This window comes from Triticum aestivum, chromosome 5D, assembly GCF_018294505.1.
Source record: "Triticum aestivum cultivar Chinese Spring chromosome 5D, IWGSC CS RefSeq v2.1, whole genome shotgun sequence".
Classification (NCBI taxonomy): Eukaryota; Viridiplantae; Streptophyta; class Magnoliopsida; order Poales; family Poaceae; genus Triticum; species Triticum aestivum.
This window is the reverse complement of record NC_057808.1, coordinates 414,164,371-414,236,459: the sequence shown is the minus strand read 5'-3', so window position 1 is coordinate 414,236,459 and position 72,089 is coordinate 414,164,371.

Below are 72,089 nucleotides of genomic sequence, written 5' to 3'. Positions count from 1 at the left end.
TTTAAGTCTTGAATCATTGCTGGATACACCTATTTGAGAGAGCCAAAATTATGCCATGACTTGTTAGAATTTCTCTCTATGCTTCACTTAAATTTTTATGAGCTATGGAATTGCTCTAGTGCTTCACTTATATCTTTTTGAGCACGGTGTGCTTTTTTATTTTTGAAGAAATGCTCTCTTGCTTCACTTTGATTTGTTTGAGAGTTAGTAGTTTTTTTAAGAAATTCTCTCTTGCTCCACTTAAATTAATTTGAGAGAAAGAAATATTATGCTCATGATCTTCACTTATATTTGTTTGAGCTTATCAAAAGCAACACATGAAAATTAGTCCCAAAGTGATAGATATCCAAGAAAGATATAATAAAAACTTTGATGAAGATAATTGGACAAAATAAACTTGATTCCTTGTAATAGTTTTGAGATATGATGATGTGATATGTGAGTCATGTTGATGAGTAATTGTGCTTTAGTAGGAATATTGGTGTTAAGGTTTGTGATTCCCTATGCAAGTACGAAAGTCAATAGTCATGCAATGAAATTATATCCTACTTGTGGTGCATTATTCAGTGTTAATTATGCTTAATGCTCGCTTATGAGATTATTCATTTCTTGGTTGGTCGCTTCTCAATATTTTGCTAGCCTTCATTTTGCACCAAGTATGATCACTACTTGTGCATCCAAAATCCTTTAAACCAGTTTTGCCACTTGAGTCCACTATATCTACCTATATGCAGTATTATTTTGCCGTTCTAAGCAAATTTGTATGTGCCATCTCTAATTTTCAAAATAAATTTCCCTTTTGTGTGCTCATACCGCTCGCGAGGCGGTGAGGGGTTGCTGGTAATTTTCATGCTAGATGTGTTATTCTCATGATGAGTGTTTATTCACTTGTCATTGCACGAGAGTAAGGCAAAGGTATTAGGGATGCCCAGTCCCGAAATGGAAAATGAATTTACTTTATGTTGTCAAATAATCAATTCCTTGGAAAGTGTTGGTACGGAAGGAAACCGTGGATACGGCTAGCCATAGAAAGTGAAAGTATGGTGGAAATAGGAATAAACTTTATTTTCCGTTTGGGAACCGCCTATGATATATCTAGCATGGAAAGTGTGGGGAACTCTAAGTCATTTTCATAGGTGGGAGAAGTATACCTCCCAAAATGTTTTTATCTCTAAGTTTTTCGCTTTGAGCTCGGGCACCTCTACAAATCCCTACTTCCCTCCGCAAAGGGCCTTTCTTTTACTTTATGTAACTTTTTATTTTTAATTTGAGTCTCCATCTTCCCTTATAAAGCACCAACTAGGAGGCACTATGATCGTACTTGAGCATTGTGTGTAGCTAATATACGAGTGTGTTTCATGAATGGATCAATGATTGAGCATGATGGGCTAGGGATAACTTATTTTAGCATTGATATTTTGGAAGACATGGTTGCTTGTTGATATGCTTGAGTATTTAAGTCTCATGTCAAAATTAGACTATTGCTTTGAATCATATAAAAGTCCAAATGTCCATGCTATAAAGAAAAGAATATGAGATCACATGTTAGGCAGCATTCCACATCAAAAATTCTATTTTTATCATTTACCTAGTCGAGGACAAGCAGGAATTAAGCTCGGGGATGCTGATACATCTCCAACGTATCTGCAATTTTTGATTGTTCCATGTTGTTCTATTATCATTCTTGGATGTTTTATAATCATTTTATATCATTTTTTTCTACTAACCTATTGACATAGTGCCAAGTGCCAGTTGCTGTTTTTTGCATGTTTTTTACATCGCAGGAAATCAATACCAAACGGAGTCCAAATGCAGCGAAACTTTTTGTGGATTTTTTTGGACCACAAGACATCCAGTAGGCCAGAGAAGCAACTGGGGGGGTGCTCTGAGTGGAGCACAACCCACAAGGGCGCGCCTGGAGGGCCAGGCGCGCCCAGGTGGGTTGTGCCCACCTCGGGTGGCCCCTGAACCGCCTCTTTCCTCTATAATACCCCCAATATTCCAGAAACCCTAGGAGAGTCGACGAAAATCAATTCTAGCCGCCACAAGTTCCAGAAACACCAGATCCAATCTAGACACCATCACGGAGGGGTTCACCACTTCCACTGGTGCCTCTCCGATGATGCGTGGGTAGTTCTTTGTAGACCTACGGGTCCGTAGTTAGTAGCTCGATGGCTTCCTCTCTCTCATTTGATTCTCAATACAATGGTCTCGTGGATATCCATATGATGTAACTCTTTTTGCGGTGTGTTTGTTGGGATCCGATGAACTTTGAGTTTATGATCAGATCTATCTTTTTATCCATGGAAGTTATTTGAGTCTTCTTTGATGTCTTATATGCATGATTACTTATAGCCTCGTATTTCTTCTCCGATATTTGGGTTTTGTTTGACCGACTTGATCTATTTATCTTGCAATGGGAAGAGGTGCTTTGTGATGGGTTCGACCTTACCGTGCTTGATCCAAGTGACAGAAAGGGAACCGACACGTATGTATCGTTGCTATTAAGGATAACAAGATGGGATCTATTTCTACATAAATAGATCTTGTGTACATCATGTCATCATTCTTATTGCATTACTCCATTTTTTCCATGAACTTAATACACTAGATGCATGTTGGATAGCGGTCGATGTGTGGAGTAATAGTAGTAGATGCAGGCAGGAGTCGGTCTACTAATCTTGGACGCGATGCCTATATAATGATCATTGCCTGGATATCGTCATGATTATTTGAAGTTCAATCAATTGCCCAACAGTAATTTGTTCACTCACTGTTTGCTATTTTTCTCGAGAGCAGCCACTAGTGAACCCTACGGCCCCCGGGTCTCTTCTTTATTATATTTTCCCTTGCGATCTATTTTCCTTTGCTTTTATTTTCAGATATGTTAAACCAAAAATACAAAAATACCTTGCTGCACTTTATTTTATTTGGTGTTCGATCTATCAATATTTACAACTCTCTCACGTCCATTTGCCAATTTCTGGCGACGTCGCCCGAAAGGGATTGACAACCCTTTTAACACGTTGGGTTGCGTGTATTTGTTATTTGTGTGCAGGTGTTGTTTATGTAGTGTTGCTTGGTTCTCCTACTGGTTCGATAACCTTCCTCTTTGGGGAAATACCGACGTAGTTCAAGCCAACATCAGATCCCACCACTCCTCCTTTAACTCTCGAGGGGCTGGGTGTGACGCCCGGATAATCAAGCTACAGTAAACCTCTGCTATTGGTGCCACGTCACCTCGGTTACTGATGATAACTGGAGTTAGTTGAAAAACGATTCAAATTAAAATCTAAAATATAGGCAAACAGTAAAATTTTCAAATAAAAAAAACCTAAAATGTTCGGGTTGTGTCAAATAAATCTTAAGTAATTATGGTGGAGAAACCAAGCTTTGATAAAATATTTAAAGGCTCTAAAACAATTAAAACAATAGTGAAAACAATTAAACAAATGCCTATTGAATTTATAAAATGCCAAAACTATTTTATTATGGGTTAAGGATTAATCTCACAGTAGTTTGTTGATAAATACAAATTTAGGCACTAGTGGTAATTTTTGTAAAACTAAAATAAATAAATAAAAGAAACTACAAAAGGAAAAAGAAAAGAAGAAAAGGTAAAGACAAAAAAAGGGGGGCAAAGCCCCCCCTCTCCTTGGGCCGAGTGGCCCAACTGGCGACCCAGGCCACCAGGAGGCCCACCCCGCACTCCCCATATCCCCACCCCCTGAAACCCTAGCCCAATCACCCACTCTCTCCCCGATCCCCTTCTCCTCCCCGTCTAGATCGGGCGCACGCCCCGCCCACGACGCGGTTGCCCCCTCCCTCGCCCGGAGCCTCCACCGGCGCACCCGTCGCCACCCCGATGCCACGCCCCATGCTCGCCGTCGCCCACTCCCCCTCGATCTGGATCGAGATCGAGGGCTCGACCCGCCTCGTCACCGCGTCGACGCCGTCCGGAGCCCGCGCCGCCGCCTGGACCTCGCCGGACGCCATCGCCGGCCTGCCTCCTCTCCATCACGCCGTCGCCGTCCTCCTCCCTACGGGTCGCCCCCGAGCCCGCTGCCATGCCCCTCCCGCTCCCCTGTGAGCGCCTCCCTCTCCTCCTCTCTCTCCCCCACCGCACTGTGCACGCGCCCGTGGGCGCTCTCGCGCGCCCCTGTGGTCGAGCCCCGCGCTCGCGCCCCCCCTATTGCCCCGCCGCTGGACTTGCTCCGGCCGCCACCGCGCGCCCGCGCGCGCCCGCACTTGCCCTGCCACACCTCCCTGCCCCGCCGTATCTGCCGCCCGTGGCCGCAGCCCCCAGCTGCTGCGTCGCCGCTCCCCTGCACCCGCGCGTCACCCCGTTCCCCCCCACCTCCGGTCGGACGAACCCGCCTCGCCCTTGTCGCCTCAAACGGCCGGCGTCGCCGTGCCCGTGGCTGGCGCCCAGCCCCCTGTTGACCTGGGTGTGCCAGCGCCCGTAACCCGCTCGCCCGCTAAGACCCCCCACTGGCCCAATGACAAACGGGGCCCAGGCCCCTGAGAACAAAAAAATAAAAATAAATAAAAAATAAATTAATTAATAAAAATTAATAAATAAATAAATAAAGAAAATAAAAATAAAAATAAAAAAATAAAAATAATTAATTAATTAGTTAATTAATTAATGTTAATTAACCCTGTTTAGATTAATCTAATTAATTAGTTAATTTAATTAATAGTTAATTAATTAGTTAACCCTAATTACCCTGATGAGTCTATGACATGTGGGACCCACGTGTCAGATGACTGCTGACGTCAGCATGATGTCATGCTGATGTCATCACAACACTGTTTCGGATAATGTATATATTAAATAATTAAATAAATTCCAGAAATTAATAAATCTTTAGAAAATCATATCTTTTAAACCGTAGCTCAGATGAAAAACTTTCTACATGAAAGTTGCTCAGAACGACGAGCCGAATCCAAATACGCAGTCCGTTCGTCCGCCAGACGTCCCTAGCATAGCAAACTTGCAACTTCCCCCTCCGTTTCATCTGTCCGAAAAATGCAAACTTCGGGAAAACTTTCCCGGATGTTTCCCCCCTTTGTCGATATCACCTACTACCGCGTTAGGGCACACCTAGCACCGCGTATTGTCATGTTACGCTTTGTGTTGTTTTGATTGCTCTGTTATTTATTGTGTTCCCCCTCCGTTACTTCTTTCCGGTAGACCCCGAGACTACCGGCGACCCCCAGTTCGACTACGGATTGACGACCCCCTACTTGCCAGAGCAACCAGGCAAGCCCCCCCCTTGATCACCAGATATCGCCTATTCTTCTCTATACTGCTTGCATTAGAGTAGTGTAGCATGTTACTGCTTTCCGTTAATCCTATCCTGATGCATAGCCTGTCATTGTTGCTACAGTTGTTACCCTTACCTGCTATCCTACTGCTTAGTATAGGATGCTAGTGTTCCATCAGTGGCCCTACACTCTTGTCCGTCTGCCATGCTATACTACTGGGCCGTGATCACTTCGGGAGGTGATCACGGGTATATACTATATACATTATATACATGACACATGTGGTGACTAAAGTCGGGTCGGCTCGTTGAGTACCCGCAAGTGATTCTGATGAGGGGGCTGAAAGGACAGGTGGCTCCACCCCGGTAGAGGTGGGCCTGGGTTCCTGACGGCCCCCGACTGTTACTTTGTGGCGGAGCGACAGGGCAGGTTGAGACCACCTAGGAGAGAGGTGGGCCTGGCCCTGGTCGGCGTTCGCAGATACTTAACACGCTTAACGAGATCTTGGTATTTGATCTGAGTCTGGCCATTTGGTCTATACGCACTAACCATCTACGCGGGAGTAGTTATGGGTATCCCGACGTCGTGGTATCAGCCGAAGCTCTTTTGACGTCAGCGACTGAGTGGCGCGCGCCGCATTGGACCGTAAGCTCGCGCTTGTATTAAGGGGCTAGGTCTGCTTCCGGCCGCGTACGCAACGTGCAGGTGTGCATAGGGCGATGGGCCCAGACCCCTGCGCGCATAGGTTTAGACCGGCGTGCTGACCTCTCTGTTGAGCCTAGGTGGGGCTGCGACGTGTTGATCTTACGAGGCCGGGCATGACCCAGAAAAGTGTGTCCGGCCAAATGGGATCGAGCGTGTTGGGTTATGTGGTGCACCCCTGCAGGGAAGTTTATCTATTCGAATAGCCGTGTCCCTCGGTAAAAGGACGACCCGGAGTTGTACCTTGACCTTATGACAACTAGAACTGGATACTGAATAAAATACACCCTTCCAAGTGCCAGATACAACCCGGTGATCGCTCTCTAACAGGGCGACGAGGAGGGGATCGCCGGGTAGGATTATGCTATGCGATGCTACTTGGAGGACTTCAATCTACTCTCTTCTACATGCTGCAAGATGGAGATGGCCAGAAGCGTAGTCTTCGACAGGACTAGCTATCCCCCTCTTATTCTGGCATTCTGCAGTTCAGTCCACTGATATGGCCCTTTACACATATACCCATGCATATGTAGTGTAGCTCCTTGCTTGCGAGTACTTTGGATGAGTACTCACGGTTGCTTTTCTCCCTCTTTTCCCCTTTCTATACCTGATTGTCGCAACCAGATGCTGGAGTCCAGGAGCTAGAGATCCCGAGGATGATTCTACATGGAGTTCGGCTTCGAGGAGTAGTTAGGAGGTCCCAGGCAGGAGGCCTTGCCTTTTCGATCGTTGCTACTTTTGTGCTAGCCTTCTTAAGGCAAACTTGTTTAACTTATGTCTGTACTCAGATATTGTTGCTTCCGCTGACTCGTCTATGATCGAGCACTTGTATTCGAGCCCTCGAGGCCCCTGGCTTGTATTATGATGCTTGTATGACTTATTTATGTTTTAGAGTTGTGTTGTGATATCTTCCCGTGAGTCCCTGATTTTGATCGTACACATTTGCGTGCATGATTAGTGTACGGTCAAATCGGGGGCGTCACAAGTTGGTATCAGAGCCGACTGCCTGTAGGAATCCCCCTTTCCACACTCCTTGGCCGAAGTCGAGTCTAGGCATTACAAAACTTTTACTAACATGGCTGTGTGGCTTACGGGCCCACGTCGCCATTGGGTGGTATTAGGATCTTTTCCTCCTTGCCTATACTCTGGGACTCTGATCTCTCTTCTATTCGAGTTAAATGAATTTTGCTAAATCTAACATTAGGATCTCGTTATCACTTTCATCCGGAGAGCCCCTTATTACAAATGATCATCTGCTGCACCAGAAGGATCCGAAGATACTCTCCGATGTTCTCTTGAGACTTTATGGTGTCGCTTTTGCAATTCCCTTCCATCGATAAACCCCTGTGGATAACCACGTATACTCGCCATTCATACAATGCTTCCCAGTTGATCTTGTTATTACAAGATACCCCGAAATTCTCTTTGCTGCTCCGAGAATCCTTTGAGCTTACTGCCTTGCTGTTCTTTGTCACCTGAATACCCCTACGGAAAATTCTCGCACTTACCGAGTATCCGGTCATCCCCAGTTGATTCAAGTATTCCACAATAGACTTCAAAATACTATTCGATCTTCCGAAAATCCTCAGGAGCCTATTGCTCTTGAAATTCTTGTTTGCTTGCATTATGGTTAATCCCATAAGTCTCGTAATCTTATTGGCATCTCTTGTCATTATCATTTTGAGTCCGTTGATTCAATTTGTTGCGAATGCTCGCAATCCTCAATCATATCCTAGAATTCATTCTTCCGGCTCAGACGTCATTTTAAACGTGAGCTGGATCTCGACCTATCAAATTGCCATCGATTGTAACCCTAAGCCTACTCAACTTATCCATCCTTGATCAGAGCGTTGCTTCTGACCCCCTGATTTGGAAATCATAATTCTTTTGCATTTGAACTTTGAGTTAGTCAGTTGTTTCTATAATCAGATCTCCTTGCATTCTTCTTCCTCTGGTTGAGTACCGATGCTCACATCAGATCCCTTGTGGACCATCGGTTCCTTTGTTGGATTTTATCCGACAGTGTCCTTCCTATTGAATAACCTTGTGAGCCTTTCCATGGGTATATAATGCCTTTGGTAAATTGTATCATCTGCTTTTGAACAATGCTCTTCTTTCGAGCTTGTAATATTTACTCCGAAGTTTGTGGTATATGTTCCTAAGATGCCCTGATGGGTTGAACCTATGCCTTCCTTAATCTATGTGAACCCGAAAGTTTTCCAAGGTTCATACTCCTCTGGTAATTCACCAGGTAGGTCTTCGCACTCAAATTATTTTTAATAGAGGGGTGAATGAAAGGTTATGCATTGCAGAAGTAGGAGTCGACCTTGAACTTTGTGTTCATGCCCATGGACACGATGTAGATCTTATCATTAAAAGCTTCTCTTAAATTAATTATTACCTTGGTATAAGTTCATCTTATATCTGGGATCTGGCCTTTTGCAATCGTGGTTCCGACCATGTTCTCCTTTAAACACCATTTCTCGTGCAAGTTTAAGCACTTGACTTCTGTAGAGCAATACCCAATCCAACCTCTATTTTAATCTGTCGTCGAGTATTACCCCCCTGGATCTCGAGATTATCACGGAACTTCATAACTTCTTATGAGTTCTCCATCAAGCATTACATTCTCATTGATTTCAATTGTCCACGGACTCCGAGTTATTAAACACTCAAGGACATCGATAACTGAATCGAGTCCGCAACACAATTAAACAACTCTTAGTAATGTCCTTTGCTTACGAGTTCGTACTCGATCACGTCATCCCTAGCCTGCTCAGCTATGTCATTATCGTGCCGATTTTAACTGTGCTACCTGGTCCTTCCCAGTGCACAAATTTCGACAGTGAGCTAATCTTACGTCGACTTTCCTTGCCATATCATTTAGCCTTGAACAACAAACTTGATTTCGAGTTTGTGTCGTACCCCTGGTTCCAATAACTTTTTGCTTCATCATTCCCTTGAGTTGATGTCATCGCCAATCGATTACATCTTCATGAATTCTCTCGACAAATGTGTCGTGATCATCAGCAGCATTCCGAGCTCTTCCAGGATATCAATGGAATTCATGATGAGAAAGACCATCCTTGCCCTCGATGATTAGTATTATCATCGACCACTCTACTACCTTTCCTCCAACACAAACTTGTTCTTGTTTTGTGTTATACCTTGAGTTCCTTGCAATCCAGCAATTGTTCTTCTTTACACTGGAGTATTACCATCTTTTATTTCAAGAATGTCGTGAGAGTTTCACCACCTCTTAGGAAATTCTTGATACAGTGATGCTTCTCACCATCATCATTCTCCTCTTGGTCCCCGTGTTGAGTGAACTCTGTTATGAGAATTTAGTATCTCTAGCAACCTTGTTACTTCAGAGTTAATGGATAATAATTCCAATGTAGTGTGCTGGTTGCTAAATTTCCATTCCGACGTTGTTCGTGCAACCCAGCCCATATTTCGGGTGCCCCTTTCAACCAATGTTTAAATTGTGTATGTTTTCCTCGAGCATACATCATTATACCATATGATCTGACAAATGTTATCTCCTTGTTCACATAGTTTTGGAACTCGCTTCCATAGTTCATTTCCCAAGAATCTTACAATGTCATCTCGTCAAATTGTGCCGCACCTTTTTCTTCTCAGGCATCCTAAGTCTGAGGTATCCTGACACCAATCAGATCTGAATCTCGGTCAGATATGATGGTTGGAACATTTTTCAAGAGTCACAACATTGGTCTTTATATGGCCCGGTAGGGTGATGACATGCCTAGCACACCTGGCCGGAGGACCTATTGTTATAAGTTTTCCCTTTTAGCAAGGTTAGCTATTCTTCCATGAGGAAATTGTAAGACTTATTCTATAAGTTGTTCCTGATGGATCCTTTTTGTTTCCAAAGTCTGATCTTCGCCTGTTGACCATGTCAATGCTATCTCGAAGCATGTCTATGGTACTCCGATTTTCAACGGGAACATTTGAAGCACAATGCTAAATGTTTCCTACGCAATTATCCAAACACTGTTGTATGGGTAATGTCATGAAAATTCTCTCCCATACCTAAAGATTTTTCTACATTATATCATGTCATGGATATCATGCTCTGCTTGTCCTTGGGAAGGATATACCCTTGAAATATGTGTTTAAACACATTTTCCTTTCCATTCTTCTGTTTAATTTGATAATCATATTTTCCTTTCCATTGTTTGGTTTAACCTTTCTGGTGATCTATATGATCTAAGCAGTAATATTCTCCTGCTTATGTAAACACCTCGGTGTACAACTCTGTCAGTAAGACCCTGTTACTATTGTTGGTGACATTTCGGTAACCACCGATGGACGAGAACTTTGCCTAATGGTCCGCCTCATTTCAACGAGCAGGAAAATGGTTCTCTTCGTCCCTCGCCCTTGGTACCGACGATGTTGCTGACATATAATCGACAGGCTACCCTCTGACATGTCTTGCTATCATGACCGTGCAAGATGTCACCGTTCCTCCTACGTTTAATCCACATGGTGGGCCCATAACCCACAGTTCCACAGGATCGAAACCTGACTCTTCTATACAACCCTGTTTCTAATGGTTATACCTCACACTTGTCTCCGTATTTAATTCGCGGGCCACCTTCCTAGTGATCTATTTTGGTATCAAACACAATACTTATTCCCATTGCTCAGAACCCTTCATGCATCGAACGATTGCTTGCCCGCTCGAAACTTCCCCATGATACCTCCTTACTTTGCTCTCGATATTGTCTTAAATTTCCATTCGAGAGATACTTTCCGCCACCTTCCCCGATGTTATCAACCAGATAGTCAACCGTTCAGAGGTCCGTTCTTCCAGAATACCCCCTTACTCTGTCGTAAGTACGATGGAGTTCCCGAAGAAAGGACGACAACTTTATCATGATGACCTGAGGCAGCAGAATGAAGACATCAATGTAATGGATCAACCTCTTCGAGAAGAACAACCAAGACCAAGAACACTCCCTAGAATTTCGTAACCCGAACCTTCCCCCTTTACTTCCCTCTTAAATCTCGGGACGAGATTTCTTGTAGTGGAGGAGAATTGTGACGCCCGGATAATCAAGCTACAGTAAACCTCTGCTATTGGTGCCACGTCACCTTGGTTACTGATGATAACTGGAGTTAGTTCAAAAACGATTCAAATTAAAATCTAAAATATAGGCAAACAGTAAAATTTTCAAATAAAAAAAAACCTAAAATGTTCGGGTTGTGTCAAATAAATCGTAAGTAATTATGGTGGAGAAACCAAGCTTTGATAAAATATTTAAAGGCTTTAAAACAATAAAAATAGTAGTGAAAACAATTAAACAAATGCCTATTGAATTTATAAAATGCCAAAACTATTTTATTATGGGTTAAGGATTAATCTCACAGTAGTTTGTTGATAAATACAAATTTAGGCACTAGTGGTAATTTTTGTAAAACTAAAATAAATAAATAAAAGAAACTACAAAAGGAAAAAGAAAATAAGAAAAGGTAAAGACAGAAAAAGGGGGCAAAGCCCCCCCTCTCCTTGGGCCGAGTGGCCCAACTGGCCACCCAGGCCACCAGGAGGCCCACCCCGCACTCCCCATATCCCCACCCCCCGAAACCCTAGCCCAATCACCCACTCTCTCCCCGATCCCCTTCTCCTCCCCGTCTAGATCGGGCGCACGCCCCGGCCCCGACGTGGTTGCCCCCTCCCTCGCCCGGAGCCTCCGCCGGCGCACACCGTCGCCACCCTGATGCCACGCCCCATGCTCGCCGTCGCCCACTCCCCCCTCGATCTGGATCGAGATCGAGGGCTCGACCCGCCTCGTCGCCGCGCCGACGCCGTCCGGAGCCCGCGCCGCCACCTGGACCTCGCCGGACGCCATCGCCGGCCTGCCTCCTCTCCATCACGCCGTCACCGTCCTCCTCCCCACGGGTCGCCCCCGAGCCCGCTGCCATGCCCCTCCCGCTCCCCTGTGAGCGCCTCCCTCTCTTCCTCTCTCCCCCACCGCACAAGTGCCCGCGCCCGTCGCCGCTCTCACGCGCCCCTGTGGTCGAGCCCCGCGCTCGCGCCCCCCCTCTTGCCCCACCGCTGGACTTGCTCCGGCCGCCACCGCGCGCCCGCGCGCGCCCGCACTTGCCCTGCAGCACCGCCACACCTCCCTGCCCCGCCGTATCTGCCGCCCGTGGCCGCAGCCCCCAGCTGCTGCGTCGCCGCTCCCATGCACCCGCGCGTCACCCCGTCCCCCCCCACCTCCGGTCGGACGAACCCGCCTCGCCTTGGCCTCGCCCTTGTCGCCTCAAACGGCCGGCGTCGCCGTGCCCGTGGCTGGCGCCCAGCCCCCTGTTGACCTGGGCGTGCCAGCGCCCGTAACCCGCTCGCCCGCTAAGACCCCCCACTGGCCCAATGACAAACGGGGCCCAGGCCCCTGAGAACAAAAAAAATAAAATAATAAAAATATAAATAAAAATTAATTAATAAAAATTAATAAATAAATAAATAAATAAAATAAAAATAAAAATAAAAAAAATAAAAATAATTAATTAATTAGTTAATTAATTAATGTTAATTAACCCTGTTTAGATTAATCTAATTAATTAGTTAATTTAATTAATTAGTTAACCCTAATTACCCTGATCAGTCTATGACATGTGGGACCCACGTGTCAGATGACTGCTGACGTCAGCATGATGTCATGCTGATGTCATCACAACACTGTTTCGGATAATGTATGTATTAAATAATTAAATAGGTTCCAGAAATTAGTAAATCTTTAGAAAATCTTATCTTTTAAACCATAGCTCAGATGAAAAACTTTCTACATGAAAGTTGCTCAGAACGACGAGCCGAATCCGAATACGCAGTCCGTTCGTCCGCCAGACGTCCCTAGCATAGCAAACTTGCAACTTCCCCCTCCGTTTCATCTGTCCGAAAAATGCAAACTTCGGGAAAACCATCTACATGGGAGTAGTTATGGGTATCCCGACGTCGTGGTATCAGCCGAAGCTCTTTTGACGTCAGCAACAAAGTGGCGCGCGCCGCATTGGACCGTAAGCTCGCGCTTGTATTAAGGGGGCTAGGTCTGCTTCCGGCCGCGTACGCAACGTGCAAGTGTGCATAGGGCGATGGGCCCAGACCCCTGCGCGCATAGGTTTAGACCGGCGTGCTGACCTCTCTATTGAGCCTAGGTGGGGCTGCGACATGTTGAACTTACGAGGCCGGGCATGACCCAGAAAAGTGTGTCCGGCCAAATGGGATCGAGCGTGTTGGGTCATGTGGTGCACCCCTGCAGGGAAGTTTATCTATTCGAATAGTCGTGTCCCTCGGTAAAAGGACGACCCGGAGTTGTACCTTGACCTTATGACAACTAGAACTGGATACTGAATAAAATACACCCTTCCAAGTGCCAGATACAACCCGGTGATCGCTCTGTAACAGGGCGACGAGGAGGGGATCGCCGGGTAGGATTATGCTATGCGATGCTACTTGGAGGACTTCAATCTACTCTCTTCTACATGCTGCAAGATGGAGATGGCCAGAAGCGTAGTCTTCGACAGGACTAGCTATCCCCCTCTTATTCTGCCATTCTGCAGTTCAGTCCACTGATATGCCGCTTTACACATATACCCATGCATATGTAGTGTAGCTCCTTGCTTGCGAGTACTTCGGATGAGTACTCACGGTTGCTTTTCTCCCTCTTTTCCCCTTTCTGTACCTGATTGTCGCAACCAGATGCTGGAGTCCAGGAGCTAGAGACCCCGAGGATGATTCTACATGGAGTTCGGCTTCGAGGAGTAGTTAGGAGGTCCTAGGCAGGAGGCCTTGCCTTTTCGATCGTTGCTACTTTTGTGCTAGCCTTCTTAAGGCAAACTTGTTTAACTTATGTCTGTACTCAGATATTATTGCTTCCGCTGACTCGTCTATGATCGAGCACTTGTATTCGAGCCCTCGAGGCCCCTGGCTTGTATTATAATGCTTGTATGACTTATTTATGTTTTAGAGTTGTGTTGTGATATCTTCCCGTGAGTCCCTGATCTTGATCGTACACATTTGCGTGCATGATTAGTGTACGATCAAATCGGGGGCGTCACACTGGGGGAGGCGACGTCCAATCGGCTCTCCCGATCAACACAACAAGGGCCGCAGAGCCGATCGTCATCGCCGAGATTGACCTCGGCTCCACAGGGACAAGGGGACAGGGTCCCCGAGGTTGACAAGGAGAGGTTGTGCGAGGCATTGGCAAAGCCAAAGTTATCCTTGGCGCAAAAGCCACCGTTGGAGACCCCTGTCCCTGGCACCTCAGTGTTGGGTTCAAAGGGTTTGCCACCCCACCTCCTGCCCCAGGGCGGGCTACCGCGGGGTGGACCGAGGAGGTGGAGGTAGCCTTGAAGGGCTCCTCCATCAAGGAAGAGCACCGCACGCTGATCGGCACGGCGCTACAAGATTACTGGTTCGTAGAGGCCGGTATGTGTGAGGTCTTCAAGGGCCTCATCACGAGCTTTGAGGTATTCTTCTATACTCATATTGAGAATAACCTCCATGCTTAGGTTTATGTGTAGCTGTCCGAGGATATTTTTCCTTATATTGCGGAGTAGTACTTAGACAGTGTAGCCATTTAGTAGCCCCCAAGACCAGTTCTAGTTTTGAAAATATGGCTTCGGTATTGAAGCAAAGTACTAGAAGCTTACAAAATTAGTAGCCCCCAAGACCCTGGCATGCGTTTTCGAAATGTTGATGCCTGGTGCAGGGGTTAATTGTGAATTGTTTGTTCGTAGGTTTCTACCTCGGCTCCGAGCTCCGCCTCAGAAGAGTCACGGAGATGAACCGGAGGCTCGAGAGGTCCGAGAAGGACCTCGATCTAATGAACAAGAAGGTAGAGCAATCTCAAGGTAAAGTCCAGAACATTGTCAAATTTACTTTATGTGAGGATAGCTTTGTGTGATGTAAGCTAATTCCTAGTTGTTTTAAATGATAGCAGCTTTGTCTGAGCTTGAGGGGCTCATGGACGAGTTTGTCAAAGCTTGGCAGGAGGCCCAACAGTAGAAGGTTGTGGCCACCAAGGTGGAGAAGGATCTAGCCGCCGAAAAGGTGGCTAGGGGTAAAGACCAGGCGTGGTTCCTGTAGGCGGAGTTAACCCTGAAGGGCATCTATGAAGAGCGTGATACCCTTCAGGCCAAGGAGGAGAAGGCGAACGAGGAGCTCAAGAAGTTCCGCCTCGCTCACTTCAAACTCTAGTGGAGCAGATTGCCGCGTGCAAGCCATATTTACTTCAATGTGTGTTTGGCAGCAAATGGTTCGTCAAGCTCACCTAGTTGTGGCACTCCACAGAGGTCTTCGAGGATCTCCAAAAGAGTATGCTGGACGCCGCCCACCACTTCACCGAGCTAAAGGGCCATGCAGCAGAGAAGGCGTTCTGGCAACAATTCCAGGCGTCGTCGGGTCTGGAGCTGCTGAATCATCAGATGAAGCAGCCGGTGGAGCTTCTCCGCATCACGAGGCTGGTGCTCCAAGTCCACTCCACTAACCTGTGGCCCACCTAGGCACTGCCTACCAGCTTCTTCGGGCTAATAGCTCGGCTGCGGGGAGCTGTACCTCGGGTGCCCCTCTGGAAATGGTCATCATGCGTGTAAGGGGCTCAACGGGCATATGCATGTGTGAAGACGCATTTTCGACGCGTTGAAGCAGAGGTTGTTGCTGCGGGACCCCCCTCGAAGGGAAGGTTCGGACCGCGGAGCAGTTCTTCACCGAGGTAGCTAATACGTCTCCAACGTATCTATAATTTTTGATTGTTCCATGCTATTATATTATCTGTTTTGGATGTTTAATGGGCTTTAATATGCTCTTTTATATTACTTTTGGGACTAACCTATTAACCGGAGGCCTAGCGCCAGTTTCTGTTTTTTTGCCTATTTTAGAGTTTCAAGGAAAAGGAATACCAAACGGAGTCCAAACGGAATGAAACCTTCGCGATGATCTTTCTTGGACCGAAAGCAATCCAGTAGACTTGGAGTTGAAGTCTGGAACACCACAAGGCGGCCACGAGGCAGGAGGGCGCGCCCCCACCCTCATGGGCCCCTCGTAGCTCCACCGACATACTTCTTTCGCCTATATATACTCTTATAACCTAGATCGATCAGAGGGAGCGATGAAACCACTTTTCCACCGCCGCAACCTTCTGTACCCGTGAGATCCCATCTTGGGGCCTTTTCCGGCGATCTGCCGGAGGGGGAATCGATCATGGAGGGCTTCTACATCAACACCATAGCCTCTCCGATGAAGCGTGAGTAGTATACCACAGACCTTCGGGTCCATAGTTATTAGCTATATGGCTTATTCTGTCTCTTTGATCTTCAATACAAAGTTCTCCTCAATGTTCTTGGAGATCTATTCGATGTAATACTCTTTTGCGGTGTGTTTGCCGAGATCCGATAAATTGTGGATTTATGAACTTGATTATCTATGATTATTATTTGGTTCTTCTCTAAATTTTTATATGCATGATTTGATATATTTGCAAGTCCCTTCGAATTATCGGTTTAGTTTGGCCTACTAGATTGATCTTTCTTGCAATGGGAGAAGTGCTTAGGTTTGGGTTCAATCTTGCGGTGTCCTTTCCCAGTGACAGTAGGGCAGCAAGGCACGTATTGTATTGTTGCCATCGAGGATAAAAACATGGGGTTTATATCATATTGCTTGAGTTTATCCCTCTACATCATGTCATCTTGCTTAATGCGTTACTCCGTTCTTATGAACTTAATACTCTAGATGCATGCTGGATAGCGGTCGATGTGTGGAGTAATAGTAGTAGATGCAGAATCATTTCGGTCTACTTGACACAGACGTGATGCCTATATTCATGATCATTGCCTTAGATATCTTCATAATTATGCGTTTTTCTATCAATTGCTCGGTAGTACTTTGCTCACATACCGTAATACATGCTATCTTGTGAGAAGCCACTAGTGAAACCTATGGCCCCCGGGTCTCTTTCTTATTATATTGATTCTCTTTTATTTAAATCACATCTCGTTTACTATTTTCCAATCTTTACTTTCCAATCTATACAACAAAAAATACCAAAAATATTTACTTTACTATCTTTATTAGATCTCACTTTTGCGAGTGACCGTGAAGGGATTGACAACCCCTTTTATCGCGTTGGTTGCAAGGTTCTTGATTGTTTGTGCAGGTACTAGGTGACTTGTGTGTTTTCTCCTACTGGATTGATACCTTGGTTCTCAAAAACTGAGAGAAATATTTACGCAACTTTGTTGCATCACCCTTTCCTCTTCAAGGGAAAACCAAAGCATGCTAAAGAGGTAGCAAGAAGGATTTCTGGCGCTGTTGCCGAGGAGATCTACGCCAAGTCGAGACATACCAAGTACCATCATAAACTCTTCTCCCTCGCATTGCATTATTTGCCATTCGCCTCTCGTTTTCCTCTCCCCCACTTCTAAAACGATTTTCGAAAACCTTTGCCTTTTCTTCGCCCCTTTTTCATTCGTCTCTTTTCGCTTGCTTCTTGTGTTTTTGGGTGTTAGTGTGTCTGTTTGCTTTGATGGCTCTGCCAAAAAGCGTTGATCCTCACCTTAGCAGGTTGGAAGAAATTGAAAACAACGTTAGAAGCTTTATGTCATTGCAATTTGAGCATAATAATTTTTTCAGAAACGAGCTTAAAGAACAAAAAAGTTTTATGGAGTACATGAATAAAGAGCTCGATGATATGTCTAAGGAATTTATGGTTTAAAATCTCAGTTTGACCATCTTGAAAGTTTAGTGGGCCAAATTTCGGATAAGCAAGCCACCTTAGTTAATAAGATGTCCGCTAAACCGGAAGGTCTTCATGATAATAATGATGAAGATCTAAAAGTGATTGATGTGTCTCCTATTAAATCTTTGTTTTCCAATATGAATCTTGAAAAAGATGGGACTTGAGATGAGTCAACTTTAGTTAAAAGGCATCCCAATGATTCGGAGTTTTTAGATCTTGATGCAAAAATTAATAAAAGTGGGATTGAAGAGGTCAAAACTTTACATAGCAATGAACCCACTATTTTGGATTTCACGTAATTTAATTATGATAATTGCTCTTTGATAGATTGTATTTCCTTGTTGCAATCCGTGTTAAATTCCCCTCATGCTTATAATCAAAATAAAGCTTTTACTAAACATATGATTCATGCTTTAATGCAATCCTATAAAGAAAAGCTTGAACTATAAGTTTCTATCTCTATAAAACTTTATGATGAGTGGGAACCTACTATTAAAATTAAGATTAAGGATTATGAATGCTATGCTTTATGTGATTTGGGTTCTAGTGTTTCCACGATTCCAAAAACTTTGTGTGATGTGCTAGGTTTCCGTGAATTTGATGATTGTTCTTTAAATTTGCATCGTGCGGATTCCACCATTAAGAAACCTATGGGATGGATTAATGATGTTCTTAGTGTTGCAAATAGGAATTATGTGCCCGTAGATTTCATTGTTCTTGATATAGATTGCAATCCTACATGTCCTATTATTCTTGCTACACCTTTCCTTAGAACGATTGGTGCAATTATTGATATGAAAGAATGAAATATTAGATTCCAATTTACGTTAAGGAAAGGCATGGAACACTTTCCTAGGAATAAAATTAAATTGCCTTATCAATCTATTATGAGAGCCACTTATGGAATGCATACCAAAGATGGCAATACCTAAATCTATCCTCGCTTTTATGCCTAGCTAGGGGCGTTATACGATAGCGCTTGTTGGGAGGCAACCCAATTTTATTTTTGTTCCTCGTTTTTTGTTCCTGTTTAGTAATAAATAATTCATCTAGCCTCTGTTTAGATGTGGTTTTATGTTTTAATTAGTGTTTGTGCCAAGTAGAACCTTTGGGAAGACTTGGGTGAAGTCTTTGCGATCTTGCTGTAAAAAAACAGAAACTTTTGCGCTCACGAGATTAGCCGCCATTTTTTACTGGAGAGTGCTTTTAGGTTGATTCTTTTTGCAGATAATTAACAGACAAATTCCTCACGTCCAACAATGTATTTCATAATTTTTGGAGTTCCATAAGTATTCTAACATTACAGATTGCTACAGACTATTCTGTTTTTGACAGATTCTGTTTTTCGTGTGTTGTTTGCTTATTTTGATGAATCTATGAGTATTATCGGGGGTATGAACCATAGAGAAGTTGGAATACATTAGGTTTTACACAAATATAAATAAAAAATGAGTTCATTACAGTACCTTAAAGTGGTGGTTTATTTTCTTATACTAACGGAGCTCATGAGATTTTCTGTTAAGTTTTGTGTTGTGAAGTTTTCAAGTTTTTGGGTAAAGATTTGATGGATTTTGGAATAAGTAGTGGCAAGAGCCTAAGCTTGGGGATGCCCGAGTTACCCCAAGGTAAAATTCAATGACAACCAAAAGCCTAAGCTTGGGGATGCCCCGGAAGGCATCCCCTCTTTCGCCTTCGTCTATCGGTAACTTTACTTGAGGTTATATTTTTATTCACCACATGATATGTGGTTTTCTTGGAGCGTCTTGTATTATTTGAGTCTTTGCTTTTTAGTTTACCACAATCATCCTTTCTGTACACACCTTTTTGGAGAGACACGCATGAATCGGAATTTATTAGAATACTCTATGTGCTTCACTTATATCTTTTGAGCTAGATAATTTTTCTCTAGTTCTTCACTTATATCTTTTTAGAGCACGGTGGTTGCTTTATTTCATAGAAATTATTGAACTCGCATGCTTCACTTATATTATTTTGAGAGTCCTTTAGAACAGCATGGTAATTTTCTTTGGCTATAAAATTAGTCCTAATATGATGGGCATCCAAGATGGATATAATAAAACTTTCATATAAAGTGCATTGAATACTATGAGAAGTTTGATTATTTATGATTGTTTTGAGATATGAAGATGGTGATATTAGAGTCATTCTAGTTGAGTAGTTGTGAATTTGAGAGATACTTGTGTTAAAGTTTGTGATTCCTGTAGGATGCACATATGGTGAACTGTTATGTGATGAAGTCGGAGCATGATTTATTTTTTGATTGACTTCCTTAAGAGTGGCGGTCAGGGACGAGCGATGGTCTTTTCCTACCATTATATCCCCCTAGGAGCATGCGTGTAGTAGTTCGTTTCGATAACTAATAGATTTTTGCAATAAGTATGTGAGTTCTTTATGACTAATGTTGAGTCAATGGATGATACGCACTCTCACCCTTCCACTGTTGCTAGGCTCTCCAGTACCACGCAACCTTCGCCGGTACCATAAACCCACCATTTACCTTCCTCAAAACAGCCACCATACCTACCTATTATCGAATTTCCATAGCCATTCCGAGATATATTGCCATGCAACTGTCCACCGTTCCATTTATTATGACACGCTCCATCATTGTCATATTGCTTTGCATGATCATGTAGTTGACATCGTATTTGTGGCAAAGCCACCTTCATAATTCTTTCATACATGTCACTCTTGATTCATTGCACATCCTGGTACACCGCCGGAGGCATTCCCATAGAGTCATATTTTGTTCTAAGTATCAAGGTGTAATTCTTGAGTTGTAAGTAAATAAAAGTGTGATGATCATCATTATTAGAGCATTGTCCCAGTGAGGAAAGGATGATGGAGAATATGATTCCCCCACAAGTCGGGATGAGACTCCGGACGAACAATAAAAAAAGGAAAAAAAGAGGCCATAAAAAAGGGAGAAAAGGCCCAAATAGAAAAATAAGAGAAAAAGAGAGAAGGGACAATGCTACTATCCTTTTTCCACACTTGTGCTTCAAAGTAGCACCGTGATGTTCATGATAGAGAATCTCTTATGTTGTCACTTTCATATACTAGTGGGAATTTTCATTATAGAACTTGGCTTGTATTTTTTAATGATGGGCTTCCTCAAATTGCCCTAGGTCTTCGTGAGCAAGAAGTTGGATGCACACCCACTTAGTTTCTTGTTGAGCTTTCACACACTTATAGCTCTAGTGCATCCGTTGCATGGCAATTCCTACTCACTCACATTGATATCTATTGACGGGCATCTCCGTAGCCCGTTGATACGCCTAGTTGATGTGAGACTATCTTCACCTTTTTGTCTTCTCCACAACCACCATTCTATTCCACCTATAGTGCTATGTCCATGGGTCATGCTAATGTATTCCGTGAAGATTGAAAAAGTTTGAGAACATCAAAAGTATGAAATAATTGCTTGGCTTGTCATCGGGGTTGTGCATGATTTAAATACTTTGTGTGATGAAGATAGAGCATAGCCAGACTATCTGATTTTGTAGGGATAGCATTCTTTGGCCATGTTATTTTGAGAAGACATGATTGCTTTATTAGTATGCTTGAAGTATTATTATTTTTATGTCAATATTAAACTTTTGTTTTGAATCTTTCAGATCTGAACATTCATGCCACAATAAATAAAATTACATTGATAAATACGTTAGGTGCATTCCACATAAAAAATTCTGTTTTTATAATTTACCTACTCGTGGACGAGCAGGAATTAAGCTTAGGTATATTATTTTTGGGACTAACCTATTAACCGGAAGCCCAGTGCCAGTTTCTGTTTTTTTTGCCTATTTTAGAGTTTCAAGGAAAAGGATACCAAACGGAATGAAACCTTCGCGATGATCTTTCTTGGACCGAAAGCAATACAGGAGACTTGGAGTAGAAGTCTGGAACGCTACGAGGCGGCCACGAGGCAGGAGGGCGCGCCCCCAACCCTCGTGGGCCCCTCGTAGCTCCACCGACGTACTTCTTTCGCCTATATATACTCTTATACCCTAGATCGATCAGAGGGAGCCAGGAAACCACTTTTCCACCGCCGCAACCTTCTGTACCCGTGAGATCCCATCTTGGGGCCTTTTCCGGTGATCTACCGGGGGGGCGGGGGAATCGATCATGGAGGGCTTCTACATCAACACCATAGCCTCACCGATGAAGCGTGAGTAGTTTACCGCAGACCTTCGGGTCCATAGTTATTAGCTAGATGGCTTCTTCTCTCTCTTTGATTTTTAATACAAAGTTCTCCTCGAAGTTCTTGGAGATCTATTCGATGTAATACTCTTTTGCGGTGTGTTTGCCGAGATTCGATGAATTGTGGATTTATGAACTTGATTATCTATGATTATTATTTGGTTCTTCTCTGAATTCTTATATGCATGATTTGATACCTTTGCAAGTCTCTTCGCATTATCGGTTTAGTTTGGCCTACTAGATTGATCTTTCCTACAATGGGAGAAGTGCTTAGCTTTGGGTTCCATCTTGCGCTGTCCTTTCCAAGTGACAGTAGGGGCAGCAAGGCACGTATTGTATTGTTGCCATCGAGGATAAAAAGATGGGGTTTATATCATATTGCTTGAGTTTATCCCTCTACATCATGTCATCTTGCTTAATGCGTTACTCCGTTCTTATGAACTTAATACTCTAGATGCATGCTGGATAGCGGTCGATGTGTGGTGTAATAGTAGTAGATGCAGAATCGTTTCAGTCTACTTGACACGGACGTGATGCCTATATTCATGATCATTGCCTTAGCTATCTTCATAATTATGCGCTTTTCTATCCATTGCTCGGCAGTAATTTGTTCACCCACCATAATACATGCTATCTTGAGAGAAGCCACTAGTGAAACCTATGGCCCTGGGTCTCTTTCTTATTATATTGCATCTCTTTTATTTACATCGCATCTCGTTTACTATTCTGCAATCTTTACTTTCCAATCTATACAACAAAATACCAGAAATATTTACTTTACTATCTTTATTAGATCTCACTTTTGCGAGTGACCGTGAAGGGATTGACAACCCCTTTATCGCGTTGGTTGCAAGGTTCTTGATTGTTTATGCAGGTACTAGGTGACTTGTGCGTTGCCTCCTACTGGATTGATACCTTGGTTCTCAAAAACTGAGGGAAATACTTACACTAGTTTGCTGCATCACCCTTTCCTCTTCAAGGGAAAACCAACGCATGCTCAAGAGGTAGCAGTACAGACGGGCCCAAGAGAGAGGCCATGTGTCGCAGAAATTTGATTTTTACGGCTACTTGGAAATGCGAAAGTGTTGGGATGTCAAAAACTAGCTTTTGGTTAGCGAGATGTACTTCAACCCCTATTATTTTGTCTTTATTAGTGCCAGGTCGCCTACCAATGTATCAGTATACAGAGGTGTTCTTGGGCAGTCGTGAGTTGCGACGTCTCATACCGAACTCTGTGTCATAGGACTGGAAATCAACTATTCGACTTTATACAAATACTTAGTTGACAGAGTTGGCTGTGGGGCGGATGACGGCCCCCGGTTGTGAAGTGGTCGCTAAGGTAGACCGAAGGTCTATCCATTAAGCACTTTTTGGCATGTTAAGAGGCCCTGATTTAACATTGTATCGCTAATGACACACGCTTAGCAGTCGGATGCGGTCATAAAAATCAATTGTTTTTCACTGAGGCCCCCTTGCAGCTAGCGGATCGTGGTTCTCCATTACGCCCTAGTTGAAGGTCACACGGTTCTCTCCAATCATCAATTGTAATATAGGCATGTGCGGAACAACTATGCATTCTAGGTTTGAAACGAACTCTATGAATGCAAACTAGACACTGAGTCTTCCCTTGTGGTGGGTAGTTGTAGAAGGAAGCTACATGATATTAATTTTTGGCTCCTTTTAATATTGTCGGTGGTAGGTGCGACATATGCCAACGGGTGGCTTATCATTGTGGGTGCCAATAAGACGTCGCCGGTGCCTGGAAACGGGATGAGGCGAAGACATGCACGCCGGCGGATCTTACCCAGGTTCGGGGCTCTCCGAGGAGATAACACCCCTAGTCCTGCTCTGCGGGGTCTCCGCATGATCACTAGATCAGGAAAAGTAGCTACAATCGCTCCTAGAGCTGTTGGGTTCAAGGGAGAAGAAGAACAAGGCTAGCTCTCGCTTCTCTCTCTCTATGGTGTGTGTGCTATGCTCAGAAGCCAACCCTTTGCATGGGTGCCCCGGGGGGTTTATATAGGCCTACCCCCCGGGGGTACAATTGTAATCCGGCTGGGCACTGGTCCCAGCCGTCAGTGTCTACGCTCGCCGGCTTCTCCGCCGGCTGTTGGGGCCCGCCGACTGGTGGGTCCCGCCGGCTGCCGGCCTCTTGGTCGACAGGCCGGCCCCACCGCCTAGGGTCTTGTCGGCGGCTGCTTACTGTTGCCTCGCCCCTGATGACGAGGGCTTCGTTGAGGTAAGCGTGGCTACAGTGGGCCGCCTCGAGGGCTCTCACTGTAGCCTTACCTCGTCTTGTCTCCTTAATGTGGCACATGCTTCGAGGGAGGGGGTAGCCGGCTTCTGGGGGCCGGCTACGCCCTTGGCCGACTGGGGGAGGCCGGGCCGCCTCCGCGCCTCTCTCTGGCTGAAGGGGCCCGCCGCCCGTGGGCCGTACTGGCGTCTGTCGTGGGTGACGTTGAGGCTAGCATGGCTACAGTGCCGAGCCGGACGGGAGATGGCCGTCCCGTACGGCGTCCTGTGGCCATGCCTGCCTCGGGCTTCGCGGGTAGTGGGCCGCACTGTGGCCACACCCCGTCTTGTCACCGTTATGTGGCGTAGTTTGGTGGTTGCGGTCTTGGCCGGCTTCTTGGAGTCGGCGCTCTTCGTGGCCGGCTTCTGGGAGTCGGCATCCTCTATGGCCGGCTTCCTTGGAGTCGGCCACCCCACGGTTATCCTGGGGGGAGGTTGCCGAGGCTGGGTCGGCTTCCGAGAGTCGGCTTCGGAGGTAGCCGGCCAGAGAAGGCGGCCCAATGCTTGAAATGCTTGAAGGCCCAAAGGCCTGATAATTTTTTGGAAGAGCCAGGGGCAGTCGGTTAGGCTACCCGTGGCCATTTACTCCGACAGTAGTCCCCGAAGCTGATTGGGCTTCGAGGTTGGGTAGGAGTCGAGAAGCTCGATCAGCTTCCTATCTTGACAAGTCGGCAGCTGGGAGCCGGCTTTGGTTAGGCGCGCCGTCTTGGTCGAAAAATTCCGGAGTCGGAGGGCGGGAGCTCGCCAGCGCGTGCACCGGGCCGCGGGCCGGCCACTTGCCGCCTGCGACCACGTGGCCTCTCTCGGCCAAAAGCCTGCCAGCCCACGCGCGCGACGGGACGTCGCCGCAGGGCGGGGGCCCGCCACGTCCACGCCGGCCCAGGCGCGGATTCTCTGCAGCCCGAAACCGCCCGCACGTCTCCTTGCGGCAGTTTCGGCACGCCTTTAGGGCGTAATAATCGCGAGGCGTGGGGGGAGTGGGTGCAGTTAATCCCACGTCTCACCCCACGTCCGGCCTCCCCGGCTCACCTCGCGAAGCTATAAGTAGGGGGAGGGGAGAGCGGCAGGCTCTCGCACGCTCCTCCTCCTTTCCACCATCTTCTTCTCCTGCCGTTTCTTGCAACAGCGCCTCGCCGCCGCGCTCTTCCACCACTCGTTCCTCCGCCGCCGCGCTCGTTTTCGACCATGCCTCCCGCCACGGAGCAGTATGGCGGGGATTGGGACGGCTCCAACGTCCACGAGGATCACGTCGAATTCCTCCGCAAGACGCGGCGGCTGCCCAGCGCGGACAAGGTGGAGGTCCGTCTCGCGCCGGCGAAGGAGATTACGCCGGAGCCGCGGGAGGGCGAGCGGGTGGTCTTCCGCTCGCATTTCTTGCGCGGAATCGGCCTGCCCGTGAGCGCCTTCTTCCGCTCTTGGCTCGAGTTCTACCAGCTCCAGCCGCACCACCTCACCCCGAACGCGGTGGTGCTGCTGTCTGCCTTCGTCACCCTGTGCGAAGGCTACCTCGGCGTCCTCCCCACCCTCGAGCTCTGGGGGGAGTTCTTCCAGTCCAAGCTGGGCACGCGCAGGGCGTGCCGGCTCAGACTGGCGCCTTCATCGCGGGGCGGAGGGTGGCTGCCGACAACCCCTTCCCCGTCATCACGCTGATCCAGTCGGTGAAGAGGTGGCAAAAGTCGTATTTCTATGTCAGGAGCATCGCCCCGCAGGGCGACTACGTCAACCTGCCGGCTTACGTAGCCGGCCCACCGGAGGGCAGGCGGCCCCAGTGGTCCTACCGGGCCGTGACTCTGACGCCGGCTGGATCCGCAGCCGTCGCCCGAGTGCGAGCGATGACCCAGTCGGAGGGCTTGACGGGGCCCGACCTGCTGGCCGCCTTCGTCACGCGCCGGGTACTTCCGCTCCAGAGCCGCCCTCATCTGATCTGTCAGATGAGCGGCCAGCTCGATCCGAGCCGGATGTGCACCAAGGACATGCCGCACGAGGAGGTTGCCTATATGGTGAACTACCTCGCGAACTGCAAACTCTCCGAAGAGTGGCAGTTCGGCAAGGAGCCATATAGCCGAGCCAATCCACCGCCCACGGTATGTTCTCCTTGTCTCTTCTTTTTCTCTTAGCTTTGTCGCCGAGTTCCTTTGGCCGACTCTGACTAGTCGGCTTGTCTTCGACAGAGTCCTCTCCTTCGGCCTGCCAGCGGGTCGGATACGGAGCGCCGATTCATCCCCAACCGTACGCAGCACGACCTGGAGGACCCTGACTTGGGGGCGACCGCTATGGACGACAACACCGAGCCGGGTGGTGGCCAAGCCGGCGGCGAAGCAGGCGGCTCCGGGCATGGAGTCACCTTCGACGACTGGCCGGACGACGATGAGGCCGAAGTCATCCCGCGCCGCCGCCCGGCATCTGGACGCGGCGCGGGTTCCTCCGCTGCACCGCCTGCTCGGGGCGGCGGGCAAAAGCGTCGCGCCGCCCAGGGTTTGTTCGGCAGTCGGACGAAGAAACCTAGGGGCTGGGCGGCGGCGACCAGGCGGGAGGAGGCGGCCGCGAAGGCGGCTCGCTTCCGCAAGACGGTGAAGCAACCACAGACGGTGTCGGCGTAAGTTCGAACTCTTTTGTATACTCTTTTTTCTTTCTTTTCTATGGTGGTTCTTGAACCCTTGTCTTTTTCTCCAAACAACCAGATCTCCATTGTCGCTTGAGCGGGCGGCTGCCGCCTCCGTCGTCGAGTCGCCGAGGGGGTCTCGGAGCACCACTCGCCGCGTGGACCCCCGTGCCGACCTTCAGGAGGCGACAGAACGGAACGCGCGGGAGGCGCGGGAGGAGCGGGAGGCGCGGAGGCGGAGGCACGGAAGGCGGCCGCCGCCCAGGCGGCGCAGGAGGAGGAGGCGGCGAAGGCGCGCGCCGACGCCGCAGCCAAGGCCCAAGCGGAGGCTGCAGCTGCGGCGGCGGCGGAGGGGGCCTTGTTGGTCACCCCACTGCGCGTCGCAGCGCCTGGGGCCCCGGAGCCCTCGCCAGAAGGAGCCAGCGGCGACCAGCCAGGGCTGGAGAGGGACGACGACGTCGTCGTCCTGGAGAGGGCGCCGGTGCCGACCCCGCCGACTGGGGCGGCTCAAGGCGGCCGGCCTGATCTGCCGCCTGCGCAGTCGGCGGGGGGCGAGCCGGCCGCGAGGACTGAGCTGGCGGTCCGGATGCCGCCGAGCCGGCGCGCGGGGAAGGCTGCGTCGGAGCCACAGAAGGCCGCGTCGGAGCCGCAGCCGGCCGTGGGCTCCAGCTCGTCGGCCCAGGATGTGGAGGTGGCCAGCGCTACCTCGGGGTGGACGCCGGGCGGAGGGACGGCCGTGATGAACGTGGCCGCGCAGGACGTCCGGACCCGGCTCCAGGGCCAGGCTACGGCGCTGAGGCAGTTCACCGACGAGTTCCTTGCGACGCGGGCGGCCATCCGGGTTAGTCTTCCTATCTTGCTTCTTCTTGATCTTGATTTCTTCCGTGGGGGCGCGTCAGCGCACCCACTGGGTGTAGTCCCCGAGTTCCGAGTCGGCTGCTGAGCAGGCGGCTTGGAACTTCTTAGTGGATTTGGCTTTGCTATTCTTGTTCTTACTTCGATCTTCTGTCTATCTTGCAGGACTACCACAATCTTCGTGCGGCCGCCTTCAACTCCCAGGCTCGGGAGCTGACCCAGAAGACCGCCGACCTTACTGAGAGCCGGGGTACGTGCTTTGTTCTTTATCTCATGTGGGGGCGCGTCAGCGCACCCACTGGGTGTAGTCCCCGAGATTCGGGCCGACTGCTGAGCAGTCGGGTCGGATCTTCCTTGACGACTTCCTCTTACTGTTCTTTCTTTTTCTGCCGTCTCTGCAGCGGCCAACGCCGGTCTGAGGGCACAGCTGGGAGAGTCTCAGACTGCCCTTCGTGCCAAGGATGCCGAGCTCGCCGCCTTGGTGCAGGAACGCGATCGCCTGGCCAAGAAGTTGGCCGACCAGGAGGAAGGCCACAAGGCGGCTCTGAAGGCGGTGCAGGACCGCGAAGCCGCCCTCCAGGCCGAGTACGAGACGGAGGCGGCTGGCTGGGCTGAAGCAAGGCAAACTCTGATCTCTGGCTATGGTCAGATCGAAGATCTGGTTGACGGTAAGCCGCCTACTTCTTCGTCCTTTCTTGCCGTCTGCCGCTTTTGGCTCGTTTTCTGACTTGGTGTTCTTTTCTTCTTTTCTTCTTCTTTCTTGCACAGAGTATTTCCCTGGCTATTCTACCGCCGCCAACCAGATCATCGAGGCCCGCCGCCAAGCGCGAAGGCAGGCTGGCTTCGAGATTTCGCCAACCGCCGGCCGTTCGCTGGAGGAGCAGCTCTTGGCGATCCAGGCCCGCATCCAGCCGGCTCACCGACTGCTCCGCCGGCTTCAGCGTGCCGGGGCGCAAGTATTGGCCGCCCTCTGGCCCGGCCAAGTGGTTCCTCGCACCCCCAGTCGGACTGCCGACTGGCTGGAGGTGGCAGTCGGCCGCTTCGAAGCCTGGAAGGCCTCGGCGGCTCGGTCCGGCGCCAGGCGGGCGCTGGAGTTCGTCAAGGCCTGGTATCCCGGCCTGAGCCTGGATCAGCTGGCTACCTGGCGGCAGCAAGCCGACACGGAGCTGGAGCCGGCGCGGCCGGCTATCATCCGGCGGGCTTCGGCGATCGCCGACTACACCGACACCAGCGTCTTCGCCCCCGAGGTAGATGACAACGGTGTCGCCCAGCCGGAGGAGTGGTTCGGGCTGAACCCGGCAGACGGTGAAGACTCGGCGGAGGAGATCGACTCCAGCGACGAGGGCGAAGAGGAGGAGGAGGAGGGTGAAGACGCCGAGCCGGCTGGTGGAGCAGCCGACCAGCCTCAGCCTGACCGCGCCTCCAGCACCACGTCACGCGCGAGTGCGTCGCCTGCCACTGGTGGTGACCAAGCCGAGACCCGCTAGGCGGCCACTCCTTCAGCCGGCGAGGCCGTCTCCACCGACCAGCTCGGCTCCCGCACCGCGCCCTAGTCTAGTCTGCCATCTTTTGTTTTCCTGTCTTGTCACTTTTGGAACAATACTCTGTTAAGTCTGCACAATTCCACCCACTGGGGGTGTATTCGAACCATGTTGATTGCCGGCCTGTTGGGGGCTTTATATGTATATATAACTTATGCATGCATTTGGCTTTTCCTCGTACTTTGCTTTTTATCCTCCTGCTGTTTCCTTTGCCGCCCTCCCTTCGTTGCTGCCTCCCCAGTCAGACAGTTGCTCTGCAATCTGTAGCTGGAGGAGTGCTTGGGCCAATTGGGGGGGAAGTACTCTAGCTTTGCTGGACTGAAGCTAAGTGTTTAGGAAGCCGGCCAGCCGGCTGTTCTGACAGCCGGCAAGCGTGGTTGGAGGCCGTCTTTTTGCTATATAAGTTCGTTGGTCCTTAGCCGTTTTTCGTGTGGGCATCCTTTCTGCCTTGCCTCTTGCTAGTCGGACAGTCGGTTCTTCGAGCTGCGACTTTCAGCAAGAGAGGACTCGGGAGCCGGCACACTACTTGTCTGACTTCAGGTAGAACTTTTTAATATAGCTCAAGGCGGCCAGTCCCCGGGCCGACTAGTCGAACCCGGTGCCCAACAAGAAATCAAATGTAATAATACATTCATGGATATGACACTCGTCATTCATAGATAAATAAAGGTAGTCCCTGAGTACTGTTCGGGGGCCTGTTGGTTTGTACTTAATACAAAAGGGTAGCATGATACATACTGCTTTCAACTGTAAAATCTTCTCAGGAGGTTTGCGTTCCATGGTCGCTCCGACTCCTTGCCGGAGTCGTCTCTCTTGCGTGCTCTTGGTTTTTGCGCGTCGATCAGGTAGTAGGAGTCGTTGCCTAGTGCCTTGCTGATGACGAAGGGGCCTTCCCAAGGGGCCGAGAGCTTGTGCTGGCCGGCTGTTCGCTGGATCAGCCGGAGCACAAGGTCGCCCTCTTGGAAGGATCTTGGCTTGACCTTGCGGTTGTGGTAGCGGCGCAGCCCTTGCTGGTAGATGGCGGACCGGCTGAGTGCTAACAGCCGGCCTTCTTCCAGTAGGTCGACGCCGTCTTCTCTTGCTTCCTTGGCCTCCTCCTCCGTGTACATGGTGATCCGAGGCGAGTCGAACTCGATGTCTGTTGGGATGACAGCCTCGGCACCATACACGAGGAAGAATGGAGTGAAGCCGGTTGACTTGTTGGGTGTAGTGCGCAGACTCCAGAGGACAGCCGGCAGCTCATCGAGCCAGCAGCCGGCCGATCGCTCCAGTGGTACAACCAGTCGGGGCTTGATGCCGGAGAGGATGAGTCCATTTGCTCGCTCGACCTGGCCGTTTGACTGCGGGTGGGCAACGGACGCTAAGTCCAGTCGGATGCCCTGCGTCGCGCAGAAACGTGCCAGTGCTCCTTTGGCGAAGTTCGTGCCGTTGTCGGTGATGATGCTGTGCGGCACGCCGTACCGAGTAGTGATGTCAGTGATGAATGTCACGGCAGTCGGCCCGTTCAGCTTCTTGATCGGCTTTGCTTCGATCCACTTTGTGAACTTGTCCACAGCGACAAGTAGATGCGTCAAGCCGCCGCGGGCTGTCTTGAAAGGGCCCACCATGTCCAGTCCCCAGACGGCAAAAGGCCAGGTGAGGGGAATGGTCTTGAGTGCAGAAGCCGGCAGGTGTTGCTTGGAACTAAAAACTTGGCATCCTCTGCAGCTCTTGACTATTTCTTTAGCATCTTCCAAGGCAGTCGGCCAGAAGAAACCATGGCGGAAAGCCTTGGCCACAAGTGATCTTGAGGCTGCGTGGTGGCCGCATTCGCCTTGGTGGATATCTTTGAGGATTGCCACTCCTTTTTCTGGCTCGACACAACGCTGGAAGACTCCAGTGACGCTGCGCTTCACAAGCTCTCTGTTGATTATTGCATATGCTGCGGCTCGTCGTTGCACTAGTCTTGCTGAGATCTCATCAGCCGGCAGCTCTCTGCTGACTAGGAACTTGAGGATGGGCTGGGCCCATGATGGAGCTGTGACTTCTTCTTCTGTTAGTGTAGCCACCATGACTCGGGTGGGTGGGTTGGGTGGCGTGGAATTGGAGTCGGCCACCGCTTCTTGTGTCGTTGCAGTCCCCGGGCCGACTGCTGCAGTCCCCGGGCCGGGTTCTGAAGTCCCCGGGCCGGGTGCGACTACGGCAGTCCCCGGGCCAGTTGTCGAAGTCCCCGTGCCGCCTGCGGGGTTCCTCCAGTCGGATCCGGCTGCATCTGGCGCAGGCGGTACGAAGATAGAGTCCGACTCTGGAGACGGCTTGATGGACGGCTTGAGGAGGCGCTGGAGGGAGACGCCAGTCGGTATGGCTTGTCGGGTGGAGCCGATCCGTGCTAGGGCATCTGCTTGGTCGTTGTCGGCCCTTGGCACGTGAAGGAACTCGCACCCTTCGAAGTATCCGCTGATCTGCTGGACGAGGAATCGATAGCTCGCCATGTTCGCGTCCTTGGCGTCCCAGTCGCCAGACGACTGCTGGACCACCAAGTCTGAGTCGCCGTAACACAGGATCCGGCGTATGCCGAGCTCTTTGGCTAGCCGGAGCCCATGTACGAGCGCCTCGTACTCGGCCACGTTGTTGGAGGCGGCGAAGTGGATCTGCAGCGTGTACTTGAGCTTGTCGCCTTTGGGAGAGGTGAGGACGATGCCGGCTCCCAAGCCGGTGCGCATCTTGGACCCGTCAAAGTGCATCCGCCAATGGGTAGAGTCGGGAGCCGGCGGTAGGTACTGGGTCTCGGCCCAGTCGACGAGGAAGTCGGCCAATGCTTGGGACTTGATGGCGGTGCGGGGTTGGTAGAAGATCGTGTAGGGCGCCAGTGCAATGGCCCATTTAGCCACCCGGCCGGATGCATCCCGGCTGCCTATGATCTCGGCGAGCGGGGCGGTGCACACGACCGTGATGGGGTGCTCTTGGAAGTAGGGCTTCAGTTTCTTGGCGGCGAAGTATACCCCATAGCACATCTTCTGGTAGTGCGGGTAGTTCTGCTTTGAGCTGGATAGCACTTCGCTTAGGTAGTACACCGGCCTCTGGACTAGCTGGGCTCGGCCTTCTTCCGGGCGCTGGACCACAACAACAGTACTGACGACTCGGCTAGTCGCGGCGATGTAGAGGAGCATGGGCTCCTTTTCAGTCGGCGCTGCCAGGACAGGCGGAGTGGTCAGCATTTTCTTCAACTCATGGAAGGCTTGGTCGGCTTGGTCATTCCACTCGAAGTGAGTGGACTTCTTCATGAGTCGGTACAGGGGGAGAGCCTTCTCTCCTAGTCGGCTGATAAAACGATTCAGGGAGGCCAAGCAGCCGGTGAACTTCTGCACATCTCGCAGTTTGGTGGGAATCTCCATCCTCTCGATGGCCTTGATCTTGACGGGGTTGCACTCGATGCCGCGTTCGGAGACCAGGAAGCCTAACAGCTGGCCGGCTGGTACTCCGAACACACACTTCTCAGGGTTGAGCTTGATTTGGAATCGGCGCAAGTTGGCGAATGTTTCTTTCAGGTCTTCCAGCAGGGTACCGCGCTTCTCTGTCTTCACCACAATGTCGTCTACATAGACGTGGGCATTTCTGCCGAGTTGTTTCAAGAGGCATTTCTGCATGCAACGCTGAAAAGTGGCACCGGCATTCCTCAAGCCGAATGTCATAGTCAGGTAGCAGAAAGCTCCAAAGGGTGTGATGAAGGCAGTCTTCAGGCGGTCAGCTGGGTCCAACTTGATCTGATGGTACCCTGAATAGGCGTCCAAAAAACTCAACAGCTCGCATCCGGCTGTGGAGTCTATCACTTGGTCAATCCGTGGCAGAGCAAACGGATCCTTTGGGCAGGCCTTGTTCAGGCTGGTGTAGTCTATACACATACGCCACTTGTTATTCTTCTTCAGAACCAGAACTGGGTTGGCAAGCCACTCTGGAAAGAACACTTCCATGATAAAGCCAACGGCAAGGAGCCGGGCTATCTCTTCTCCCACGATTCTTCGCTTCTCTTCTGACAGTCGGCGGAGGGGTTGCTTGACCGGCTTCGCATCAGCTCGGACATGTAATTTGTGCTCGGCGAAATCCTTCGGGACACCCGGCATGTCCTTTGGGGACCATGCAAAAATGTCTCGATTCTCACGGAGGAAGTCGACGAGCTCGCCTTCCTATTTACTGTCCAAGTTCGCCCCAATGACAGCGAACCTCTCCGGGTTCTCCGGGTCCAGAGGTATCTTCTTCGTCTCTTTGGCAGGCTGGAAGGAGCCCTGCGCATCACAATCTTTGGGGTTGGGGGACAGGGCCGGCTGCTTGCCGGCCATGGCCACAACCCGCTCCAGTATCTTCTTCTCTTCTGCCACCACGAGGGACTCGGCCAGCCGGCTGCTGGCCATGGCACACTCGATGGACTTCTTGTAGTCGCCGGCTACCGTGATGATCCCCTTCGAGCTCGGCATCTTCATCTTCAGGTAGGCGTAGTGGGGCACAGCCATGAACTTGGCCAGAGCAGGTCGGCCAAGCAGAGCATGATAGGGGCTCTCCAAATCTACTACCTCGACCCAGATCGCTTCTCGGCGAAAATGATCTTTGTCTCCGAAGAGAACATCCATTTTAATCTTTGCCGATTGGGGAGCAAGACAAGCCGGGGACGATACCATGGAAGACGGTGCGGCTCAACATAAGCTGCTTCGCCTTGATGTTCAGCTTCTCCATGGTATCACGGTACAGTATGTTGATACTGCTTCCGCCGTCTATTAGGACGTGGGAGAATCGGGCAGCTCGCCTCTCCGTCGCGAGGGTGACATCCAAGACCATTGCATAGGAGCCAGGGGATGGCATCACCTCTGGGTGGTCGGCCTGGCTCCAGCTGATTGGCTTCTCTGACCAGTGCATGAACTCGGGGGCGCCAGAGGCGACTGCATTAACTTCTTGATGCTGTCGGCGCCGACTACGCTTGTCGTCGGCTTGACTGGTGAAGACGACGTAGGCGGCGTGCTCTTCAGGGAATTCGTCTTGGATGGCGCCGACTGCCGGCCGAGCCGCCGGCTGCTGGGGGGCTGGAGGCGGCGGACCGGGAGGCGGAGGCGGCAATAACCCTTCGCCCTTGGTGATGCGGGTGAGCCAATGGCATTTTCGGGTTGTGTGGTTGGACGGCTTCGCGCCGCTGTGGAACTTGCAGGGGGCGTCAAGAGCCTGCTCGTAAGAGAAAGCCGGCTGCCAAGCCGGCCTGCCACCCTTCTTCTTGGGAGCGGGCCGCTCTTCGGGCTGCTCATCTTCAACTGTGGCCACCTGCCGACTGGTGGAAGTCGGCATGGGGGCCTTGCGCTTGTGATCGTTCTGGTAGGGGCGCCGATTAGGGTCGCCCGCCGGCGTCTTGGGAGCCGGAGCAAACACCTTTCCCGAGGCGTCTACTCGAAGCTCGGTCTTCATCGAGGAGTCGGCCGTGGCGTACTTGTCCGCGATGACCAGCAACTCGTCGAGGGTAGCCGGCTCGTCGCAGAGGAGTCGGTGCTTGAGGAGGGTGCCCTCTCGGCACCCGGCGGTGAAGTACTCGATGGCCTGAACCTCGTGCACCCCCTCGCAGGAGTTGCGGAGCTCGGCCCACCGCGTGAGGTAGTCGCGGGTCGACTCGTTGGGGCCTTGGACGCAGAGGGAGAGCTGGCGAGGCTTGGGAGGCCGCTTGTAGGTGCTGGTGAAGTTGCGGACGAAGACTTCCGTGAAGTCCAGCCAACTGTTGATGCTGTAGGGCTTGAGGCTGTTGAGCCATGTGCGCGCCGTGCCTTGCAGCATGAGGGGGACGTACTTCACGGCGACGCGCCGATTGCCGTTGGCTATGCTGACAGCCGTGGAGTAGTCGATGAGCCAATCTTCCGGCTTCACTGAGCCGTTGTACTTGGGCGTGTCTCTGGGGAGCGAGAACCCTTTGGGGAAGGGCTCGTCGCGGATGCGGGGGCCAAAGCATGGCGGGCCGACATCGTCTTCTTCTTCTAACGCCAAGGATCGAGCAAGGCGGTCGATCCGGTGGCGGGCGTCGTTCTCGCCGACTCCTTCTCGGCGGCCGAGTCGGTCGCCAAGAGTCGGGTGCGTGATAGGCGGCGGGGTGAGACGTCTTTCTCTTCGAGGCGGGGGAGGAGGCAGATTTCCTTGGCGTTCCACCGCTCGAGGGCGGCCTTCCGCGTCGCGCTCGATGGTGATGCGAGTCCGGCTGCGGCTGGCAGCCGGCTCCTTGTCTTTCTTCTGGCGGGCGCCGCTCGCAGTCGGCGAGCGGGACGTCGCGGCGTGCTCCCGGCGCGGGGGATGACTATCAGCACGGGCGCCGGCTTCGTGCCGTTCTGCAGCCGCGTCGATCAGCTGCTGGATCCGTCTTGTCATGTAGGGGAGCTCATCGGCTCCCAGCCCATTGAGCTCTTCTGCGGCCGCCTGAGCGGCTCGCAGATTCTCGAGCGGGGTGGCATAGACGGGGCGATCTGCCCCCAGCATGCTGGCGACGGCCGCGCCGCGCTTCTGGACGAAGCCGGCTCGGGCCGCTAGGCGGCGGCGTACCGAAGGCGGCGCGGTCGACTTCGCGCTGGTGGGCCTCGGTGAGGCTTCTCATGGAGGCTATCTTCTGGCCTTCCGCGATGAGGGCGAGGCGGCGTGCCTCCAGGCTCTCGGTGTCGGCATCGGCCGGGATGGGGACGGAGAGGTCGTGCATCGCCGCTTGCAGGGCGTCGTGGGTGTTCTCGCCCGAGTTGGCGACGTGGCTGATGACCAACACTTCGGTGACAGCGCTGCTGCCATTATCAGCTCGAGGGAGAGGGTCGTCGAAGACCACCACGTCGGAGGGGTAGGCATCGAGCGATGCCGTGTCGGAGTCGACGAGCATCGGGTCGGTGGAGCCGACCGACTCCATATCTGCAGCAGGCTCGCTAGATACGTGAAGCTGGTCGAGGAGGCTGACGAGGCGGCTCTCGGGGTAGTCCGTGCCTGCGTCGGACGCAGGCTCATCGGAGATGCGAGTCTCGCCGAGGAGATCAGCGAGGCGGCTCGCTGCGCAGGCGTCGTCGACGCCCTGCGGCGCATCGAGGCAAACGCCATCGGGCGCAGCAGGCTGGCTGCGCTCGTGGGGGAGGAAGAGGGTTCCCGTCCAGAACAGGTCTCCGGACGACGGTGCACCTGGCCCCACGGTGGGCGCCAAATGTCGGGTGGTAGGCGCGACATATGCCAACGGGTGGCTTATCATTGTGGGTGCCAATAAGACATCGCCGGTGCCTGGAAACGGGATGAGGCGAAGACATGCACGCCGGCGGATCTTACCCAGGTTCGGGGCTCTCCGAGGAGATAACACCCCTAGTCCTGCTCTGCGGGGTCTCCGCATGATCACTAGATCAGGAAAAGTAACTACAATCGCTCCTAGAGCTGTTCGGTTCAAGGGAGAAGAAGAACAAGGCTAGCTCTTGCTTCTCTCTCTCTATGGTGTGTGTGCTGTGCTCAGAAGCCAACCCTTTGCATGGGTGCCCCGGGGGGTTTATATAGGCCTACCCCCCGGGGGTACAATTGTAATCCGGCTGGGCACTGGTCCCAGCCGTCAGTGTCTATGCTCGCCGGCTTCTCCGCCGGCTGTTGGGGCCCGCCGACTGGTGGGTCCCGCCGGCTGCCGGCCTCTCGGTCGACAGGCCGGCCCCACCACCTAGGGTCTTGTCGGCGGCTGCTTACTGTAGCCTCGCCCCTGATGACGAGGACTTCGTTGAGGTAAGCGTGGCTACAGTGGGCCGCCTCGAGGGCTCTCACTGTAGCCTCACCTCGTCTTGTCTCCTTAATGTGGCACATGCTTCGAGGGAGGGGGTAGCCGACTTCTGGGGGCCGGCTACGCCCTTGGCCGACTGGGGGAGGCCGGGCCGCCTCCGCGCCTCTCTCTGGCTGAAGGGGCCCGCCGCCCGTGGGCCGTACCGGCGCCTGTCGTGGGTGACGTTGAGGCCAGCATGGCTACAGTGCCGAGCCGGACGGGAGATGGCCGCCCCGTACAGCGTCCTGTGGCCATGCCTGCCTCGGGCTTCGGGGGTAGTGGGCCGCACTGTGGCAACACCCCGTCTTGTCACCGTTATGTGGGTGTAGTTTTGGTGGTTGCGGTCTTGGCCGGCTTCTTGGAGTCGGCGCTCTTCGTGGCCGGCTTCGGGAGGTCGGCATCCTCTATGGCCGGCTTCCTGGAGTCGGCCGCCCCTTGGTTATCCTGGGGGGAGGTTGCTGAGGCTGGGTCGCCTTCCGAGAGTCGGCTTCAGAGGTAGCCGGCCAGGGAAGGCGTTCCAATGCTTGAAATGCTCGAAGGCCCAAATGGCCTGATAATTTTCTGAAGAGCCAAGGGCAGTCGGTTAGGCTACCCGTGGCTATTTACTCCGACAGAAATGCTAAAAAATGTTGAGGGGCACAACTTATTTATTTCATATGGTCAAGCCATACATGCGTGATTTTGGATGAAAAGAACTTTGAAAACAGGGCGGTCTTGACATCGGGTTTATTGGCCCGAGCCGCTTTCTGCGGCATGTCTGCATCTTCATGTTGTCGACCAGCGTATCTTCGTTGATGGGGAAGTTGGTATAGGCTGCCTGCGACCTCGACCGTTTTATGTGCTTCATGATTCAGACGGTCGAGTCCTTTGAAGAGGTCCACGCACTACAACAAAATACACTTCCGTGATGATACGTGTTTGTCACAGTAGGTCGCATTTTTTGTCATGCATGTACATCCATGGCAATTTTATGACAGAATCAAGATAGTCATACATGTGCTGTTGTAGAAGTGTTCCATGACATTACCAAAATTATCATCACGGAAGTGTCCACTTCCATGACAATAAATTGTGCGTCACAGAAGTGCTTTCGTCAAGGGAGACCACCGTAACGGATAGCCGTTAAGCTACCGGGTCCGGTTTTGGATCCGATAACCCGTTAACAGTCCGGACCAATGGGGATTTTCCATGTGTAAAATCATCATTGGCCGGAGGAAACACATGTTGCCTCACTGTTGGGATAGATGTCATCCACTCATTGGACAGGAGGCGCCTATGAGAGGTCGACACGTGGCACGGCCCAATAGTGGCCCATTCCGATGAAAAAGGCCGGCCCAGTAAAAATTAGCAGGCCGACCCATATAAAGCCTACTTGTGTCAGGTCCATTTAAGCCCACGACCCATATGAGATATGCCAATTTGGCCCGTCAACGGCCCGTTAAAGATTTGACACCATTGCAGCCCATCGTCAGTTCGAGCCTGTTAACAACCCGCTATATATTTGGGCTCAATATCGGCCCGATGAGATTTCGGCCTGTTAACGGCCCATTCAATGGATGGGCCAATTTACACGATGTACATCTTTTGGCCTTTTAACGACCCATTTAAATGTTGGGCTAATTTCCGGCCCGGTGTGTCTTTCAGCCTGTTGACGGCCGATAAATCAGTTGGGCCATTTGTAGTCGGACCTGAGTTTCGGCCTTTTAGCGACTCATCTTTCTAAAAGAGAGATGAGTAAGAAACATGTAGAAAATATGATTGGAATGCTATAAAATTTCATGATGCGAGGATACGCACACGCTTCTTAGAATGGAGTTGACATTCTTTTGCTGGACTGGAGCGGACTAGTTCTTTGGTCACTGGAATCTGCTTATTATTAGTGGGAGTTGGGTTTCTCTATGCTGGAGCAGTATCTATGAAAAATGGAGTTGGTTTATTATCTCCTGGCATTTGGATCTTTTGCAAAGACCTGGTTTGTAACCCTTCAGATTCTAACAGAATCGTCTTCCCCTTGCATGCCTTATATAGAAGAATGGTGCTTCAATTATAAAACATGCTACAACAGAGATGGAATAGGTACTGAAGAATAGAAAGGCATGACATATTGACATGTATTCCCTCCATCCGGAAATAAATGGATGGGTCTAGGCGTATTTCAGTTCTAGATACATCCAGTTTTATCCATTTCTGTGACATGTAATCCGGACGGTGGGAGTATGATGTAAGATCTAGGGATACGACAGGACAACACAGTAAAAAAACACTGAAAACCCACTGCAGACCCAAAGTATTCAAACCCACTGATATGAGATAGTACACTCATGCTTCTCAGGATGCAAAACTACCAGGCAGTTTTCCCTACAAAAATCAACATTGTGGCCTTTAATCATATGTTTTGCTACAACTAAATTTAGATCAGATAAAGGTTGGATTCACGCCGATTAACAAAATACATGCTGATGTAAAAATATAGTGATATACAATAGGTACTTACATCTGCATTGGAGCATAGAGAATTCCTGCAAGAATCTTTCCTCACAGACGATACCAGTGCAGAAATTCTTCTATCCGTTAAGCTTATTTTCTAAAAGAGAGATGGGTAAGAAACATGTAGAAAATATGATTAGCATGCTATAAAATTTCATGATGCAAGGATATGAACATGCTTCTTAGAATGGAGTTGACATATTTTTGCTGGAATCTGCTTATTATCAGTACGAGTTGGGTTTCTCTGTGCTGGAGCAGTATCTATAAAAACTGGAGTTGGTTTATTATCTCCTGGCGTTTGGATCTTTTGCAAATACCTGGTTTGTAACCCTTCAGCTTCTAACATAGTCGTCTTCCCCTTGCATGCCTTGTATAGAAGAATGGTGCTTCAATTATAAAACATGCTACAACAGAGAGATGGAATAGGTACTGAAGAATAGAAAGGCATGACATATTGACATGTATTCCCTCCATTCGGAAAAAAATGGATGGGTCTAGGCGTATTTCAGTTCTAGATACATCCTTTTTTATCCATTTTGGCAACATGTAATCCGGACAGAGGGAGTATGGTGTAAGAGCTAGGGATACGACAGGACAACACAGTAAAAAGACACTAGTTGAATGTAAAATTGTATGCTAGTGGAATACGTACAGAAAAAACTAAGGCAACATACACGTGTATTATTGGGAAACTAAGATGGCATTGCAATAGAGCACTAGAACAACACTTCAATGTAAAAAAACATGGTATGGTAGACAGATGAAGTACATACTGATGAATAACAATGCGTAATATATTCAGAAGCATGATGTGCAAATTAAGCAGATGGCATTGCGATAGACTAGAATGACAGTACTTGAATTTGAAAACATGTTATCATGAATGGAATAGGTACTGAAAAACAGGAAGGCATGACATATTTACATGCATGATCAGCATGGTAAGCACATGGCATTGCAACAGAGTAGATACACTCCAGGACATTATATGCATGTTGTACCCATACCACGGGCCAAGTTAGAGCAAAGACCTTGTGGGGTGAAGAGGATTCAACATCTTTCTGCAAGTCTTCTGAAGAACTGCCTTTACATGTTCCATCATATTGGGTATCACTGACATCAAGTTTATTGGCCTTTACATTGCTCCGTGAGGTTCTTGTGGATATATCAGTGTGTGCAATTATATCTGACATGCATGGAAGACAACTAGTAGGTAGATTTATGTAATGAGTGCCTGTAGGAGACGACATAAATAGTAGGACTGGGGTTAACTAGCAGCAACAGGTCTCAAAAACTAAAGGGAGAACACAGATGAAAGCTATAGTATATGTATCGTTTGTACTCGAGATTAACTAGATGGCACACAAAAGTATTAAAGAACAACATAGGTAATACTAGAAGTGGTATAATACTATAATCACCAGCCTGTGGGATAGCATTGAATGATGGATGATAACTATGGAACAACGTACCTAAAGAGCAAGTATCTTAGCTGAACTATGGAACAACATTAACTCCTGAACAAGACCCATAAGAGATCAGCATGAATATACAGTGAAATGTGATAATCTATTTTCCATGCTTAGATGAATAACAAAGCCATAAATGTTGCACACAAGTAAGATGAGGGTACAACCTATCTGGCCGCCATCCATAGGAGTGAGCATCATGTGCTGACTTGTCGATGGCCCTGCAGTTGTTGTGGCTTTCCATGTCGGGCATGCGCATTCGATGCAGGGAACTGTTGAGTGGGGACTATAGCTCCCTTCTGGTGTATGCTTCCCTTGTTGGAGCAGCTGCGGTGAGTCCGGAGACGGTGTGGCTGAAGATGCAAATAACGCATAATGTTAAGAATGACACATCTCTTTGATCTGAAGAAATACACTAAGAGATCAACAGCAAGGTACGAGAGTGGTGACACGTCTGTTGACTGAAGACTAAATTGGGGTCACACGATTTTATTTTATTTTGGTACTGTCCGATCTACGTCGGATGGCTTGATGCCCGTCTTGTGCCTCCCGGCTGACACTGTTAGGAATCTGCCCCGAAGAGCTAGCGACCAATGGCAGAGGAGCCTGCCTGCGCCGTCCGTGGCCCTAGCCAAAACCCCGCTCCCCGCCCCACCGCATTGTCGTGGTTGCGCCGCCCCCGGGCCAATCCACAAAGACTCCCCGTCATCCAGATCCGGCGGCGGCAGTACCTTGAACCCACGCAACTCTAAGATAGCCATCTAAGCGCTGATTCCGCGGCAAACTTGCGGCCCCACACCCTTACGTTAGACACCAGCCAACCAGCAGCCTAGGAGCTCCGCCGCCTCGAGGCGTGCTGCTTCCCATTGGGAATCGATTGGCCCAAAATAAAAATTCAGACAACTGATGCCTAAATAAAGTGATTTGAGATGAGGGTGCGACCTATCTGGCGGCATGGTGAAGTAGGCAGGTCAAGCTACCGAGTCGGTGAGGCCGGCGCGGTTGCGGTGGCGACCGGCGGCAGGGAAACAGTGATGTCGAGACGGTCGACGGCTATAGGGAAGTAGTGCCGGGACTCTGGACGGATCCGAAGTTGGAGCCGCTCCGGCGCCGTGAACAACAGCGGGGGTGAATCGGCTCCGGTACGGTTCACGCGGTCGTCGTTGAGGCAGCTCCAGCAGGATGGAGTAAGAGGTACCCGGCCCAGTGCATGACGGCAAATGGACAGCGTCTCCGGCATTCGGGAGGAGGGCGGCTGTGAAATTGGTGCGGTGGGGGCACCATGGAGGAGGGGCTGGGGTTTCGCGGCTCGGGAGAAGGGAGCTTCCGCGGACAAGGTGATTTGGCGCCCACGAGGTATGAATGGGGGGGATTGGGAGGGGAGTGGAACCATATTTTACGGATGCATTTGTCTGAAATGTGAGGGGGAGTTACAGTTCTACCCCCGCCTTTAGGCTTCTTGGCTTGGGTCTATGTACTGAGGGTCGGGGATAGTAGAGTAACTTTGCTTCTCCCCAAATAGTGGGCGGGAGCGATTTCAGGCAAGGAGGGCATGTTTTGAAATATAGTGGGCGCGAGCGATTTCGGGCGAGGAGAGCGTGTTTTGAAATAGTGGGCGCGAGCTATTTCGGGTGAGGAGAGCGTGTTTTGCCGACCATGGTTTATGAATTATTCGACATATGTCATTTCGGCCAAGGAGAAGGCGCGCTTGGATGAAGTTACGAACCTACCCTCGATGTACAACGGGCCAATTGATGCTTGTCCCACATACGACGGTAATTTTGCGTCTCCCGTTTATTTGCTCGGGCGAATGCCACCGAGCAGAGGATGTTTAACGGTTCGTTCAAAATTTGGGAGAACGAGTATCCACGTCTACCTTACCAAGTCGATTCAAATCAAATTTTGAAATATTAGCTTGCCACTTCTTTTTTAGATGGAGAGATGATGCTCGGGAGTAATGTGTTTTTACATGCTCGTTGCTAGCGATTTACTATATGAAAAATAGTTGACCCACTCAAAAACGGGAATCAAACCCAAAATGAAATATCTCGATTCAATGAAATAGCTCGTTCACCAGGTCAAAATAGTGAACTAAATCAAAATTTGAACACCTCAATCAAGTAGCATGTTGTACAGTATTATAGTACTCCATGAACATGTTGAATGTCGAATTAATGAACTTGTTTGATATACGCATATATCCGTTCATGTGTGGATTGCAGACAACATGTTCTCCAATTTAAAATTTTGAATGCAAGTTTATATCAAAACATGGTCTATATCAGTCTTTGATGCATAAAACGCGACCTCCCCCTCTCCCAGACTACTGCTCTCTCTCTCTCTCTCTCTCTCTCGCTCTCTCTCTCTCTCTCCGACAATCTTCAATTCTGTCGCACGCATCCAACACACAAAACTTGTTGGTCCCTCTCGCTTTCTCTCCATCTCTCTCTCTCTTTTTGTGTGTGGGGGGGGGGGGGTCTTTCTAGTTCGCATGCATATATACTCCATCTATAGGTCTCTCTCGTACACTATGTATGATTTGATACGTCCATTTTGCATCATGATTTTATATTGATATTTATTGCATAATGTGATGTTATTGCACATTATGTCACAATACTTATGCCTATTCTCTCTTATTTTACAAGATTTATATGAAGAGGGAGAATGCCGGCAGCGGGAATTCTGTGCTGGCAAAGGAGCAAATATTAGAGACCTATTCTGCACAACTCCAAAAGTCCTGAAACTCCACGGAAGTTATTTTTGGAATTAATAAAAAATACTGAGCGAAGAAAGTACCAGAGGGGGCCACCCACCATCCACGAGGGTGGGGGCGCGCCCCCTGCCTCGTGGGCCCCCTGGTAGGCCTCTGGTGTCCATCTTTGGCTATATGGTGTCCTTCACCCTGGAAAAAATCATAAGCACGGTTGCGGGACGAAACACCGCCGCCACGAGGCGGAACCTTGGCGGAACCAATCTAGGGCTCCGGCGGAGCTGTTCTGCCGGGGAAACATCCCTCCGGGAGGGGGAAATCATCACCATCGTCATCACCAACGATCCTCTCATTGGGAGGGGGTCAATATTCATCAACATCTTCACCAGCACCATATCCTCTCAAACCCTAGTTCATCTCTTGTATCCAATCTTTGTATCAAAACCTCAGATTGGTACCTGTAGGGTGTTAGTAGTGTTGGTTACTCCTTGTAGTTGATGCTAGTTGGTTTACTTGGTGGAAGATCATATGTTTAGATCCATTATGCATATTAATACCCCTCTGATTATGAACATGAATATGATTTGTGAGTAGTTACGTTTGTTCCTGAGGACATGGGAGAAGTCTTGCTATAAGTAGTCATGTGAATTTGGTATTCGTTCGATATTTTGATGATATGTATGTTGTCTTTCCTCTAGTGGTGTTATGTGAACGTCGACTACATGAAACTTCACCATTGATTGGGCCTAGAGGAAGGCATTGGGAAGTAATAAGTAGATGATGGGTTGCTAGAGTGACAGAAGCTTAATAGTTTATGTGTTGCTTCGTAAGGGGCTGATTTTGATCCATCTGTTTCATGCTATGGTTAGGTTTACGTTAATACTTCTTTTGTAGTTGCGGATGCTTTCAATAGGGGTTAATCATAAGTGGGATGCTTGTCCAAGGAAGGACAGCACCCAAGCGCTGGTCCACCCACATATCAAATTATCAAAGTACCGAATGCGAATCATATGAGCGTGATGAAAACTAGCTTGGCGATAATTCCCATGTGTCCTCGGGAGCGTTTTCCTTCATATAAGAGTTTGTGCAGGCTTGTCCTTTGCTACAAAAAGGATTGGGCCACCTTGCTGCACTTTATTTACACTTGTTACTTGTTACCCGTTACAAATTACCTGATCACAAAACTATCTGTCACCGATAATTTTAGTGCTTGCAGAGAATACCTTACTGAAAACCGCTTGTCATGTCCTTCTGCTCCTCGTTGGGTTCGACACTCTTACTTATCGAAAGGACTACGATAGATCCCCTGTACTAGTGGGTTATCTAGACTCTTTTCTGGCGCCATTGCCGGGGAGTGAAGCGCCTTTGGTAAGTGGAATTTGGTAAGGAAAAATTTATATAGTGTGCTGAAATTTATTGTCACTTGTTACTATGGAAAGTAATCCTTTGAGGGGCCTGTTCGGGGTATCTTCACCCCGACCAGTAGAGCCAAGAGTTGCTCCTCCACCTGCTGAACCTACTGAAAATGTTTACTTTGAAATTCCTTCGGGTATGGTAGAGAAACTGCTAGCTAATCCTTTTACAGGAGATGGAACATTGCATCCTGATTTACACCTAATCTATGTGGATGAAATTTGTGGATTATTTAAGCTTGCAGGTATGCCCGAGGATGTTATCAAGAAGAAGGTCTTCCCTTTATCTTTGAAGGGAGAGGCATTGACATGGTATAGGCTATCTTATGATATGGGATCATGGAACTACAACCGATTGAAATTGGAATTTCATTAGAAGTTTTATCCTATGCACCTTGTTCATCGTGACCGTAATTATATATATAATTTTTGGCCTCGCGAAGGAGAAAGCATCGCTCAAGCTTGGTGGAGGCTTAAGTCAATGTTATATTCATGCCCCAATCATGAGCTCTCAAGAAAAATGATTATTCAAAATTTTTATGCTCGGCTTTCTCTCAATAATCGCTCCATGCTCGATGCTTCTTGTACTGGCTCTTTTATGATGAAGACTATTGAATTCAAATGGGATTTATTGGAAAGAATTAAAGACAACTCTGAAGACTGGGACCTCGACAAAGGTAAAGAGTTAGGTATAACACCTAAGTTTGATTGTGTTAAATCTTTTATGGATACCGATGCTTTTCGTGAATTTAGCACTAAATATGGACTTGACTCTGAGATAGTAGCTTCTTTCTGTGAATCATTTGCAACTCATGTTGATCTCCCTAAGGAGAAGTGGTTTAAATATAATCCTCCCATTGAAGTAAAAGTAGTTTCACCTATTGAGGTTGAAGAAAAGACTATCACTTATAATGACCCTATTGTTCCTACTACTTATGTTGAGATACCACCTTTCCCTGTTAGAATAAAGGATCATGCTAAAGCTTCAACTGTAGTCAAAAAAAGTAATATTAGGGCACACAAACACCCTGAGCAATTAAAGTTGAACCTAATATTGCTATGGTTAATGATCTCTTGGCTGATAATATTGATGGGCATGTTATTTATTTCTGTGAGGAAACTGCTAGAATTGCTAAACCTGGTGCTAAAGATAAACATAGACATGTTGTAGGCATGCCTGTAATTTCTGTTAAAATAGGAGATCATTGTTATCATGGCTTATGTGATATGGGTGCTAGTGCTAGTGCAATACCTCATTCTTTATACGAAGAAATTATGCATGATATTGCACCCGCTGAGTTAGAAGGTATTGATGTTACAATTAAGCTTGCCAATAGAGATACTATATCACCGATTGGGATTGTTAGAGATCTTGAAGTCTTGTGTGGGAAGGTTAAATATCCTGCTGATTTTCTTGTTAGTGGTTCCCCACAAGATTGCTTTTGTCCCATTATATTTGGTAGACCCTTCTTGAACACTGTTATTGCTAGGATAGACTGCAAAAAGGATATTGTTACTATTGGTTTGGGAGATATGTCTCATGAATTTAACTTTGCTAAATTTCGTAGACAACCCCGTGATGAGGAATTGCCTAATAAGGATGAAATTATTGGTCTTGCTTCTATTGTCGTGCCTCCTAATGACCCTTTAGAACAAAATTTGCTTGACCATGAAAATGATATGTTTAAGAATGAAAGAAGGGAAATAGATGAAGTATTGTTTAAACAGGGACATATTCTGAAACACAACTTCCCTGTTGAAATCCTAGGGGATCCTCCTCCACCCAAGGGTGATCCCGTGTTTGAGCTTAAACCATTACCTGATACTATTAAATATGCTTATCTTGATGAAAAGAAGATATATCTTGTTATTATTAGTGCTAACCTTTCAGAGAAGGAGGAAGAGAAATTATTGAAAACTCTGAAGGAGCACCGTGCTGCTATTGGATATACTCTTGATGATCTTAAGGGCATTAGTCCTACTCTATGTCAACACAAAATAAATTTGGAGAAAGACGCCAAACCAGTTATTGATCACCAATGACGGCTAAATCCTAAGATGAAAGAAGTGGTAAGAAAGGAAATATTAAAGCTCCTTGAGGCAGGTATAATTTATCCCGTTGCTGATAGTCAGTGGGTAAGTCCTGTCCATTGTGTCCCTAAGAAGGGAGGTATTACTGTCGTTCCCAATGATAAAGAAGAATTGATCCCGCAAAGAATTATTACAGGTTATAGGATGGTAATCGATTTCTGCAAATTAAATAAGGCTACTAAAAAAGATCATTACCCTTTGCCTTTTATTGATCAAATGCTAGAAAGATTATCCAAACATACACATTTTCTCTTTCTAGATGGTTACTCTGGTTTCTCTCAAATACCTGTGTCAGCTAAGGATCAAGAAAAGAGCACTTTTACTTGCCCTTTCGGTACTTTTGCTTATAGACGTATGCCTTTTGGTTTATGTAAATCACCTGCTACCTTTCAAAGATGCATGATGGCTATATTCTCTGACTTTTGTGAAAAGATTTGTGACGTTTTCATGGATGATTTCTCTTTTTACGGATCCTCTTTTGATGATTGCTTGAGCAACCTTGATCGAGTTTTGCAGAGATGTGAAGAAACTAATCTTGTCTTGAATTGGGATAAATGGCACTTTATGGTTAATGAAGGCATTGTCTTGGGGCATAAAATTTCGGAAAGAGGTATTGAAGTTGATAAAGCTAAAATTGATGCTATTGAAAAGATGTCGTGTCCCAAGGACATCAAAGGTATAAGAATTTTCCTTGGTCATGCTGGTTTTTATAGGAGGTTCATTAAGGACTTCTCAAAAATTTCTCGGCCTCTGACTAATCTATTAGAAAAAGATATACCTTTTGTCTTTGATGATGATTGTGTAGAAGCATTTGAAATACTTAAGAAAGCTTTGATTTCTGCACCTATCGTTCAGCCACCTGATTGGAATTTACCCTTTGAAATTATGTGTGATGCTAGCGATATGCTGTAGGTGCTGTTCTAGGACAACGAGTTGATAAGAAGCTAATGTTATCCAATATGCTAGTAAAACTCTAGATAGTGCCCAGAGAAATTATGCTACTACTGAAAAAGAATTCTTAGCAGTTGTATTTGCTTGTGAAAAGTTCAGACCTTATATTGTTGATTCTAAAGTAACTATTCACACTGATCATGCTGCTGTGACACCCCGATTCAATCGTACACTAATCATACACGCAAACGTGTACGATCAAGATCAGGGACTCACGGGAAGATATCACAACACAACTCTACAAATAAAATAAGTCATACAAGCATCATAATACAAGCCAGGGGCCTCGAGGGCTCGAATACAAGTGCTCAATCATAGACGAGTCAGCGGAAGCAACAATATCTGAGTACAGACATAAGTTAAACAAGATTGCCTTAAGAAGGCTAGCACAAACTGGGATACATACCGAAAGAGCCGCAGGCCTCCTGCCTGGGATCCTCCTAAACTACTCCTGGTCGTCGTCAGCAGCCTGCACGTAGTAGGCCCCTCCAGTGTAGTAGGAGTCATCATCGACGATGGCGTCAAGCTCCTGGGCTCCAGCATCTGGTTGCGACAACCAGGTAGAATGGAAAGGGGGAAAAGAGGGAGAAAAGCAACCGTGAGTACTCATCCAAAGTACTCGCAAGCAAGGATCTACACTACATATGCATGGGTATATGTGTAAAGAGGCAATATCGGTGGGTTGAACTGCAGAATGCCAGAATAAGAGGGGGATAGCGAGTCCTGTCGAAGACTACGCTTCTGGCAGCCTCCATCTTGCAGCATGTAGAAGAGAGTAGATGGTAAGTTCACCAAGTATCATCGCATAGCATAATCCTACTCGGCGATCCTCCCCTTGTCGCCCTGTGTGAGAGCGATCACCGGGTTATATCTGGCACTTGGAAGGGTGTGTTTTATTACGTATCCGGTTCTAGTTGTCATAAGGTCAAGGTACAACTCCGGTTAGCTTGTTACCGTGGACACAGCTATTCGAATAGATCAACTTCCCTGCAGGGGTGCACCACATTACCCGACACGCTCGATCCCTCTGGCCGGGCACACTTTCCTGGGTCATGTCCGGCCTCGGGAGATCAAAACGTCGCAGCCCCACCTAGGCTCAACAGAGAGGTCAGCACGCCAGTCTAAACCCTATGCACGTAGGGGTCTGGGCCCATCGCCCACTCCACACCTGCACGTTGCGCACGCGGCCGGAAGCAGACCTAGCCCCCTTAATACAAGCGCGAGCTTACGGTCCAATGCGGCGCGCGCCGCTCAGTCGCTGACGTCAAAAAGAGCTTCGGCTGATACCACGATGCCGGTTGCCCGTATCTTGTCCCACGTGGAGATAGTGCGTATAAGGTCAACGACCCAACTCACATCAAATACCAAGATCTCTATAAGCATGTTATTATGAAATAACCGCGGACGCCGACCAGGGCTAGGCCCACCTCTCTCCTAGGTGGTCTCCTCCTGCCCTGTTGCTCCGCCACAAAGTAACAGTCGGGGGCCGTCGGGAACCCAGGCCCACCTCTACCGGGATGGAGCCACCTGGCCCTTCAGCCCCCATCTCCGAACAGTATCATAAGTAATGTAACAATATAAAGTATATAGCATGTGCCCGTGATCACCTCCCGAAGTGTTCACGGCCCAGTAGTATAGCATGGCAGACGGACAAGAGTATAGGGCCACTGATGGAACACTAGCATCCTATACTAAGCAGTAGGATAGCAGGTAAGGGTAACAACTGTAGCAACAATGATAGGCTATGCATCATAATAGGATTAACCGAAACCAGTAACATGCTACACTACTCTAATGCAAGCAGTAGAGAGAAGGAATAGGCGATATTTGGTGATCAAGGAGGGGGCTTGCCTGGTTGCTCTGACAAGAAGGGTTCGTCGTCGATGTACTCGATCACAGGGGTACCGGCAGCGGTCTCAGGGTCTACCGGAAAGAAGTAATGGAGGGGGAACACAATAAATAACAGAGCAATCAAAGCATCACAAAGCATAACATGAAAATATGCGGTGCTAGAGGTGACCTACTGCAGTACTAGGTGATACCGGCAAAGGGGGGAAAACATCCGGGAAAGTATTCCCGGTGTTTGACGTTTTCGGACAAATAAACCGGAGGGGGAAGTTGCGAGTTTGCTATGCTAGGGATGTGTAGCGGATGAACAGGCTGTGTATTCGGATTCGTCTCGTCGTTCTGAGCAACTTTCATGTAGAAAACATTTTCATCTGAGCTACGGTTTATTTTCTATGTTTTCTAAAGTTTTAATCATTTTCTGAATTTATTTATCTATTTAATTCTAACATTATCCAGAATAGTGTATGCTGATGTCATCATGATGTCAGCATGACGTCAGTAGTCAACAGGGCGTTGACTGGGTCAAACTGACATGTGGGCCCGAGCTGTCATGACTGTTAACTACCTAACAGATTAATTAACTAAACTAAGTGATAAGGTTAATCTAACCAGGATTAATTAAGTTAAAAATAATTAATTAGTTAGTTAGTTAATTAATTATTATGTTCATATTTATTTATTTATTATTATTTTTCTTCTTCTTTTTTAATCGTTCTGGGCGGTGGGCCCCGACTGTCATGGGGTAGAGGCCATAGCGGGGCGGGTTAACGGGCGGTGGTGCCGGCGGACAGGCGATGGGCGCTGGGCTCCAACCCGATAGGGCGCTCGCCCTGCCAGCCGAGGGGCGCGTGGCCGGCGGCCAAGTGCCCGGCCGAAGGAGACGACCGGACCGGCTAGCAGGAGGCGCATTGGCCGCGCGGGGGGGAGGGGGGGCTGCGGCGGCGAGTTGAACGGCTGTGGGCGGCAGCAGCGCTAGCGGGTGAGAGGGAGGAGTAGAGCTGGAGCAACCGGCGGCTGCGGCGTGCGGGCGAGAGCGTGCGCGCTCGAGCAGGGGCAGCCAGGCGCGGCGTGGTGGCGCCGGTAGAGCCGCACCGGAGCTGCGGCGAGCAGGGGTAGGGGTCCGCGGCCGCGGAGCTGCGGCACTAGGCGACGGCAGGACTGGCAGAGCAGCGGGGGGGAGCGGGAGCCGGAGTTGTGGGAGCGTGCGGCGAGCGCAGTGAGCGCACAGCGCGGTGGCGCGGGGAGCGTGGCGGGGACGCGGTGATCGGCTCAGGAACGGGCGGGACTAGACGGAGGAGAGACCGGGCCTCACCGTGGGGTCGTAGGGTCAAGGGCAACGAGGCTCGGGAAGGAGGACGGGGACGACGGCGACGGTGAGGACGGCAGTGATGACGGGCGACGGTGTCGGGTTGGCGACGAGGCGAGGCTGCAACTTCAGGCGGGCGTCGCACGAGGGAGAGGAGGGGCGAGAAGGCAACGGCGACGGCGATCTAGGGCGGTGGCGTCGGTGTCGACGGGGAGGACGGTGTCGAGCAGCGCCAGGGGGCGTCCAGATCGAGCGGGGGGCGCGTCAGCCCCGATCCGATCTGGATAGGGGGAAAGGGAGAGGGGGAAGTGGGTGTCGGTGGGGGGTTAGGGTTCGGGTAGTGGGGGTTATGGGGAGTGGGGGTGGCCGGTTCAGCCGGCCTGGTGGCCAGCTGGGCCACGGCCCAGCAAGGGGCTTTGTTTCTCTCTTTTTTTATTCGTTTCCTTTTTTATTTTAGTTTCACTTTTCTGTTTTCTATTATAGTTTCATTTATTCCAGTTTTATAAAATACCAAGTTAGTACCTAAATTAGTATAATTAATATAGGCCAGTACCCAACCTGGTTTTGACTCAAAATAAGTTAGCTTAATATTTTTATAATTTAAAGAGCAATTAAAATGTTATTTAGCCACTATTTTTATTATTTTAGTGTCTTTAATTATTTTATAAAAAAGTGGGTTCTCCACCATTATTACTAAGGATTTATTTGTCACATTTAGCACATTTCAGTTTTTATGTTTGAAAACTTTTATCGTTTGACTTTAATTCAAATTTGAATATGAATCGGTTTCGAACTAACGCGAGATTAACAACAGTAACCGAGGTGACGTGGCATCATTAGCATGGAACTGTAGATTAACTATCCGGGCGTCACAACTGCTATCAAATATCTTATGGAAAAGAAAGATGCTAAACCTAGACTAATTAGATGGTTTCTCCTACTACAAGAATTTGATTTGCATATTATTGATAGAAAGGGAGCTGAGAACCCCGTTGCAGACAACTTGTCTAGGTTAGAGAATGTTCTTGATGACCCACTGCCTATTGATGATAGCTTTCCTGATGAACAATTAGCTGTCATTAATACTTCTCATACTGCTCCATGGTATGCTGATTATGCTAATTACATTGTTGCTATATTTATACCACCTAGTTTCACATACTAGCAAAAGAAAAAGTTTTTCTATGATTTAAGACATTACTTCTGGGAGAACCCACATCTTTAAAGGAAGAGGAACAAATCCTACGCAAGTGTCACTCTGAGGCTTATGGAGGACACCACGCTGGAGATAGAACTGCACATAAGGTATTGCAATCCGGTTTTTATTGGACTACTCTCTTCAAGGATGCCCGTAAGTTTGTCTTATCTTGTGATGAATGTCAAAGAATTGGTAATATTAGTAGACATCAGGAAATGCCTATGAATTATTCACTCGTCATTGAGCCATTTGATGTTTGGAGCTTTGATTATATGGGACCTTTTCCTTCCTCTAATGGCTATACATATATTTTAGTTGTTGTTGATTACGTTACTAAGTGGGTAGAAGCTATTCCAACTAGTAGTGCTGATCATAAGACCTCTATTAAGATGCTTAAAGAAGTTATTTTTCCGAGGTTTGGAGTCCCTAGATATCTAATGACTGATGGTGGTTCACATTTTATTCATGGTGCTTTTCGTAAAATGCTTGCTAAGTATGACGTTAATCATAGAATTGCATCTCCATATCACCCACAGTCTAGCGGTCAAGTAGAATTGAGCAATAGAGAGCTTGAATTAATTTTGCAAAAGACTGTTAATAGATATAGAAAGAATTGGTCCAAGAAACTCGATGATGCATTATGGGCCTATAGAACTACATATAAAAAAGCTATGGGTATGTCTCCGTATAAAATGGTTTATGGAAAGGCATGCCACTTACCGCTCGAATTAGAACACAAGGCATATTGGGCTATTAAAGAGCTCAATTATGATTTCAAACTTGCCCGTTGGAAAAGGTTATTTGACATTAGCTCACTTGATGAATGGAGAACCCAAGCCTATGAGAATGCCAAACTGTTTAAGGAAAAAGTTAAAATATGGCATGACAAAAGGATACAAAAGCGTGAGTTTAATGTAGGTGATTATGTGTTGCTATTGAACTCTTGTTTTAAGATTTTTTGCAGGAAAACTTCTCTCTAAATGGGAAGGTCCTTACGTTATCGAGGAGGTCTATCATTCCGGTGCCATAAAAATCAACAACTTCGAAGGCACAAATCTGAAGGTGGTGAACAGTCAAAGAATCAAACATTATATCTCAGGTAATCCCATAAATGTTGAAACTAATGTTATCGAAACTGTAACCCCGGAGGAATACATAAGGGACACTTTCCAGAACGTTTCAGACTCCGAAAAGGAATAGGTATGTGGTACGGTATGTAAACCGACTCCAAAACAGTTCTAATGGCAATTTTTCTCCGTTTTGGAATATTTAAGAAAATAGGAAAATAAGAAGCAGTCCGGGAAGGACACGAGGCATCCACGAGGGTGGGAGGCGCGCCCTACCCCCCTGGGCGCGCCCCCTGCCTCGTGGGCAACACGTGTGCTCTCCGGACTCCGTTTTCTTGCACGATACTTCTTTTGGTCGGTAAAAAATCATTATATAATCTCCCGAAGGTTTTGACCACCGTATCACGCAAATATCCTCTGTTTTTTGTTTCGAGCTGTTTTTCTGACAGATCTAGATCACCATGACGTCTCCAAGTGCCCCCAAGGACAAGTTCTTCGAGAAGGTCATCAACCCCTACCTCGCGGAAGTGCTGCAACATCCTCAAACCATTGAGATGCTTGAGGGGTTGCTGCACATCCGCGATGTTGGGGGACCAAGGAGGACCGGAAGCATGGAGACAAGGCTCGAGGCAATGGAGCAACAAGTTTTCAAGTGCCAGGAGATGGTGGAACGTGGACTCGACGCCAATCACATAATGATCACGGAGTTCACCAACAACCGCAAGCTGGACGCCAAGAACATTGGGGAGGCCATCTTCAAACTTCACGAGAAAATCGAGCACCTCCAAGCCCAGATCTATGACCTGCAAAACCAAAACCGTGAGTATGAATATAGATTCAAGAGGATGAGTTTGGTTGCAGATTTGAGGATCCCGGAGAGTCGATCATCCTTCTATGATGGTGAGCCTATGCCTTGGAAGACGGACGACAAGCCTACATCATCAACAACTCCATCATCACCACCTCCGAGGAAAGAGATATAATCACATGGGTATGGGCACTCCCCCTGGCAAACTGCTAAGCTTGGGGGAGGTGCCCCGGTATCGTATCACCATCACACTCCTATCTTTACCGTTTTTGTTAGTTGGATCCTTTTGGTAATGTCTTGATCTAGTAGAATAAAGTTTTAGTATGATCTAGTTTTGAGTTTTGCTTTATTATCCCTCTATGTAATCGAGTCCGTGAGCTATATAATAAAGATTAGTGTTGAGTCAAGGGCTTGATTATCTTGCTATGTTCTTGAGGGAATAAAAGAAAAGGAACGAATAAAAAGAAATAAAGAGATCATATTGATCTTATGGAGAGTAATGACTTCACATAAAGAGCATGATGAGTAAAAGTTGTTGAGAGTTGACAAAATTAGTTTTGGTCATCGTTGCAATTAATAGGAAGTAATAAAGAAGAGGTTTTCACATATAAATATACTATCTTGGACATCTTTTATGATTGTGAGCACTCATTGAAATATGACATGCTAAAGAGTTTATGTTGGACAAGGAAGACAACGTAATGGGTTATGTTTTCTTATATCCAAAATAAAGTATATTGTCATGGATCATCAAACATGTTGAGCTTGCCTTTCTCTCTCATGCTAGCCCGCAATTCTTTGCACCAAGTAGAGATACTACTTGTGCTTCCAAATACCCTTAAACCCAGTTTTGCCATGAGACTCCACCATATCTACCTATCGATTGAGTAAGATCCATCAAGTAAGTTGTCATTATTGCATGCAATAAAAAATTGCTCTTTAAATATGTATGATTTATTAGTGTGGAGAAAATAAGCTTTATACGATCTTGTGATGTGGAAGAAATAAAAGCGACGGACTGCATAATAAAGGTCCATATCACAAGTGGCAATATAAAGTGACGTTCTTTCGCAGTAAGATTTTGTGCATCCAACCATAAAAGCACATGACAACCTCTGCTTCCCTCTGCGAAGGGCCTATCTTTTATTCTTGTCTTATACCATATGCAAGAGTCTTGGTGATCTTCACCTTTCCTTTTTACATTATATCCTTTGGAAAGTACATTGTGTTGGAAAGATCCTGATATATATATCCAATTGGATGTAAGTTAGCATGAACTATTATTGTTGACATTACCCTTGAGGTAAAAGGTTGGGAGGCAACACTATAAGCCCCTATCTTTCTCTGTGTCCGATTAAAACTCCATACCCATAAGTATTACGTGAGTGTTAGCAATGGTGAAAGACTAACTGATGGTTGAGTATGTGGACTTGCTGAAAAGTTCTTATATAGACTCTTTCCGATGTTATGGTAAATTGCAATTGCTTCAATGACCGAGATTATAGTTTCTTAGTTTTCAATGAAGTTTCTGATTCATACTTGACATTGTGAATAGATTGTTACTTTGTCATAAGAAATCATATGACCATATTCATATATGTTGCTGTTATAAGAATGATCATGATGCCTTCATGCCCATATTTTATTTTATCGACACCTCTATCTCCAACCATGTGGGCATATTTATCGTTATCGGCTTCCGCTTGAGGACAAGCGAGGTCTAAGCTTGTGGGAGTTGATACGTCCATTTTGCATGATGATTTTATATCGATATTTATTGCATTATGGGGTGTTATTGCACATTATGTCACAATACTTATGCCTATTCTCTCTTATTTTACAAGATCTATATGAAGAGGGAGAATGCCGGCAGCGGGAATTCTGGGCTGGAAAAGGAGAAAATATTAGAGACCTAGTCTGCACAACTCCAAAAGTCATGAAACTCCACGGAAGTTATTTTTGGAATTAATAAAAAATACTGAGCGAAGAAGGTACCAGAGGGGGGCCACCCACCATCCACGAGGGTGGGGGGCACGCCCTACCCCCTGGGTGCGCCCCCCTGCCTCGTGGGCCCCCTGGTAGGCCTCTGGTGTCCATCTTTGGCTATATGGTGTCTTTCACCTTGGAAAAAATCATAAGCACGCTTGCGGGACGAAACACCGCTGCCACGAGGCGGAACCTTGGCGGAACCAATCTAGGGCTCTGGCGAAGCTGTTCTGCCGGGGAAACATCCCTCCGGGAGGGGGAAATCATCACCATCGTCATCACCAATGATCCTCTCATTGGGAGGGGGTCAATCTTCATCAGCATCTTCACCAGCACCATCTCCTCTCAAACCCTAGTTCATCTCTTGTATCCAATCTTTGTATCAAAACCTCAGATTGGTACCTGTAGGTTGTTAGTAGTGTTGATTACTACTTGTAGTTGATGCTAGTTGATTTACTTGGTGGAAGATCATATGTTCAGATCCATTATGCATATTAATACCCCTCTGATTATGAACATGAACATGATTTGTGAGTAGTTACGTTTGTTCCTGAGGACATGGGAGAAGTCTTGCTATAAGTAGTCATGTGAATTTGGTATTCATTCGATATTTTGATGAGAGTATGTTGTGTTTCCTCTAGTGGTGTTATGTGAACGTCGACTACATGACACTTCACCATTGTTTGGGCCTAGAGGAAGGCATTGGGAAGCAATATGTAGATGATGGGTTGCTAGAGTGACAGAAGCTTAAACCCTAGTTTATGCGTTGCTTCGTAAGGGGCTGATTTGGATCCATCTGTTTCATGCTATGGTTAGGTTTACCTTAATACTTATTTTGTAGTTGCGGATGCTTGCAATAAGGGTTAATCATAAGTGGGATGCCTGTCCAAGGAAGGACAGCACCCAAGTGCCGGTCCACCCACATATCAAATTATCAAAGTACCGAACGTGAATCATATGAGCTGATGAAAACTAGCTTGACGATAATTCCCATGTGTCCTCGGGAGCGTTTTCCGTCATATAAGAGTTTGTCCAGGCTTGTCACTTGCCACAAAAAGGATTGGGCCACCTTGCTACACTTTATTTACACTTGTTACTTGTTACCCGTTACAAATTACCTTATCACAAAACTATCTATCACCGTTAATTTCAGTGCTTGCAGAGAATACCTTACTGAAAACCGCTTGTCATTTCCTTCTGCTCCTCGTTGGGTTCGACACTCTTACTTATCGAAAGGACTACGATAGATACCCTATACTTGTGGGTCATCATGATTCTCTAGTCCAAGCTAGATATCTTGGGTGCACTCATCGTACGCACACAAATTCCTTGGCTCGTTGCCCGTAACTCTCTCACGCACCACTCTGTCGTCTCGGAGCTCTTCCCCCTCTCTCTCAGACTCTCCATCTACCTGGGTCACACATACACATGCATATCTCACTCGCACTCGATAGGCCCATCTAAAACTCTATCTCTCTCCCTCGTTCTCTCTCCATCTCACACGCGCACACACACAATCTCATCCCTATCTAGCCAAGTATGATGGTCTCTCACTCAACTGTAGGCACATGCAGTCCCCCCCTATATGTATATGACTAGCTAATCTTAGTCTCCATCACAAACATGTGCATGGTCTATCTCGATTTCTCTCGGGGCATCTTTTTATCGCGCACGCACCTCCCTCGATCGCCCACCCATATAGTCCCCTCACAATCTCGAGGGGATCTCTCTATCACAAACACACCCTCTCGCCCTCCCCATGCGTCCATGTTCTCCATGTGTCCCTCTCGACCTTTGTTCCTTGTTTCCCAGACCTCTATTGGACATGTGCTATAGGGGTGTCTCTCTCCGTTGCAAACAATTACACACTAGCTATCTTCGTGTAATTCCTCGCCTCGCTTATATATCTCGGAGATGCATGCGTGATATGTTCGCCTAAGAAATGAAAACACACACTCTCTCTCTAATTTATCGTTTGTTGTCACTTTCTCTTTCACACACATACTCTTTTTGCACACTTACTCATTCTCCTTCACACACACTTGATCTCTCTCGACTTAGGCACTCTCCTCGGTCCATAGCATATTGATTTATTGAAAAGTCAAACATCACAAAGTTTGACCATGTACGTGGAGAAAAACAATTACATCTAGAACGGCAAACATATACCATTAGATTCACCATGAGATGTAGTTTCGTATGATGTATCTTTTGTATTGTAGATATAAATAACATTTGCGTAAACCTGATCAAAGTTTCCAAAGTTTGACTTCTAAAAAATTTACATGTACTGCATTATCGAGCGGACGAAATATCTCTTTCCCCCTCTCAGCTATCTGACGCACCACTCAACCTTATCGGGGCTCCTCAATCTCTCTCAAACTTTATATCTCCCTGGTTCACACATACACATGTCTCGCTCGCGCTATACATATAGACCCATCCAACACTCCCCGCCCTTGTTCTCTCTCTATGTGACACGCATCCCCTAATAAGTACCATAATCCCTCACTTCATCATAGGCGCAAGCACTCCCTCCTCCTAAGTATGATTATCTCTCACTAGCCATCAGGAACACACGTATTGTCTCCTTCCATCCATACGTCTATCTCGATATCTCTCGGGGTATCTTCTATCGCACGCACACCTTGTCACTCGATCTCCCACCCATGTAGTCCCATCACGATCTCCAGGGGATCTCTCTATGACAAACATACACTCTCTCCTCCCCATGTCTGCATTTTCTCCGTACGTCTCTCTCGACCTCTCTCCCTTGTTTGTCAGACCCCTCTTGGCCACGTGCTAGGGGTCTTGCTCTCTCGGTTGCTACCAACCACACACTATCTCCTCACCTTGCTTCCGTTGTCGAAGATGCATGTGTGATATGTTTGAATAAGACACACATGTTTTTTCTCGACTTTTATCGAGTGTTGTCCATGTCTCTTTCACACACGCACACACACTTTTTTCACCCACTCTTTCAATTTCACTCTCTCTCTCTCTCTATTTAGGGACTCTCTCACCTCCATAAGCATATGGATGTTTTGAAAAGTCTAACCTCAGAAAAGTTTGACCAGGTATATGTGGAGAAAAACATTTACATCTGGAACGATCATTAGGTTCATCACAACATGTACTTACTTCATACTATCATTCATCTTTGGTATTGTAGATATAAGTTATTTCTTTATAAACTTGGTCAAAGTTTCAAAAGTTTGACTCTAAAAAAATTTTGGAACTACATTATCGAATGGAGGGAGTAGCTCTTTCTCTCTCTCTCTCCGCTATCTCTCACGGGCCTCCCCTCTCACTCGAACACTCTATACCGACGGATTATACGCTCACTGTGTCAGCGTATAGATCCGTATATTGTTTAGTTGACCGGTCAACCAGTCCACATGCTGCCTTGTCAGCTCGTGTTCTGTATCTTCGTGTGCTGGCCCATGTGGCAGTGGGTGAAAATAAGTAAACTAGAGGCCCATCTGACATGCAGTGAAGTAAACAAAGTTGAAACCACTCAAGGTAGCACCCCGCACGCTAGTAAATTGAGGGTGCATTGAGGACACACTTCTTCCGTGTGAAGGACGCACTCGCGCACAATTCACCACTACACGGCAGCATGCACAGAAGGACGCACTCGCGCACACCTAGCACACAACACACACCAGCACACGTGTACACCGGCGCCGTCGCCAGTTGAGATGGACAGCGAGGCAGCCAACAAGCGGAGGCGGCTCGAGACAAAACCGCATCCGGCGAGCCTGGACTTCATGAGCAGCCTCCCCGATGACATGCTGCTCGTCATCATCGGCCTCCTCCCCACCAAATCTGCCGTGCGGACCGCCCTGCTCTCCCGGTGGTGGAGCCTCCTCTGGTGTCGCGTCCCCCTAAACCTCACCATCGACAGCTGCCTCTGCGACGGGGATTGCAAACGCATGGCCGCAGTCTCCAAGATCCTTTCATTGCACCCTGGGCCAGCTAGACGCCTTGACATCCGCATGTTCAGTACCAACTGCAAGGTCGAACCCAAGTTCGACGAGTGGTTCTTATCCCCCGCCCTAGATCAGCTCGAGGAGCTCAGCTTTGAAGCTGGACGATGTCGCTCTATACCGCCGTCCACGCTCCGCCTCACGCCAACGCTGCACCGCACCAGCTTCAGGTCCTGCTATCTTCCCCAGATTAATGTCGTGCCCGCCCTTCTTCTCCCTCAACTCAAGCAGCTCGACCTCTTCGACGTTTTCATCTCGAAGAAGTCTATGGAGCACCTGCTCCATAGCTGTACTACGCTCGAGTACCTTCGTCTTGAGCAGGTCCACGGGTTCATTAGCCTCCACATCACCTCGACGAATCTCCGATGGATTTATCTTGGTGGCCCCGCAACAAGACATCAATTGGGAAGAGATCACTCCAGCTGTTGCACGTTATGGTCATTGAGAATGCGCCTTTCCCTGAGAGATTGCTTGTATCGCATCTAGAAGGTCCAAAAAAAATTCAGGGTCATTGACGCGCCGAAATTGATAGCGTTGGTGCACTCGTCTCCCAAATTCTCTGAACTCTTTATTGGATCCATAATCGTTCAGGTACATCACTCATCTTCTTCTCCGTCTTCTTGAAATTCACATTTTTAAATTTCTTCTTGATGTATTTACGACCGTCTTCCAGAAAATGATTCCCACAAGCTTGACCCAATCTATGCGCACAGTGGAGATCTTGGCAATAAAATATATCGGCCCCAATCTGGATCAAGTTGTTGGATTCCTTACATGCTTTCCGTGCATGGAGAAGCTACTCATCAAGGTGAAACTTCTTTCCTATTAGTAAACGGTAATCACAACGTAGCTTAATTTTTTTTTGTAATTTTCCCAAATTACGATGACAAGTGTAGTGTTCAAAACTGCATCTACGCACTGCACCGAAAGAAATGTTTTTAGTATTTTTTCTCACGTGATCACCTTCATCGTTTTTTTGTTGTACTACTATAGTAGCCTAGGCTAGTCATAGTGGAAAGTAACTTAGACTACTCCAGTAACTCTATGGTTACCCTAAGAGCAAGTACTACCTCCGTCCTGGTTTACTCTTCCTATTTTGTAGTATCAAAATTTGACCATATATTTAACAGACAAAATGTTAATGCATGTCACTAAGAACTATATCGTTGGATTCGTATTTGAACATAATTTCAAATGGTGTAATTTTTCGTGACATGCATTGGCATTTTCATACATAAATCTATGGTGAAAATTTTATACTAAATAAGAGGTAGTACAAAAGTGGGCTATAACGGCCCTCCACTATGTAGGCCAAAACACGTGCCAAATTCACTTGTGATGCATTTGGCATCGATGCCCCTCCATTGCTCACCTGGTGCCCCAATCTGGATCACCTACTTTGCTCCGGTGCCAAATTAACTCATGCAATGAAAAAACACTTGCGTGGGAGAGAGAGAGAGGACTGAGGCAATAAAAAAACACTTGTTTGGGAGAGTGAGAGGCTGGTGTAGTTGGTTTGATTGATTTTTTTATACATGTGGCTCTGTGTGCACAGCGGTGCCGACTCTCTCACATCGCGAGAGCGGTGCCAAAATCTTGTGACTTGACATCGATGCGTATTATGTGGCATACTTTTGCGAAATATGGCATCGGCCACATAGTGGAAGGCAACAAATGCCCAAGCTCTTCACGTACTCCTAGCTAAATGAGAGGAGAGAGAGAGAGAGAGAAAGAGAGAGTGAGAAAATATCACTAGCCAGCCAACCCTATCATATGAGCGAATGATATTGGTACCTCTTCATGACACGGCAATCTTATACAGCCAGCTGCTCTAATATGTTCTCTTCTTTTGCAGATAAAAAAAGACCCGAAAGTGATAAATGTGCTGCACTATAACAATCTCATCGAATGCCTTGATCTCCATCTTACAGAAACTGATTTGATCGACTACCGAGGCAGCACATCTGAGATTAAATTGGCCAGGTTCTTTGTTCTGGAGGCAAGTGTGCTCAAGGTAATGAGGTTTGGCGTTCTCTGGCGCAACAATGAATGGCGTGCTGATCACCGCAAGCGTCTACACCTAAATGACAAAGTCTCCGCAGAAGCTGAATTTGTTTTTGAAACATCAAGTTGCCAGAGACTTGAAAACTTATTTGCCCATTAGTGACTTGTCAGGGCGGTGGATTTTAGTTTGTACGATAATGTTGCATCCACCTAAAGTAACGAAAGTTCTTACGTAAACTTCCTAGTAATTCCCTCTTCGTAGGTGCAGCATTACTCCTAACATTTGTAATATCAGTTTGAAACTTGTAATATTGCCGTGTCCTATTCCTGTGTTTTCAAAATCCTGCAAATCAAGCAGGTCCTGAGTTGGTGATGATGTTGTGCCTACCATCTTTCACCAATAGCCGTTGGATCTAGATCTGACGCATACAAACCAAACTTCTCCAGTTTTGCAAAAAGATGCCCGCACTTGTTCCCTATTTACAAACAACTCCTTGTCTCACAATCAGCGTTATCTCCTCCCCACCACATCTAGAAGGCCATGGAAAAATCTGGCACGGTGGCCGCTGCCGGCGCCGTCCACCACCAATCTTGGTGTTCCGTGCAATGCATGGGCATCTACGCACGGAAAATAATGTCGAACACGGCTAGTTGTAAGCAGGCTAGGTCTACAGCCATGACGATAGTGACTGCAGACGGTGAGGCTGAATATGGTATGCCGAACACGGCGCCTATACTCAGGTGTCATCTCCGGCGTAAGGTCTTGTCACTTCACTGTGACGAGCAGCACGTAATAATTTGACCTACGAGTAGTACAGTGCTACTACATTGGTACTACTACTACTACTAGTACTAGCACCACCGTCTGGATTTAGTAGTACTACCATGTCCATCTGGATTTAGTATTTGGCTAGAAATATCTAGTAATGCATGCCACAGTAAATGTACTACTCCCTCTGTAAATAAATACATGCATGGTGTATTGTTTTATTCCTATCGGCGAGATAATTTAATGTCTTTTTGCTACTTAATAGGATTACATACAATGAACTAACCACTGCATGTGATGTTTGGTAGTCTCAAGTCATTGAAAGCCTACACGGCCCACATCTCTCATTGGTTGATATGTCACGAAATAAGAAACGAGGAGGGAGTTAATGTACCCTGCCTAAGTTTTTGGGATTATTTGGTTTTCGTAAGGTGACTTACACAACATTTTTGGTTACATGCATTAACATTTTATTAGTTAAATCAATGGTCAAAACTTGGCGCAAAATGCAAAGGGGACCAATAAACAAGTAAACATCAAAGTTCTCTCGTTTGGCCCCAACTATAGGTCCGCTGAGATGACTATACTGCACCGGCATGGAGGGGGACGCAGCTTCATTGACTTACTACACCTGCCTTTGGGTGTATGACACGTGGGCCCAACGGGTGGCTGGCCAACCTGTCATGGAGCCAAAGGCAGGTGCAGTAGAGGGGCGAGGAGTAGATGGCCAACATGCACGTGAATTCAACACAGTCTGCACTTCTCATATAAAGGCTCCCTTTGGTCCAATCTACGAAATCCTATGCACCTACGCACCCAAGGGCAAGAGTGATCACTCCAATCGCAAGATCAGTTGACTAGAAGCTAGACCCATGGAGGCAATGAGCGCGAGCATCAGCCGGCTATGCCAGATTGTCCACGACGCCAGCCTGTGGCCTAGCACCGAGGAACGTCTCTAGGTAGTGCTTGAGGACGCCAGGGCGAGGGGCCGCTTGGACGATAGCTTCGTCTCCTTGTTCGACGAGGTCCTCGTCGGCTTCCTCGACAAGTTCATCGTCATCAAGAAGTTAGCGGACGACCTTGACGTATGCCTCCAGCCCACGTGCCCAGGCTCTGTGATGCCTGCCACCCTGAACGGCCTCTATGGTGACAACCTCTTCGACGCACTGGTGGCCCTATGACTGCCCGCCGTCACGCCGGAGAATGTCCATCTCGAGGTCGCGCTCGCTGCGCAGAGCCTGGCATAGCAAGACACCATCGACATAATCACCCACGTCTACGCGGAAATCATCCACAAGGACTACTACATGCAAGAGGAGGACGATAGGACGCTGGCCTTCTTGGACCGCAGGGAAACCTTGGACGGCATTGTTCAGAAGCACATTGAGCTTGCCGCCAACGCCACTGCTCCTCACACGTCGGTTGGTGACCCGGTGCACTAGGGTGTGAGGATGTCGTTGATGGATCTGTATGTATCTTTATCTTTCCGTCAAATCCATATAGTAGTATATGGTACTACTAGTAATTATCTTACCTTTCGCATCAACTTCATAATTTTCGTACGTACTCCATGCATGAACCGCGCCAGAACCAAACTTCTCACTACTCTAGGGAAAATTGTTATTTCTATCTATCGGTCGCGCCATGGAGCAGAACCAAATTTTACAAGTTCCAAGAGCGGTTGGGAACTCGACAAATTGCTATCTTCCGTAGACGACAGCCACCATGATCGTATTTGAACGTACGTAGATCATCTGTGTGCTCAACCTCAGGGCACTCTGAGATTTTTGGAAGTGGAATCCGCTGACGAGTGTACACATTCACAAGTTACCACTCGCAATTGTAGCCAATATAAACAACCCTTACCGTTAAGCGATGGCATCTTGACATCACACGTATCATTATCAAGCGGCATCAACTTGCACAAGGCGAGGCCTCCGTCGTCCGCGCCCATGCGAACAGGCTTATAGCGAAGAAGATAAGGGAGATCAAACCGCTCCTAGACCCTTGGGTTCCTTGTAATGATGTTATTAGTTGAGTCGAGAATGGTCTTGAACGAACCTGCCATGCTAGCCGAGGTGATGATGTCGCACCGATCAATGAGTTCCCCCACCACGTCATCTTTCAGATCGGGGCAAGAATAACGGGGTCATTTCCGGCTTGTTCCCTCCATGGAGAAGACGATCGAACAATGGCAGAAGGAAGGGTGAAGGCAAATGGAGGAGGGAGGAAGAGCGTGCGACAGCAGTTCCAAATCGAGAGGGAAAGGCGAAGAGTCGGTGGACGATTGCCAGTTTGCCATGGTACACGAAGAGGCGCCCCGGCCAACACGTCCTTTCGGAAATTGTACAAAAGGACTCGCCATCGTCTCACTGACATGTTGGAACGGAACCACATGTCAACGAAACTTGGTGTGTAATTTCTCGTGCAAAATGCGATCTGGCCGCGTTGGCCCGAAGTGCCGCATTATTTCTTGACTTTATTTTTTTAACGGCGTGCCGTTCAGTTTTGAAGCACGACTAACTGGTACTGTTTGCAGAGAAAATATAAACTACTCTACCACTACTCCACCTCTAGTACTAGTAGTATAAAAAAGATATATAGGCTGGTGCTTCAGAGCTTTTTTGCTAAGGGCTACCCACTTGCTTCTCACACTATCACCCTCTCTCCAGATCTAAAAAAGACGGCATCTCTCTCCCTCCTCACCAGTGGTCACAGATCCGCCGGGAAAGAAAAGGACATGAAGCGTTGACGCACTCGTCGTTGGCGAGCGAGGTCACGCACTGCGACAAGGCCGTCCTCTCAGACCTAGTTCCCGCGCGGGATGGCCTCCGTCCCCAAGCTCGCTGCCGCAGTGCGTGCGGAGGTCGACGACCACGAGCGAAGCCACTTCCCGCCGACCCTCAGGTATGCTACCACTTTTCGAACCATACCCTTGTTCTATTGCCCCATCTGCCACATCGCTGCATGTGGATCTTTTTCCACTCCACCATCTTCCCAATTTTCTATCCTCCGCTCTGCTGGTCACGCAAACAAAAACCTTAATTTGCACTATTGAAGGAAACCCTACTTCATGCAGACTAATCCATGTCTGGGTTGAATAAGGAAAGGAAGGGAGACTGTACTGTCCAAGAGAGTAGGCATCGAACCCGCATCTAGGTTGAAAAGGGGAAAATCAGTAGCTAAGGAACGAGTCTCGTGTCTCTTGGTTGAAGAAGGGTAGAAAGGCATGACAACGCAATAGATAATGACCAGGTCGATCGGTTTGTTGTCCTCACATAGGAAAAAGGTGTCTAAAGAGAACAAAAATGGGACGTAATCCACATATGCTGCCTGGATATTTGTTGCTCTGGGCAACCATACCTCCCTCACCACTCTATGCGTCTGTGGAGGTACATCGTACTGGTGCGCCCACTGTCCGAATGGGCCTAGCATGTCCCTTAAACCAAACACATCCTTATTGTCACTTTTTTGCTGTTAGTATAACGCCAGCAGTCAAGTCAAGCAATGCTACTGCTAAAGTGATGCCACATTTAACTAATGCCGCATTCAGTCTAATGCCACCGATAAATTTAAGCAATGCCATTTAATGTCACTGGATTATTTCAGGGTTAGCTATTGATTGTGGATGTATTAAAGATTTTTCAGCTAAGGCATTCTAATGCTGTTGCACAGCCAGTATACCAACGATGAAACTTGTTACTACCTTCAGATTTTTGCACTATTAATGCTTATAGATTACATACCTCACTTTCATGAGATAAGTTAATTTTTTTGTACAGTGTCACCAAAATGCCAAGGCGCTGATGTCATTTTATTTTGGTTACACTGCACAAAACATTATGAAGACAAGAGGAAAGGTCAAGAGTGGGCACCTCCTCCTCCGGCTATTCTCTTGATTCGTTCGATCAAGTTTTTATGTTTGATCGATTATCAAGATTGGGATAGCAATTTTTAAGGCCCCCTCCCCCCGAGTTCGAAATGATATTTACCTTGGAGGTACATGGTTTGCAATTTTTTTATACTGTCATTAGTTAATAATGCTATTTACCTTCAGACTTTTGTATTTGGTTTAATGCTCATGCACAGCTAGTATACCAATGCTGAAACTTGTTACCTTTACATTTTGTATTGTTAATTCTTATAGAAATCTTCCAGTGCTCGAGTTTATTGAAATCTGTTCAGTAAAACCATTGTATTGTACCATGTAATAAAATAACTACTCTACTGTTGCACTAGCCACTGGATTAGTGTATATTTGTAGTATTCGAATGGTGTTGCATTAGCGTATGGACATAAATAAAGTGTGGCAAGCTTTCCTAGATATGTGCTCAAGAAAACTACTACCTGTTTTTCTTAATACTAGACGTTTGGGTACTTTAAATTGAACCGCGAAAATGTCTTATATTAAGGAACAGAGGGTGTAGAGTTCACTCAAATTAACTCGGTAAAGCTAGTCACACCTTTGTTAAAATTAATATTCATTATGTTATCGGAGGAGGTCTGTATGTTTGTCTCTAATGCCTGTCGACTACATACCTGACATCATGATGTAATGTTAAGTCATTTCCTTTTATTTTAGTTGAACTGCACGAAATATGCTTAAAAGAAGAGGAAAGGTCAGGAATCAATCATTCTTTCAGAAAGAACTATATATGCCTTTCTGACATCAGCCGATGTTGCCTTATTTATTCCTTCAAACAGGTGGTTAGAAACAGTCTTGCTACCTTTTCCCATTAAGAAATTGGAATGCTTATATTTGTGAGTCTATGCTTCAACTAGTGCCACTTTTATAGTAATCATGCTTTCAATATCTATGCAAACAGGGATGCTCGATTTTAGTGGAACTGCACAAAAAGTCCAACTGGTTCAACATTAGGAGCATGTTTTCTTCCAAACCTTTATATCCAATTGGTGGCACTCTGAGCTGTTCATTACGAATGTACATGGTTTGCTACTATCTTGCTACTCTTTTTGTACTGTCATTAGATAGTAATACTAGTGGTTTGCATGTGAATTTATTGGCAGGGTGGACCTACATTGGAGGTGCAGGACATGATTCAATGATTGGATGCTCAATTTCGGTTGTATCGATTTCACCTCTTCCATCACTGCGAACATGGATATCCTTGGTCTGATGAAGAATAGGTGCTATATTTCTGCTTTGAACCAGCAAATCAATTCAGTATGAAATTGTCCAGGGCAAAACATGACTGTATCAAATTGTCCAGTGCAAAACATGATAGATGCTAAGCGGAAGAGACATGTTTAAACCGAAAATACAAGGTGGGGTATATGTTTACTAGCTGCTTGATATTTGTGCAGACAGAGATGTTTGCCCGTTGCTATTAGGCAAACACACAAAGTGACCTTAATTTTGGTTGAACTGCAATGGAGAATAGTATAGTCACTGCATGCAGTGCCATTTGAAAATAGACACAGGAAGATTGGATAGTCAGTTCATGGACTGCAGAAAAGTAGTACTGTACTATTTATTAGCCAACACTAGGTGCTTCATTGCTTTGGTCTGATTATACAATGGGCATCATTTTGCCTAAGTTAAAGTTTGTATTCCGAAAATAGTCTCGCCGTGTGATCGAGAGAAGACCAAATCATATTGCAGTGGATGTTCCTCCATCATGTGCGGTTCATTCTCGTGGTTCCAGCTGTTGGTGAAACCACTTACGTTTGCAAGAGGAATTGTAGACTTCACAAAAAAAAAATCTTTCAGTCTGTACTGAATGTTGGCCAGGAGAAGCATCCATGTTAGTAGGAAGAACAGATGTTTTTTCTAGATCTTTGATTTTGGAGCTACATATTTGTATATGATTTGTGAATCATTGAGATGCATTAACATGTTGATCTTATGTATGGGAATCGTACTAGTTGGTTTTAGTTGCGACGCAAGATCCGAAGTGGCTGATCTTTGCTTTTGGAGCTACATATTTGAATATGATTTGTGGATCATTGAGATGCATTAACAGTTCCTTATTTCTGTTCGCTTAGTGTTTACAAGTTACTGATCGATCAGTAGCTAGCCTACTAATGCGCTCCTGGCAGTTTTAGTTGCGACGCAAGATCCGAAGTGGCGGTTTTTTGAATAAAAATGCCTACCTCTGAAGAAACTGACAAGCTGCTCTGAAGAAAATGACATGCGAATCTGAAGAAACTGCCAGCGAAAACGTTCGCAAATGCCTTATCTCCCAGCTAAAGTTCATCAACTAATGTGATCGTACACGTACACTATCTGACCTACTCGATCCTACACGTACACTATCCGACCTACTCGATCCTACACGGATAAATAGTGGATCATGCACGTACTACCTCCTTTCCGATTTGCAAGGCTCAATTCAAGAAACGACCTACTCGATCCTACACGAATAAATAGCGGATCACGCACGTACTAGTACCTCCTTTCCGGTTTGCAGGGCTTAATTCAAAATTCTCACCAACCAAGGTACTCCCTCTGTCCGGGTTTATTAGTCCCGTGCGCCAAAGCAGCAAGACCAAGGCACGTCAATAATTAACTGCATGCAGAAGTTTAAGCCTAATTAATTCCAGTGATTTAAGTGGTTGCATGCGTGCCCTCGGCTGCGACTCATTGCAGGCTGCTCCGCGTACTGGCTGCGAGCGATTCTAAGTGCCTGCATGCAGCCAGCCATAATTAAGGCAGCTAACTAATGCGAAAAAGATGCACTTTAATTGTTGCGGGCATTTTAAATCCGTTGAATCATTATTGACAAGGAGGGAGATTATTCGAGTGCACTCGTTTGACCGTCATGCCGGCGTGCGACCCAGCACGGACGGGACAACACATTCATAATTTCAGTTTCTCTAGTTTTCCACGGCAAGCTGGCGCGCTAAGCCATGCCTGGTTATGCATTGAATTCCGATGACCGTCGCAGTACCTTCCACCTATAAGTACTGTTTCCCGGCCTTCTCCGGTGGCACCATGAGCCATCTCGCCCTATGCCCCCACCGGCCTGACGTCGCTCGCCACTTATCCTCGCTCTCGCCACGTCCGCCATGACCCCGCCCGTCCACGATAGGCGAGGCCGGAGGCGGTCACCGCCGGAACTAGTGTTCGGTTTTTCACCAGAAGGCAGACGGAGGGAGGAGCCATTCTATCGGTCTTTAGATGGCAATGCGGAGATCAAGGACTTGTTGGAGCACGACCGTCTGGCGGAGGAGCAGGAGTTGTTGGAGCGCGACCGCTTGGCGGAGGAGCAGCGTATCGCCGATTTGCACCGCGAGCGGGACATGGAGCAGCACCGCACCGACGCTCTGAGTCGCGAGCAGAGCGCCCGCAACTGGGCCGACTACGTGGAGGCCGGCGCCCGGCAAATAGCCCTGGAGGCTGTCGGGCATGCACATATTCGCGACGCTGATTTTTACTACCAGCTCGTGAAGTGGGTTTCCTGCTTAGAAGTCGAAGCTTCGGTGGACCACGCCGGCATGGTAAGGGCCAAAGCGCGCGAGCAACGCGCCCTATCGCACCTCTAGCAAGTCCGGGGCGAGGCAGAGGATGCCAGTGCCGGCGTTTAGCATGTACCGCAGATGGCGGCCGGCATCATCTAGTTAGCTAAGAGTAAGTTAGTACTTGTACGCTACTAGAGTATTAGTGGGAGTAGATAGTTAACTTGGCTATGATGGTTGTCAACGTGGAAGTTCAGTACTCTATATGTGGATCAGACCTGTTACTTTGCTCTGAATGTTGAACTTTCCATTTGAACGTATGGAATGGGCTGTTATTTTTTTAAATGGGTTGTATTTTTCCTCCACGGGTTTAGAGGCTAACTTGTGGGCCTACCAAGTTGACACGTACACAATCAGGAGATGATTGTACGTGGAGAGGATGACAGCAGGGACCCGCCAAGGTCATGGCAGTACGCAAGCAAGTGCCTCCTTATTTCAAGCCAATAAAAAAATGGCTCCTCCTAATGGATTTCTGACATCTGGGTCCCATGCCATTGTCAACGTAGTCAATAAATGAGAGAATTACACAATGAGCGGCTGGCACCAGGGACCCAGCAGCTCGCCCAGTTATTTTTTTTGTGTTAATTTGATAAATGCCACTCCAAATCTGATGTTTCCGAGAAATGCCACTGCAATTTCCAAACTTTGAAAAATGCCATTTCATGCCATTTCCAGTGGCATTTTTCGAAGTCTAGAGTGGCGTTTTTCAAAGTTTGCAAATTGCAGTGGCGTTTTCCAAAGTTTGCAAAAATTGCAGTGGCATTTTTCAAAGTTTGGAAATTGCTATGGCATTTTTATGAATCGCCATAATTGGAGTGGCATTTATCTAATTTGTTTTTGAGACGGAAGCAGGGTGTCAACTGGGCTGTGCGGGGCACTCTGGCCTGTCTAGACAGCCTTCTCTTTTATGTTTACCACAGACCAGCTCAGTAGTTTTTTTTTCTTTCTGAAAATGGCTAGCCCAGTTTTTTTGCGATTTGCCAAGTAAGCCGCTTTGTCAGGCATGTTAGGCTGCAAATCTTTCAAGACGAGGAGAGCTTCATTCGGCTGGCCGAGAAAATGGCCTATCAGTAATGAGAAATGGGTTGTACATTTTTAAAACACATCAAACCGGCAATTACTTTCAAATTTCTTTTTTTCATTTCGAGATTTTAAATTGCATTGATTTTTATGCGTGGACGATTTGTTGGATTTTATATTGATATACATTTATTTTTAAAATCAGTTTGAATGTGACTCGAAATTTTGGGATTAAAAACAGTTCCGACCGCACCGAAATATGCAAAATTTCGTATAATTTTTTAACCATGGCCACAATATGGGCTCTAATGCTAACAACAAGAATATGGGCTCCAAAAAAATCTTAAGAATTAGAAAATGGGCTGTAAATTATTAGAAATAATGACAGATGGGTTGTATGATGTTTTCCACAGATTTGAGGTTTTCCTTGAAAGAGGTTGACGCACAAGCAGTGACTGATGGATGTCCATCCAATGGCCGTCGTGCT